Source organism: Meles meles, chromosome 7 (genome assembly GCF_922984935.1).
Source record: "Meles meles chromosome 7, mMelMel3.1 paternal haplotype, whole genome shotgun sequence".
Taxonomy (NCBI): Eukaryota; Metazoa; Chordata; class Mammalia; order Carnivora; family Mustelidae; genus Meles; species Meles meles.
In genome coordinates, this window is record NC_060072.1 from 12,423,824 (window position 1) to 12,494,947 (window position 71,124).

The window sequence follows — 71,124 nt, forward strand, 5'->3', positions numbered from 1 at the left end:
AAGAGGGGGAGCTGGACCCTGGATTCGCTGCTCCATGAGAAAAGAGAGAGGTCAAGAGTGCTCTCAGGACCCTAGCCTGAGTGACTCGCGGGAAGCTGTCACCATTGCTGAGAGGAGGAAGACTAAGAAAAAAGCAGGTTTGGGGTGGGTAGAAATAGAGCTTGGGGTACCTATTACGCGTTCAGGAGGTGGTGCGGAGAGGATGCAGGGAAAAAGTCTGATGAGATCGCCATTCGGGGATTATGGTGGATGGTAGACGTGGCCACACACTTCGTGGCTCTTCCGGTCAAGAAGAGTCCGTTTTCCACCCCTTGAATCTGGGCTAGCCCTGTGACTTGCTTTCACTGATAAAATGCAGGAGAAGGGACCTGTGAATTCTGAGCCCAAACCTCAAGAGACTTGGATCGTGTGACCGCTATACTTGGAAGCCCAGTGACAGACACATAGTTGGGTCACCTTGTCGCCCAGGAGACAGCGTGCCAGACCCCAAGACTTGTCTGTGAGCAAGACCATCTCAGATCAGCCAGTGGTCATCCGCCGGCCAGCTGACCCCAGCCATGTAGGCAAGTCCAGGCTGACATGAGCCCAGTCAGCCCAGACATGAAGAAGAACTGGTCTAGCCAGAGCCGCGAGCCAAAGAAATTGTTATTTCAAGCAACCAATTTTGGAGTGATTTCTTACGGATTGGAAGCCAAAGTATGCAGAAATTCTCAACATAGAGGTGATGTTTTTATGTATCAGGACATCCTTACCCTTTTTCTACTCAAATGAGATCATAATGCCCTTCTCCAGCTTGCTTCTTCCACTTAATGACATGTCTAATGACAATTTCCCATGAGGTGCATTTCAGTCTCTCTCATTATTTTTAATAGCTGGATGAACATACCGGAATCAGCCCAGCCAGTATCTTGTGTCAGTGGTTTCTGGGTTTTGCGATCATAAAGCCTTGGTGAACATTCTTATATACAGCATTTATGCCCGTATGTATTTATCAGATAAGTTCTTGCAAATATGAATATGGGTCAAACAGCTTTGCATTTAGAATATTAATATTTGTCAAGTCATCTTCCAAAAGGATTTCCTAATTTGTACTTCCTTATGTGTGAGAGCGAGCGTATATACCAACCCCTTACCAACACTAAATGTTTGCCAATCTGAAAGGAAAAAAAAAATATTTCCTTACTGTTTTATTTGCATTTTTAAATTATAAATGAGGTTGAGCATATTTTTAATGTGTCTAGTATATATTTGTGTGTTTTCTTCCCTATGAATCTCTTATTTCCACTCTTTGCTCATTTTCCATGGTTTGTTAAATCTTCTTAAGAATTGGGATGTAAAAGGTCAATGGATTTTTTTAAAGATTTTATTTATTTTTAAAGATTTTATTTATTTATTTGACAGACAGAGATCACAAGGAGGCAGAGAGGCAGGCAGAGAGAGAGGAGGAAGCAGGCTCCCTGCTGAGCAGAGAGCCCCATACGGGACTTGATCCCAGGACCCCGAGATCATGACCTGAGCTGAAGGCAGAGGCCCAAGCCACTGAGTCACCCAGGTGCCCAAGGTCAATGGCTATTAAAGAAACGTTACCATCTTTTAAACAACGTCTAGATATAGACGTTCAAATTTGAGCTCTAGAGGAGTTTGCCAAGCAATGGAAAATGATTTTGTGCCTTCATAAAGTCTTTCACAAGTATGAGATACTTTAAGGACATTGTCTACCCTAATCCCACAGCTGACTTTGAGGCAAGTTCATTATCTCACCGATTCAATGGTTGAGGAAGGTGAGATGCCGAGATTCAGTGCCTTTCGGTGGGGAGAAATCACGAAATACTCTGACTTACTTCGCTTGAAATAGGCATGAAAAGGTTACAAGGTGTTCTGTCTAGCACAGTCTCCGGGATATCAGCACCTTCCCCTGTCTTTGAGCTCCCTTTCAACTCCTGAAATGGCAGGAAACTGATATTAATGCAAATGCTTCTTGTCCATCGACACGCAAATGAATTGTCTGGCGGAGGTGCATTGATCCTGTCCTGATGGCTTTGGGTGCCCTGTCTCGATTTGTCATTCCTTTCAGACTTCCTGCCTGCCTGTCTGTGTGTCTCTGTTCTTTCTGCTCTCCTTGGAGCCGCTGTGACGTCTTACTGGCTCCCTCGTCCGCGAGTTAAATAAAGCGTTGGAACTTGCTCATTTTATATTCGTATGGACGACTTTACCTTAAAAAAGTGATCCTTTAACTCTTCTCAAGTTTCTAGTCCACACAACCTGTCAGGAGCTGACTCAGGGATGTCTGACGGGGATTCTTTGTTAGGATTATTTTTAGCTGATGAAAGCAATGGACGCTTTCCCTGGGAAAAAGAAACAGACACATACCATTTTGCATGCTCTTTTGAGAGTTCCTTGGCCTCTGGGACACTGGTTTAAGAACTCTTAAGATGGGGATGCCTGCGTGGCTCAGTCAGTTGAGCATCCGGCTCTTGATTTCGGCTCAGGTCATGATCTCAGGATCGTGAGATTGAGCCCCGTGTTGAGCGTGGAGTCTGCTTAAGATTCTCTCTCTCCCTCTCGCCCTTCCCCCTCACCCCAATCCCATGCTCTCTCTCTCAAAAAACAAAACAAAACAAAATAAAACAAACAACAAAAAAGAAAAAAACCCGACACAAATCTCCTAGGATAGAGTCTGGGGTAGTTGCTCAAGATCAGTAGAAAGAGGTAGAAGGGAGAGTTGGGAAATTGGCTTTTTTTCCTCCTCTATACTTGTCATGTGCCAAACTGTACCAACTCATTAAATTGTCACAGAAGCTCTGAAAGACCAGAAACTGTTCTAAGAGGGGACATGTCCCTTGCCCAAGGTCACAGAGTGGGTGTGGGTTCTAAAGTGATTCCTTTGCACCACCGATAGAAGGTAAGGGAACACAATAGTTCTTATGGGGAGAACATAGATCCCTAGGGAGGAAGGCTTGCTCCCCCCAAATCAACTTTAAATCAGTACGGAACCTGAGATGTTCTGGTCCCCTGAACTTCTCATGGTTGGTGAAACCCTGTTTCTGGAGGATTCTAGGGGGAGGAGGGTATGTGAGTGGGAAAGGGGTGGGGGGATCATGATGGTTAATTTTATGTCAACTTGACCGGGGCCACGGGGTTCAGGGATGTTTGGCTCAGTGTCATTATGGAACGAGCCTGAGAGGTAGCTCTGGGTATGATTGACATTTGAACGGGAGACCATAAAGCTCTACCCAGGATCGCTCTACCCAGGGTGGGTGAACGTGAGGCCTGAATGGAATGCAAAGGTGGTGGAAGGGAGAACCAGCTCTCCGCCTGCCTCGGAGCTGAGACTTTGGTCTCCTCCTGACTTTGGACTCCGACTGGGGCTTATGCTGTCTGCTCTTTCCTGGGTCTTTGGCTTGGGGACTGCAGATCAAGGGTCTTTTCAGGCTCCATAACCATGAGGCCAACTCCTCCTTCTAAGGAAAGAAAGATAGACATGCAGCTCTGTCTCTTTGGACCCAGACTTACACGCGGAGCCCAGAGCCAAGCTGACCTGTGTCTTTCCATTCCATCTGGAAGGTGAGCTACCTGGTATATTGTCCGTGACCCCCATGTGGCCAGGGCCTTGGAAATGGCTGCAGAAGGTCTAGAAGGAGAGTCCCTTGCCTGGCCTAGGGTTTCCATGACCCCAGAGGGGGAGGGGGCCTGTCCACTTTTCCTACAGCTCCCGAGAGTGGGTCTGGGGGCATTCATAACTTGAGGGGGTCCCGCGGCAGAGGAGGTGGGGTGAACCCGGGAAAGGGATGGAGTGTAGCACCAGGGCAGAGAGGTCACAGTCAGCCTGAGGTGCACCCAGCAGATGCCCTCGGGGGACAGAGAGAGACGCCGGGAAACAGATGTCCCCTTCCTCCAGCCACTGCGGTGGTGCCTGCATGAACACCAGGCTCACCCTCTGTTAATCGGCTCTTGTGCTCCCCCAGCCCTTGGCCTTGTCCTTTCCTCTGAGCTTGCTGGAGACTAGGTGTCTGTCAGTGATGACCTTCACGGGCTCTGAGCGATTCGGCACTTCTCGGTTTATAAAGCATAGTCCTGTTTGCAGACTGTAGTCAGATTTTGGTATATTGCATGCTGGAGGGCAGAGCTGGTGAGGCGGCCTCCAGTTTACAGGTGAGAAGGCGGAGGTGGGAATCCAGCCTGCCCAGTTAGGAGGAGCCTAACTGCCCAGTTAGGAGGAGCCTAACAGCCCAGTTAGGAGGAGCCTAACTGCCCAGTTAGGAGGAAGCCCTGTCCTCCACAGCAGGGGACTTCTCGGCAGGGCTCAGGCCTCAGGGAAGGTCAGGGTCGCCTCCATGGGAGTAGGGGTGGCGTATCCCAGGGCTGGGACCCAAAGCAGTCCCTTTCCGGGTGGGATCTGGGGACAACAGTGGGCCCAGCCTCACACTGGGTGAAGCACTTTCTCTCCCTTTCAGAGCCTCCCAACTGCTCTTCAAGACAAGTAGGGTGGGGCTTACTACCTCTGTTTTACAGATGTGGAAACTGAGGCTCAGACTGGGCATGTGATTTGCCCGAGGTCTTGCTGCAAGGAATCGGCAGAATCCTTTGGCTCCTTACAACGGAGGGAGGCTGACCTTCTAGCTGGGCCCTTGTACTAGTCCTGGGAAATGAACTCTGGAAAGAGCTTACAGTCATATTCTTTATTCAGACCAGAAATGCAACATCCCTCCCCAGTCCAGCAGGATAACCAAAGACACTACATTCTGTTTTAAATTAAAAAAACTTTCCCTATATTTCTCTCCCACTTTGTGCGTTCACATCAAAGCCCTACAGAATTTGTTAGGTATGGGCCAACAGCAAGGTCATTGGGCCAATGACAAGGTCACCAAGCACATATTCTGCTGGCAGGGGAAGCTTAGCACAACCCCTTGGGCCAACTGGACTGAACTCCTGGGGGCCGAGCCTCTGTTGTTTGTGTCTGGATCCAGTTCTATTCATAGAGTACTCAGTAGGTGCTCAATACATGTGTCATGAATGAATGAAGAGACACCCTCTCCTTGGCCTCCTCTCTGCTTTTGTTCTTACTGTGGTTCACCTCACCAGAGGAAGAGGCAGAAGGGTCCTTGGGAGCCACCTGTCCAACTGCCAGTGTTCGAGATGAGGTCCAGAGGGGGTGAGTAACCAGCTGGAGGTCACATAGCAAGTTAGAGGGAAAAGGAATGCAAGATGATGTCCTCCTTGGTCCAGAACTCATCTGGGGTTCTCACACAGCCTCTGTCTCCTGAGCCAGGAGGACAACCTTGGGAGGAGCCTTGAGAGCTCCTGTAGTGCTCGCTTTACTGCTGAGTCCGAAGCAACCTTCCTCCGGGTGTGCTCAGGGAGGCTTCCCGGGCCATGGGCCATCTTTGGATGGTGAGGGTGATTCCTCCAGAGGCCTGGGCACCCTCGTGCCTCCTGTCTTGACCTGGAGAGGGAGCGCGGCTCCACTGGCGAGATGTGATTCATTCTCTATGAGGAGGTGGTACAGAGGCTGCTCCATCTGGGGTTCGCAGGTGGGAGGCAGCACAGAGCAGGGACGCGGGTCTGCTGGATGAGAGGGCCTAGGAGAGGCTGTGTCTCCCACAGGTGGCATGGCAGGAGGGCGATCTGGCCGGGGCACCAGGCAGAGACCCGCTGGCCCGGAGCTGGTGGATTGCACCTGGTGGGCAGAGCCAGCAGGGGCTGAGTGGAGGGCGGCAGCCTGGGACTCTGTCACAAGCAGAAGGTAAGGACAGAAGTGAGTCCTAGGCTTCACCTGGAGCTGTCCCGCGTTTCCCAAACTTTCCCCCAGGACTTGGGCAACTCAGGATGGGTAGGAGACCATGTTGGGGAGAAATGTGTGTCCCAGGGGCCAGGAAACCCGGTCCTAATCCTGGCATTTATATAGGACTTGTTTGAGGTGAGAAAGTCACTTTGCTTCTAGGTGCCCCGTTTCTGCATTAGCAAAACATGGAGAAGTAAAGACATCCTACCTCATCGCGTCACTGAGGGCATGCGCAAACCTCGGACCACAGGACCGTCTATGTTGTGCAGTGCTGGTTGCCCGCCGTTTTGTGTCTGACACACTGTCCCATACGCGTGGACTCCACGGACAGCCCACGTTCAGAGTGCATGTCCTAGGTGCCAAGGCTTTTCATGTCTCAGCAATTTCACCCTCATTGAATAACTACTCTCCTTGGAGGGGCAAAGTGACTCTTCCGGGCCACACTGCTCTTAAGTGCAGAGCTGAGACTCGAACCCGGGCAGTCTGACTCCAGAGCCTACCTGCTCAACCTCTGGGCACCGCCCCTTACTCCCTGCCTGCTTGGTCCTGAAACTCTGAAGTTCTGCCCAGTAATACAAGCCCATTCCCGCAGGAAGGAGAGGCACAGGGATTGTCACCCGAGAGATGAAAACGTGGGGACCGAGAGGGGGAGCAGCTTGTCCCATGTCCCACAGATGTCCAGAGCAGTCCTGGCTGTGCTCTTTTTGGAAGAGCCTCCCTTATACCCTCTACTGTACACAGAGCCCCTGGGGTTCCTCGCTTCTGGGTCTGGGTGGGACGTTCACAGACGGTGCCCCCCACCCCCACCCTCGGTGCCTCATCCACTCACAGCCATGGCCGGGTTCATGGCCGGGGCCAAGCAGGCCTCATTCAGCTGCTGCAGAGCCCCGGGGCTGCCAGTCTTCTGCTTCCGCCACTTGGCACGCTGGTTCTGGAACCAGATCTGGGGTGGGCGAGAGACAGGTTGGAGATCAGCCGCAGGGTTTTTCTCCACCCAGTACCTTCCCCACAAAAGCATGATTCTGATGCTTTCCCAGAGACTGGCACTTTACAGTTTAGAAAGCTCCACAGCATCAGGATTTCCTTGGCTCGGGAGGTTTGCCCTCTGAGAGGGGACCGGAGATCAGAACCTTCAGTGCCTGCAGGGCTGGGGGCTCGAGCCCAGTGGAGCAGCTGGATGCCATATAAAGAGGAGCGGTGGGGGTCCGTGGGGAACAGAGCCCGGAGGGCACAGTGTCTCAGCTTCAGCCAGCAGGAATCCTGTAGAAATGCAAGCCTGGCCTTGCAGGCTCTCCCAGTATCTAAGGCGGAAATCTCGATTTTTAGAGATTGAAAACGCTGTGCAGATCAAATAAAACTCCTCTGTGGGCTGCTTCCTGCTGGCAGGCCATGGGCTTGCAACCCCTGTGGGCCCCTTGGCATCTATAGGTTGAATACTGGCAGCTCCCTGTCTTCATGAGTGCCCTGGCTGTCCCTGACACGTGGGCATTTGTCCTTGGCCATTCTGCCGAAGCAGCTTCACAGCGCCTGCAGGCACTGTCCATGCAGCTCCCGACTGATTCTAAGTGGGAAGGGAGAGGGAGAAGTCTGAAACAGCCGTGGTCCATAGCCAGAAGCAAAGTGGGATGGGATAAAATCAAGAGTAAAATGTTGACCTGGGCCCTGGCTCAGATTTTCGAATTTGGAATGAGTCCGTCATATTTGATTGAAAAAGAAAAAAAAGAGTGATGTAGAGAAGTGTTTTATAGTCAGCCAATGTGCCACAATTGGATTCGGATTTGCTAGGGGGGTACTTGTAAAATTGGGACTGTGCAAAGAGGCAGGACATGCCCCTGGTAATTGACAAGGGGCAACTATATCTCTAACCACAGACACTCCAAGGGGAACAAAAGATTCTCGATGAGGTAGATCTCGGACCATGGATGGCCCTTTCCACTCTCTATGCTGCCTTCAAAGTGACACCTATAGGGTCTGGATCAGGGGTTGGCAAACTAAGGCCAGCAGGATAAATCTGGCCTTCGTACCAGTTTTTGTATGGCCCATGAGCTAAGCATGGCTTTCACGTTTTTAAATGGTTGGGAGAAAAGATAGAAAGAAGAATATTTGCGACACATGCAAATTATACAAAATTCAAATTGTAGAGCTCATCAATAATGTTTTAGACAGTGGCCGTATGGCTTCACAAAACCCAGCGTAATTACCATCTGGTTTTCTACAGAAAAAGGCCACTGGTCTTTGCTGACCACTGGTCTAGGTTGTCAAGAACTATTTTGTGAATGGGGCTGCATGGTGAACGATGCTCTGGAACCACAGCCAGGGGGAGAGGGAAGGCAGGAAGCAGATATCAATGGCCATCACTGATATCACCCTGCTCCATTTCCACCTTCCAAAGACAGAAACCATCTTGTAACTATGGTGACCTCATTTCCTGGAAATAATTTTTGGCAAATGTGACTGTATTCAAGGGATAAAGGCAATGGGAAATTTCAGATGCTGCATCCCTGGAGGGCTCTTGATCCACAGGGTCTCACCCATGGACCCCAAAGCATTGAGGTTGGGGGCTTAGAGTGGGACAGCTGTACCTGCACCCGAGCTTCTGGGAGGTTGATCCTGGCTGCCAGCTGGTTGCGGATGTGGACGTCTGGGTAGTGGGTGAAGTGGAAGATCTTCTCCAGCTCATGCAACTGCTCAGAGGTGAAGGTGGTTCGGACCCTTCGCTTGCTCTTTCTTTCCTCTGGATGGAAGAGGGCTCAAGTTGGGTTAGTGATCTTGCTGTTGGCAACCTGATGAGGCTTTTGTGTTACTTGATTTCACTCTTTCAACCCCTGATGCACTACAGAGTCTTGGCCACTGCTCCTCTGCTCGGAATTTTGCAATATTTTTCAATAGAAATCCTGTCCCTAGGTCCCACCATCTGATCCATCCCAAACAGTGGGGTCAAGATAACTTTCTAGAAATGCCCATGATTGTCCTTTTTAGGGCCCAGATGTCTTCAATGACTCGCCTTTGTCTATAACAGGGCATGGCAAACTGTAGCCTGAGGGTCAAATCTGGCCCACTGTTTGTTTTTATAAATAAAGTTTTATTGGAACACAGCCCTCCCATTGGTTTATGTATTGTCTATGGCTGCTTTCGCAAGCAGATTTGAGTAGTTGCAACAGAGCCCATATGGCCTGCAAAGCCTAAAATAATTACCATCTGGTCCTTTACAGGAAAAACTCGCCAGCCTTGGTCTACAAAGTAAAAACTGAACTACACAGCAGTCCGTCCCTTACAACCTGTTTCCAATCTAACTGTCCAGCCTTGTGTCCATGCGGGGCTGGCTATGTAATCTCTGGGACCTAATGTAAAGGAAAATGGGGTGCTCTTGTTCAAAAGGCAGGGAAAAAAGCTTTTCATTTTCTTCTGCAGTCTCTCTTGACCTGTCAGTGTGGTTTTGTGTTGTTGTTGTTTGCTTAGGTTTTTAAATTTGCCATGTAAGGTCATGCTCCCTTGGGCACAGGGTTACTAATAGGGTGAGCATGGAACCTCACAGGGGCCAGAGCCCACCTGTTGACTTGGCACCAGGGTACATGTACCTGAACTTGAGCCTCCTCCCATCCATACCCTGAAACCCCTCCCATCACTGGAATCACACAGGATGGAGGAAGTATCCGTCACTGGGTAGGGATGGGGAAACAAGTGGCCTAGAGCCCATGCTGGGAAAGAAGGGAGGTGGGAAGAGGGGCACTGAGCATTGAATCAAGGCTTCAGGGCCCTGGTGCTTGCATTCTGGTCCCACTGAACTTCACTTACAAAGTACAGATTCACACGTAAAATTATTAAGAATTTCAAGATGACCATAAGCATTAAAACTCCAAGTGTTAAGCCTCTGTGCAGTACTGTAGGCAACCACACTGGTCCTACCCGGGCCCGGGAAGCCAGGTCTGTGCATGTGTGTGTATGATGAGGAATCAGCTATTCTGCTGAGACACGATAAATTTTGAGATGCCCATTGGGTATTCAGAACAACTCTCAAATAGGCAGATGAACATATGTTTGGAGCTCAAAGTGGGTCTCAGGACTGTGGTTCAAATTTGGGAAGGGTCAGTGTGTATTTGGCTGAGATTACCCAGGCGGGAAGGGATGTAGAGAAGAGTGGGGGGTCTGGGAGTAAGCTCGGACCCATCCACTGAGTAGAGGCTCAGCAGCCCATAAGGGAGCAGAGAGAAATCAGTGAGGGACGCCACAATGGGCAGGTTCCAGAGACAGGAGGAAAAGGAGGGCACCAGGTGACGAAACTCAAGTAAGAGGCTCAGCTGTGTCAATGCTGGGGATAGATTAGTTATAACAGAGACAGAGAAGGGTCATAGCAGTCCCATGGAACAGGCAGTGAGGGCTCAGTGGGCAGTGAAAGGGGGCTGAGGGGAGGCAACCACTGCAGACAAGTCCACGAAGGTGTGCTGGGCACGTGGAGTAAGAATGGCAGTTGCTAGCTGGGGAGAGAGTGTATGGTCTCAGGACTAAAACAGAAAGGACATGACGACATCATGAAAAGCCCCAAGTAAATGTTCTCCAGCAAATCTCTATGTCAGTCTGTTTTCTGGGGAAGCTGGTCTGAGCCAGAGGAAACTCAGACCCAAACAGTGCCCAAGGAAACAGGGGGAAAGAGAGCTTTGTAAAGAAAGGAGTGTCCGTAGAATTAAAAACAAGTGAGGGTGAAGAGGAAGAAAAGTCAGAAAATATCAGTGTGTTCATCAAACACCTATTATGTGCCTGGTGTGGGGCTGGACCTTGACCTTGACCTTGGCCTGCATTCATGCATGCATGTTTCTTTAGCTTGTTTTTTCTAAGATGAATTTGAGGCATGTGGTCCTGAATTTGGCATTTAAGAGGACACTGAAGGTCAGAGGAAAACTGCTTGGGTAGAAATATGATGGCAGAAGCCAAGGAATGAGGACCTATGTTTGCAATACCCCAAACACACCCAGTGTGGCGTCTGACACTTCCTAGAGACTCTGACAAATATAGGTTGAATTAAAGTGGATTGAGGCATGAGTGGTTGGGGAGAAGTGACAGCAGTAAGTACGAGAAGAATTCATATATTGAGAAGGTGTTAGAAGGTGGTGGGGAGGCTGGGGAGAAGTTTCAGACAGTAGCCTGGAGCATGTCAGGAGACCGAGGGGAGAGAGAGGGCTCTGGAGGGGCGCTGGAAGGGACAACTGTGGGTTAGACTTGTCAGAGACACTCACTATACAGGTGAGGGTACCATGTGAGTTTCGGGGCAGGTGAACCGGAAGTCGGGTCTCCATCGGGGAGTGAGTGAGGTGAAGGGGTCAGGGCAGGAGGGATGAAGAAGGGCTTTGGGACAGCGGTTCTGGAGAAGGGCCAGGGAAGCATGAAGAGTAAGGAAGATCTCCCACATGCAGCCTTCCCTGTAGGGTCACAGGGTCACAGATGGTGGAGGAAGGATGGAATCAAGTGGTAGTGGGTTTGTTTTCCTGACCATGCGCTTCCGAGGACAGGGCTGCAACCGAGTTTTACTTCAAACAAAGTCTACATGATGTAATTCTAGGAACTGTGGGAAAGGTAGAACCCCCCCCAATCCCCTTCACTTTTAGGGACCAATGTCAGATGTCGCAGGCCAGATGGGATGACTAAAAGGGAGTGTGGGGATCTAAAATCCTCCTGAGGTCTCCTTCCCCCCACCCAGCTCACCTTCCTCCCCACCCCCACAAAAGACGTGGTAAAAGCACTACAGGCTATGAATTGAAGTAGACATTGGGTGAAGAGCGGATCTTAGTTGTGAATGTTTAACAACTGAAGAGTGTGTGTGTGTGTGTGTGCGCGCATGCATGTGTGGTGTGTGTATATGTGGATGTGGATATGTGGTGTGTGTGTGTCTTGTGTGTGTGTGTGGTGTGTGTGCACACTTGTTATCTATCCTAAGACTTGTTAGAAGGAAACCCACTGAACTGGACATCAGGAGACCTGAGCTCTATTCCTGAACTCTACAACTTGGGCCACATTTCATTTACGTTCTGGGCCTCAGTCTCCCCATCTATGGAATGGGTGAAGAGAGCAGGCCAAATGCACCCTGACATCCTATAATTCTCTTTCTCTTCAGGTGGAGGCTGGATGGTCTAAAACACCTTGCCTTGGACCTGCCCCGGGGAACTGTTTGTTTGGTGGAAGGCGAGGGCCAGAGAGGAAAAGCTACTCCCACAGCTGAAGCTACTCCTCAATCTCTGGGATTAACCAGGCCCATTGACCTCAGTGGTAGAAATGGCATCTCATAGTCTTTCTTTGGTCTCATCCCTCTCTATTACCCCTCAAGCTTATTGTTAATAATTTTCTCTGCCCTCAGAGGACTTTGACTCATTTTGATAACTCTTAGGAGCTTCTTGGAAGTCACAGACAGTGAGGTTTCAAACATTATCACCTGCTAGAACAAGCTCTTGGACTGTGACCCACCTGATCGGACCTGAGAAAGCTCTTTCCATATCTCTTTTGCCCTCCCAGGTCTACCTTCTTTTTTAAAATTTTTAAGAAGAGATATTTATTCTATGTTTAGAGCTAGCAGTGTGTTTAAGGTTAGAACTGAAGCCAGTAAGAATTGATGCAGAGAGAGATGGCAATGTCAACCCATTGCTGAGTCTTAAGGAATATGTCCTTTGTGCCCAGTATCTCATAGGCACTGGGGGCCTATCTGCAGGAGTACAAAAACAAACAAGCCATGCCGACAATATCATGCTCATTCAATCACAAGGCCAGCATTTTAGGTGATAGTAATACTGTGCAGTTCTATAGGACATTGCAAAAAAAAAAAATTTACAGGGTGGAAGATTCCAGGTTTCCTGGGCAAACTGTGGTGTCTGGGACAGTTTGGAGTTAGTATTCTTCTGGGAGTACAGAGCCATAGAATGGGGATCCTGGACAGGGAATGTAGGGTGCAGAACCAGAACATGGGAAAGCAAGCACCATGGAGAACAGAGGATTAGAAACAATGTAGATGATGACAAAAAGAAGCCACCTTCTCCATTCTCTCCAGAAGGAAACTTAGGTGAACAAGGGTTTATGACTAAAAATAGACTCCTTAATAGAATAACTTTTTCAATGCTTCCATTTGTGTAACTGAAGGAGAAACTTTTAAGAGATATGTGGCTTTTCCCTATTTCAGGCAGGACTGGAGGGCATAACTTGGAGAAGGAAAGGATCTACTTCTTTTCTGCATAATAAGTGACCTCTGACTTTGTGGAGAGTGGGCTGTCTGGCAAATTGTTGGTCAGTTAGAAAAATATGTTTTCTGCGGCGCCTGGGTGGCTCAGTGGGTTAAAGCCTCTGCTTTCATCTCGGGTCATGATCTTGGGGTCCTGGGATTGAGCTCCGCATTGGGCTCTCTGCTCAGCAGGGAGTTTGCTTCCCTTCCTCTCTCTCTGCCTGCCTCTCTGCATACCTGTGATATCTTTCTGTCAAATAAATAAATGAAATCTTTAAAAAAAAGAAAAATATGTTTTCATATTCTGAGCTACACATTCTCAGATGTTTGTCTCTGAGAGATAATGGTAATGATGATGATATGGTGATGATGATGATGGTGATAATGATGGTGATGATGGTGACGATGATGATGATGGTGGTGGTGATGATGATGATGGTAATGGTGATGATGGTGATGATGATGATTATGGTGATGGTGATGATGGTGTTGATGATAGTGATGATGACGGTGGTGGTGATAATGACGATGATGGTGGTGATGGTGATGATGATGGTAATGAATGTGTGTGTGTGTGTCCAATGGCTGTAGTGACTTCTCCAGGGAACAGCCACATCCCAAATCCACACCAGTGGAGAGATGGAGGCTGAGCCTCAAACCTACCACCTTGCAGGACTCAGGGTGCCAAAGCTTCTTCCTCAAGTCTGACTGTGGGTTCTTGGGGTGCCCATAGTCAACACTGATTGTCCCCCAGCCCTTTTTGTGATGTTAGTCTAGACTGAATGGCCTCAAATTGGAGGACTATAAAAAAGAGTGGTAGGGATGGAGGGGTCCTGGGGCTGAGATCACTCCCAGTGACTGGGGCTCCCTGAAATTTAACTCATGAGACTGGACCAGAAGAGCGGTTTGGGAGGAATCAGATAGACTTGGGCCTGGCTTCAGGAAAACAGGTTTGGATCAGAGGCAAGACTTTGTTAAAAGTTTAGCTCCGTAGGTTTGCAGTGTTTAGGATGGTAGCTACCATCTCCATGTGGTTATTTAAATAAAATAAAATAAATAAAAATTCAGTTTCTTGGGCACCAATTCTGATGGAATTGGAGAAATGGGAAGTTTAGGGTAAACAAGGAGAAGGGTGGACTTGCCAGGCCCACATCTCTGAGCAGTATCTGAGAGGCTAACTAAGGAGAGATGAAAGGCCACTCTTCAGTTTTCCCTCCAGATGCAGGTGGGAGCTGCTCCAGGAAAGGGGTGGGAGGCACCAGCCACGCAGGCATGGGTTACAGACCACAATGGATGATAAGGGAGAGGAGGCAGGTGAGAAAAGTCAGAACAGCATGGACAGATATGGAGCAGAGAAGAATATAGAACACAGAACTTGACCTGTGGAATTTTGGAACCAGAAGGAACCTCATTCAATGAGATGCTGGAAATAGGAGCTCAATGTGAGAGTGTCCTAGGCACTGGATGAAGTTCTTGATCATCAGGAAGGGCTGGGATATCCCAAAAGTTCCAGAGGGGAGGTTGATGGGGTCGTTGGGTCCCCTTTTCCCAGCTCTGGAAGGAGCACTGGATTGGGAGTGAGAAAATCTTTAAGCTCCTATCTAGGCCCAGCATCTCCTGACCATGCTCTCGGCATAGAAGCTGAGGAGCCAGTGACCACAGTGCAGCCCGCCCATGGCGGTGGGCCAAGGGCACCAGGGCAGGGCAGGGGATGGGCGGGGAGAGGGCGGAAGAAGGTGGCAAGGACTGCTGCCCCTTTTAAGTTGCTCCTCTCCCTGTTATTAATTGTGTGAGCTGTGAATCACACTTCAGTGGGTCTTCAAAGAGAACGAGTCAGCAGAACTTAATTAAACCTGAGCCGTTTAGCACATCGATCATAAGAAATACACAATTTACACAGGTGATTAGGCCACCTAATTATAAACCGATGTTTCTCTGCGCTCGGCTCCCTCCCCTGATTGCTCCTTCTCCTCGGTCTGCTAATTGGCCCTGGCTGCTCAGCTAAAGGCCCCAGGGGGCTTTGACACTGGAGGAAGGTTCTGGAAATGGACTTTGTTCAGTGGATGCAGCATGGAGGGGATCCAGGGCACACTTTGGAGACTTCCTGCAGGCTGGGGACACGGCCTGGACATGATGGGCAGGGTAGAAGGCAGGAGCCGTCTACAGGGTAGACCTGTTCTGGGCTTTTCTCACTAGCCTGGTCATGGACTTCCTACAGTTCCCTGGTGCTCACAGCATACAAGGAAAACTCCTTGGCTTGGCATTCAAGGCTCCTCAAGTCCTCCCTTTCCCGAATCATATTCTTTCCACCTGATCACTTCTAGATTCCACAAATTGGTCATGCCCTTTTATTCTCTAGGTGCCTGGTCTCAAGGCTCCCTCTGCATAGAATACTTGTCTTCTTTGTCTGGTGAATACTCATCACCAGATGATACTCATCACCAGACACTCATCTATTCAAGCTCAAATCAATCAAATGCTTCCTTCTCTGCAAGGTCTGCTGTGAATCTCTGTAGAAACACAACCGTTCTTCTTCTTCTTCTTCTTTTTTTTTTTTTTCAAATAAATTTAAGTAAAGAGCACTTTCGGCTTGCACCATCAGCCTCTGCATTTGTAAAAACAAAAATCTATCTTAGTTTTTCTCTTTGCATTTACATATCTTTCTATCAAAATGTTAATGGTGGGTAATGCTAGACGATGAGATGTAGAGTTACAGCTACATTTTTTACCTTCTTTTTGCTTAACTCTGTTTTCTATTTTTCCTATAATACACATGGATTATTTGCTTGAATAAAAAACAGCAAAGAGAAGACAGCCAGGGAGGGAAGACACGAAAATAAAAAAATCACTAAGGGCGACAACTGGCCTGAAGACCACTGGGAAGCCTCTTAGTGGAGGATTTGCTGACTGCCAGGGGAGGACCTGCGAGGGCTCTCTCAGCAGAGCAGGGTTGTTAATTTTCTCGTGCACAGACTTACTTTCATGCTTTTTATGTGTGGATTTCAGCCAATGTGCACACACACACACACACACACACACTCACTCCCCTGCACTTTCCATTTGTATATCTTTTCTTTTTTAAACAGCAGGTGTGCCCTTTGTTTAAAGGGAATTGTGTGGGGAGCCCCACACAACAGATAGTGGCAGAGCTCCTTGGTTGATGCATGTGGGGGCCCCCCCCCGGAGTGCAGCTTGTTCAGTTCCCCTTTGTCCACAGCTCTGGCCCTGCATCTCTGGAAGCCCACCACTCCTCCAAACATAGGTTTTAAAGATGCTGATGTGCGTAAATAAAGGCCAAAGTTTCTGGCTTGGCGCACTTTGACCTTCAGTCTCCTTATCTCCCTCCTCCCCTCTTCCATTGCTCCAGGATTTTTAGATGCCAGCCACGCTGGATTTCTCTGTTTCTCAACTCCTTTTTCTCCCTCGGGGTTGCTGCACGTGCTTCCCTCTGCCTGGCGTGTCCTCTCCCCTCCTCTGCCTGACTCCATCTCAGAGGTTACCTCCTCTCTGAAGCCTTCCTGGAAGGCCTCGAACAGTTCACTATTCCCTCGTCCTTGTTCTCGGAGCACTTGGTTAGGTTCATACGGTCTCTCTGTGTCATGATGTGACTCTCGTGACAGCGTGTGTAGGTCTGGTGAGACTCACATGTGGCAGGTGGTGGTGTGAGTACTGAGAACCGGGACAGGGCGGCAAGGGGCTAATTTCACGGGCTTTCAGAGTGTGCGTGTGTGTCCTCCCCTCCTGCACCGATTTCTTTCCAGTCTGTACTAGTGGCAATGCAGGGCGTAGCTGGACCTCACGGGCTGTGCAGCCAGAGCGTGTTCCATGCTGGGACACAGGAAGTGTCACAGAACTAGCCCCTAGGCAATGATCCATATTAATTACCCTTAATTATGGGAGATTATTATGGATTAATTATGGGAGATCCATATTAATTACCCTTCCCGCCAAGCGTGGGTGAGGAAGTTCACTGTTCTCTTCATGGCCAACCCAAGTGCAGGGCTGCAGGGTGCTCAGAGAGGTGTGCAAAGCCATGGGCCCTATCAACGGCAGGGAGAGAGGTTTCTAGCTGAAAATGGGTTAACAATTGCTACCTTCCGAGGAGCATCTGGGGAGGCAAAGCTCTTTGGGAACACACCATGGAGTGAGCTGCAACAAACAGAAACACTGAGAGAGTTCCAGGTCTGGAGACTGAAGATGACCTATGAAGGGTTATAACGGCCCTGAAGTGAGAAACCATCATCCCAGCATAGAACAGTGTGAGAGAAGATGAGGATCAGCAAGAAGAAGCCTCCAGACACAGCTCAAACACACCCCCTTCTCTCGGCCACCCACTCCGGCCTCGACTGACTGGTCTGGAGGTGGGCATCTCACTCAGGCCCGGCCAATGGGTCCTTCCTCTGGGACTTTTGGACGTGGGACTTTAGAGAGTTTGAGGGAAGTCGCTGGAGGCTGATAAAACTCTCAGAGTGATTGGGTGTCACTGGGAAGGAGAAAAGTTGAGCAGGTGCAGAGAAGCCGCTGGACGGACATGGTGGTGTTGATTCTGGCTCCCATCAGGGCTGAAGCCTGCTTATGATCCTGCCCGTCCCTTGGCTCAGCATGAGAAACTACTTCTTAATGCTCCTCAAAGAAACACACTTCCTTCTCTATTTCAGCGAACCCAAGATGGTTTTTGTCATTTGGAACCTGAGAGTTCTCATTCATATGGATCGTTGCACCTTTTCCCGCCTAAAACCCTACGGCGGCTCTTCATTCCTTTTGGGATACAGAGCAGAAACACCCTTGATGGTCTGGCATGGCTGGGCTCCTTTCAGCTGTCAGCCCTCACCTTGCTCCCTTGAACATCTTGTCCAACACCAAATCCTTGCCCTGGGGGCTCCCTCTGCATGGAATTGGGGGGAATCCGCCTTCCCCTCACTCAGTCTTCAGACTGCACTCAACCATGGGCTCCTCTGGAAGCCTTTGCCAGCACTAAACGTCTCAGGTCATAGGCCCTCAGAACCATGTCACCTTCTCCCTGGCACTTAGCACAGCTGTCACTCTGCTTTCACTTATGATAATCAGGTGGCTCTTTGTCGTCCCTACTAGACTAGAAGCTACGTGCGGGCAGAGGCTGGGCTTGCGTTTTGTTCTCTACATCGTCCCATTCCCAACTAAGCACCTCTGGTGGCTTTAAGATATGTTTGCAAATTCTTGGGTGACTGTCAACCCAGAGATTCTTTTCATCTTTAACATGGCCCTACTCAGTGACTCACAGAGCAAAGGGAATGCAACGGGAACGCTGCGAGCAAGTTTCTCAGGCTGGGTCATAAAAGGACACAAAAGGGCATAACAAGGACGTAAAGGATGCCCTTTTACGACCCCTCCAGTTGGGAGGACACTGTAGTGGGAGGGGGAGAGCCCTGCATAGGAAGGAACTGAGGTCTCCTGGTCAGCCGACTGAGCAGCCGCCAACTCACCAGCCGTGCAGTGCCCTCCTTGGAAGACGATCCTTTGTTCTGGCCCAGCCTTCAGGAGGCTGCAGGCCTATATGACATCTTTCCTGCAATCCCACGAGGGACCCTGAACCAGAGCTCCTCAGCGGAGTCACTTCCAAATTCCTGGTCCACAGACTCTGAGTGAGACAATTAATGTGTGTTGTTATTTTAAGCCACTGACTTGCGCAGCAGTAGATACGCCAGCCACTCGGTGGATTTTAGTCACTCTTTGTCGCTTGCCTGGTTGAGGACTACAATGGATAAATCAAATTTAAATGACAGCCAGGGCTCTGCGCGTCCTCCGTGGGCTCTGATTTCTCCTGGTTCTGATGTTCTGTGTCGTATCATTAGAGTAGTGTTGTCAGTACCCTGCTTGTAACCCTCAGAGCTTTCCGTGCTCCAGATCAACTTCCTACTGCCAGGATGTGTATTTCTGCACCCAGAAGCTCAGATAATTCTGAGGAGTATGGTTGCTCCATTTCCCAAAGGATTGAAGCTTCAGTTTCCCACCGTGGTCACCGGCTTAATCACACATGCCTTCTTTGTGTGATTTCACTACCTCCGTGCTGTGTCCTTACATGTCCCACATAAACCCCTTGTGCTCCAATTTTTCCTTCTGGTCTGTTTTTTTGTGGGAGCTCCTAGGAAGACAATGCTTTTTTTTTTTTTGCAAGCTGGGACCAAGCCTTGTTCTTCCTTGTACTGCTACAGGGCTTAACATTCAGCCAGGTTCTCAATTCTGGAATCAGCCTCCCGATGCCCTAGAGGAGTGTCTCCATGGTCTCCTTAGGGTGAGGCTCTGGTGGCAGGGACTGAGAGAGGCTGAGAGGTGACCAAAACCATACTTATCCTGGGGCACTCCAGGTTTTAGCTCTCCTCCTTCTGCACTCACTCCTGTCTGCTCTGATGGGAGCCCCTGGGTCTACTTCTCTGAGTATCAGAGCTGTTCATCACAAGGCAATGAGCAACCCATGGGTCTGGCCACAGCCTGAGCTTGGATTCCCAATTCCCAGGACCAGGAGCAGAGCAGTGCTGCTTCCTTGGGTTCCAGACCGAGGTGGTTGGGGAGGGAGGATGGGTAAGAGAGAGGAAAAAGAGGAAAACCAGGGGCTCATTCAGACTTCTGCCCTCCAGACCTACAAGAGTCAATTTCTGTTGTTTTAAGCCACTCTGTCTATGGTGGTGATTTGCCACAACAGGACCAGGAAAGGAAGGGGTGGGCGTGGGAGGGGAGCAGAAAGAAGCGGGAAAGGAGCTCGGAGAAGGGGAGGAGGAGCAGAAGCTTTTGAAGGGCAAAGGTGTGGAGACTTTTAAAGGGAGGGAAAGATCAGAAGTCAGGCAGCTCTGTGTGCCTGGAGGGTGAGCCCAAGGCAGTAGGACAGGTCTGTGAAGGACTTTGTCACACTAAGGGGTTCAATGTTGATAAATTGCACCCCGAGGCCAACTGGCCCTCTCCTGGCTTTATAAATAAATGTTGTACTGGAACACAAACACCCACTAAGTCACACATTGTTGACTTTTCGGTTGTGAAGGCAGAGTCCAGTGGCCCTTTGCAGAAAAACTTTGCTGACCACGGCAATAGGGTTCCCTCAAAACCCAAGGATGCCATCTATCCCTGGCCAGCTCTACCACACAAGCCCTGCCCCGAGGGGATGTCGCCAGGACTCTCAAGCTGCTGACCTCACTCCTGCTCCAGGGGAATGGTCACCGGGTTGGCTTTGTTCATCTCCTCAGTGTCCAGCCCCACGGGTGTAAGTACCCACCAGTCATCCGGGGAGTGACCGAATGGGTCCAGAATGGATGAGAACAGAGCTGAGCTCCCCACAGCCAGAAGCCCTGTCCTGGTTACTCATTGGGGTGGCTTTTTTTCTCATCTTTCCCTCCCTTTGCCCCAGGCATCACGATTTCCATGCAAAGCGTCCTCTGTGGCACAGATGACCTCTCTTCCCGCCCCCCCCCCCCCCCCCCCCCGGTCTAGCTTCCTTGTGATTGGGCCTCCCATGCCTTTGGAGGGTCCGGGGCTTGGGGGATGGAGGGGTGGCCTCTCTCAGGAGTGAGCGGACAGCTGGGCTCAGCATCCTTTCAAGTAGGGAGACCTTCTTGGATTTTTCCATTGGCTTGAGATGTGGGAGGGTCCAAACCTGAGATTATGAGGGTCACCTCCATGAGAAGCGAGAGAGGCCTGGCACTGACCCTGGCCTGGGTGACCGAGCTGGCCCCACACATGCACATAGCTCAGAACAATCTATTCGCCTCCCTGGGCCTCAGCTTCCCCCAAGAGTGGTCCTAAGACCACCTACATCAGAGTCATTTGGGAGAGTTTGCTAGGATGCAGATTCCTGGGAAGCCGGCCGTGTTGGGGGGGGGGGGCGGCGGGGAAGAGGGAGCAGATCCTGCAGAGGCCATTTGCCCTCTTGCCCACAGCTCCTGGCTACCCTGCTCCTGCCTGGCACGACAGACTCCACCCCTCTCTGCAGGGAGGAAGGCTCTGCCAGAAAAGGATCACGAGTGACACCACCGAGGCTTTCCAGCCACCAGTTTGCCTGGAATCAGTCATGGCATGTTTGAGCTGGGAGGGACCTTAAGAATATTCTAGTCCTGCTCTTTCATGCTCCAGATGGGGAAACAGGGGCCTGGGGAGGGGAGCAGCTTGCCCGAGGTCCTCCTGTGAATTAGCAGTACCAGATGGGGTCTCGGAGGCTGGATTTCTGGAGTCTGGCTCCCCATCCTCCACGCCCAGCTTCTCAACGTCTCTGGCTCATGGGCAATGTCTGCAAGTTGCTTTTGTGGTTTCTGACGTGGTGACCTCCCATCTGTATTATTATCTGCTTAGCGTTTTCCCAAGTAGGCTTTTTGTTTTACCTAAATAAGTAAATATATTCTATTAGCAATAATCGCGCCTCGGATAAACCTCATTGGCTACGATACTGCCACTGCGCAAAGCTATAAGTAAATATATTCTAAAAGAAAACCTCCCATCATGACCATAAATGGATAACTGGTGTCACATGTCAGAAATGGAAGGTTAGGGTAGGAATCATTACAGAACTCTTGACATAAATACGCTGTCTGCGTAGTCCTCAAACGCATTTTGGAAACCACCAGCAGGAGCTTCACTGGCCTTTTGGAAATGCTCGTGGTGGGAGATATACAGATTTCAGCCGCATTCAGGAATAGTCTGAGTGGACCGTCGCGGGCCATCGGAGTTCACTTCTAGTGCTAACACTCACGTGGTTTCTGCGGGTGACTGCTCTTCTTGGGTCCCTCATCTATAAGGTGGGGCTCATAACTGTGGCAGTTCCATGGGAAACAGCCAGGGGAGTGTGGCGAGAGCCACAGGGCACCTACCCATCCTGATGTGTGCTATTTCGACAAACCCTTACAAGATGGTCTGTTCTTCGTCCAATAGGATAGCGGACGTGGAGAATGCCAGCATCTTCAGGGGGAGGTTTAGAATGACTGCCTCCCTTTTTGCCATCAGCCATTTTCAGACTAGGGGAAGGGAAGCTTCCCTGGTAGGGGGATCGGACCTCTCCTCTCCCTCTTTCTTCTCTCTCCCTCTGTCTCTTCCCCTCCCCCACCTCTCTTTCTCTCTCACTAGGACAGAGAGGGGACTCACAGATTTCATGTAGCTGCGGCAGGAGAGATTCAGGTTAGACTCTAATGCTCATTCAGCTCACTGGAAGATACTAGTGAGCTTCCAGAAATGAAGCTGGAGAACTTTTCCCATGATAGTCTCAGCTCCAGGGGACAGGCAGACCTCCAGGGTTTCCCCCTTGCCTGCACTGAACACAAGCCTGTCTTGGGAGACTGAACTTGGGGGGAGGGAGCAGGGCTCGGTGATGGTAGGAGGAGGCATCCTGGGCTCCCCTGAGCTGCCTTTCCAGCCTTTCCTTGGATTCAAGGGGTTGAAAGGGGAGAGAACTGGGAACCCCACAAGTGAGATACTCCAGTCTCACCGACAACCAGGCTCCAGCAGACCCTCGTGACCACCCTAGCTACCTTCCTTTCCTCATTCAACCGATTCCCTGAGGGTTAAGCTGAGACCAGAGAGGAAGGGACCTTCCCAAGGGCAGGCGGCAGGCCAGGGCAGGCCAGAGAGTGACAAGGAGGAGGATTCCTGCCTTGCCACAGGTGCGTGTGTCCACCTTGTTGCCCTTCCTCAAACTGGTTTCAAGGACAGCTGTGAGGTCTGACTCATCATTGTTGTGTGGGGACAGGCCCCGGGCTGGGCCACTGGCCTGGGAGGGGGATCGGGGTGGGCAGATCCCAGGCCCAGGTTCAGCCATGGGAAGACGTACGGGCTGGACTCTGCTTCCGAAGAAGACTGGGTCGGACTGAGCAGGTAGGTGGTTGGGGGCAGCCAGAGCCAGGACCTGCTCTCTGGCTGTGTGACGTGGGACATCCTGCACCTCGTCTCTTTCGCAGCCAAGTCTCCTCATCTGTCAATGACGATAATCATGCTTCTCTACTGTCAAGAAAGAGGAGACTCCAGGACAGCCCCTACCACCACGGGGATGCCATGAGAATAAATGGACGCCAGCATTCTTAGCTGCGGCCTGCTGATGGGAGCAAGCCCACACTCCTGCCTCTGCCACTGATGGAACCTTGGGGTCTGCCTCTGAAAAACCCAAGTCCTGGCTAGACAGAAAGGGACTGGCCCAGCACCTGACCTCTCTTTGAATTTGGGGGGCTCTTTCTTCTATGGAAATGGAGCACCTTTTCCCTGCTGGCTCTTGGGGCCCTGGGAATGGAAAAGAAATGACCAGAAGACACTTACCCTGGGGCTGGGCCTGTGGGGGCCTCTCTGGTCCGGAACTCACGGCTGCTGCTGGCCCAGTGTCCTGTCCATCTGCCCTTTCCGACCTGACCACACCGCTCCTCTCAGTGGGCCTCTTTAAGATCTCCTCGATGGAGAAGGACAGTCCCAGCTTCCTGGGGGCCCCACAGCACCCTGAGCTTTTGCTCTCCATACCCTTCAGAGGGCAGGGCTTGCCTTGGGACACTCTGTGGGCGGCTGTGAGGAGGGGCAGAAGGGGACCTTGTGTGCGCCCAGGGCAAAACTTGTGGAGGGTAGCGTACTTCCTCCCTGGAACTTCTGGAATCAAAAGGGCAAGCGGAGGTGGAGCATGGGGAGCCTTGTGTCAGATTATCCAAGCATGATACTGTCTCCACATGGACTCCCATGGGCTACTCTAACCACCCCCCCCAAGGAAGCAGGTCACATCTGGAGAGCTGGAGTGGGCTGTATTCCAGACCCGTGGGCTCAGAGCTCTTGCTGACTTGATGTCACGGGAGCCGCTATGGCCACGCTGGGTTTGGTTGCACTGCCAAAGGTCTTCTCCGGGGTGGTCTCTTTCAAAATCCCTGGGCTAGGTCGGGGTCCCTGATGTCACTGCCGTCCAAGTTAAAGAGCTGGAAGGAAGAGGAACGTCCACCTTTGTCTTTTGTCTTGTCTTTTGTCTTGTGGCCCTGGCCTGATGGGTCTGGCCAGCTTCTGGAAGGCTGGAGTGCCACCTTGGGGCCCCAGGAGGCCAACTCCGATCGGGGCCACCTGCAGCCTTGAAAGGTGTTCCCAGAAACCCTCTTGGACTTCAAGTTCTGCTGCTTCTGGACTCCAGAATAGTCTTTCCAGAGTGCCTGGACTTCTGCCGTCTGGCAGGTGCAGCTTAGGTAAGGGTCTTTGGACCACCGCAGGCTGGCTGTCCGTGTCAGGGCTGGACTGAGTGCCGGTGTCTCTGGCCTTCCTTCCAGTTTCCCTGGCCTCCCTTCACAAGCCTTTCCAGAGGGTCCAGGCCCAGCGTGACTCTCCCTTTTTTTTTTTTTTTTGGTGTCCTTTTTGGTGTCCTGCTTCTTCCCAGCTGGTATGCCCCTTACAGGTCCCCCGAGAGAGCACCGAGGGGACCCTTTCAGTTTGTCCTGTAAACTGTTGGCTGGTTGCTGACAAGGCATCCACCTGTCCTTACGGGGAATTCTGCTCCCAATTACTGTGTAATCAGGGAGGAGGAGCTGATAAGAGAAGAAACTCTCCACCCTCCTTAAGGCCAGGGATGCAGGTGTTGGGGGTAGGGGCAGGGGACAGAGTGGAGCTGAAGGGTGGGCAGGGGGTCCTGGGGAGAGATGCCATGCTGGGGAACTGGCTAGGTGGGAGCAGGACGAGGGATGGGAACAGGCTGGCCAGGAAGGGTCCCCGGGCCCAATAAAACGTGTTTGCTCAGCTAGGAGAGTTTATGGGTCACGTGGAGGTTGGAGGCTGGGCCAGGGTGTACTCTGTTGGGTGTCAGCTGTGGGCGGTCCCTGTCAGACATGCTTCCCTGGGCTTGCAAATAGCAGAGCAGGAGACACTTCTGAGTTCTTACAGTGTATGTGGAGAAACCGAGGCCCAGATCAAGGAGTTGGAGCGGATGTCATGGCACGGTCTGATGTGAGTAGTCCGCCAGGGAGCTCCAGGATGCCGTGCTGGGCACAAGACTCAGTTGGCATGAGAGTGACAGATGCCCCAGGAGAGATGGTGAACTTGTGTTGGGACCCTGGAAGCGAGACTTTCCCATAGAGGGTGAGGGGGCGGGGAAGGCTGACCCCCCACTCCCTGTGGAGGATGAATGCAGAGAGCAAGGGACTTACCCGGAGTTGGGGAGCAAGTCAAGATCACAGGTCCTGCTTTAGAAGTGGTGGCCCGTGGGAGTGTCAGGTTATTCGATGGAGTTCGCGGGCCTGGGCTCTGAGGCAGTAACCAGCCAACTCTACAATCTTTGGAGCATCCTTGCGCATCCACACCAAAGCCTGATGTAGTTGGACATCTGGGTCCTTCTGAACGGGGATGCTACCGCCCTCCAAGGTTTCCCCGGAAGAGGAAGGAATTTTAATGAGTCAGAAGTGGGAAGTGTGACTTAATGTAACTTCTGCTCATATACTGTGGCCAGAATGAGTCGCATGACCCTGCCTCCAGGCAAGGGGGCTGGGAAATGGAGTTTTCCTGCGCCCGGAGGAAAATGAACCCCTTTGGTGAATGCACAGTGAAATGCCTGCTGTGTACCTTGCTGATCAGGAGGCTAGAGTCCCACCGTGGTCAGGCCACTGTTGGTTGACTAAAGGAGTCATTGATTGCCAGGACCAGTTTCCCTCCACTGGGGGCAGAGAAAGGTGTGAGGGTGCTTGAGGAGGCTGGTCAAGAGTGAGGACAAGGACTTTAGGGGCTGAAGCAGCAGAGGCAGTAAGGACAGGAGGAGCCGGGGCTGTGCACCCATTGCCACATCTAATCCGCCCGACAGCCCTAAAAAGTGGCTGTCATCCACGCCGGTTTGCCGCTGAGATGTACCTGGAGACATGGAGTGGTGGGTATAAGGCTACCCAGCTAACCAGCAAGGAAGCAGTGTTGAAACCCAGTTGGTCCTGCTCTCAAACTCTGCTCCCTTTGCCATAATCCCCAGAAACCATCTGGTCCAGCCCTGTCATTGTACAGATGGCCCGAGTCCCAGAGAGAGAAGTTGCCGGAGACACTACACCTGTCATTTTCAGCACCTCCTTTGATTTCCTTATATTTTGCCTCTCTTGGGGTGAGCCTCCCGGAAGATTAAGGAAACACCCCTTGTCGAGTGGACCCGGACACTTGCCCTCCTTCCAGCCCATCGCCCTAGGCTGGCCACAGCCCTGGCATTCACATTGGGTTCCTTCCACACACGGGTCTCGAGCAGCCATTGTGTGCCAACCACGAGGGAGGTGTGCATGAATGAGACACAGACCCGGCCCTGGGGCGACTCACTGTCTGGGGTGGGGGAGGGGAGATGGGCTGCGGGCAGGCAGGCCAGTGAGACAAAGTGGAAAGTGCTTAGGAGTCAGGAGGGGCTCTGGTGGGACTGCAGAGGAGACGGAACTCGGGTGGCCTCCTGGGTCAAAGGCAGCCATGATGTGGAAGAAGGAGAGAGACAGGGGAGTCATGGCACGGGAGCTCCGTCATTTATTCTACTGAAAACACACCAGCAAATAAAGACACCTGCATAGTGCGCTCTTCCTACTTTCATGGATGCGAGCGGGATCTCACTTTCTGGAGAGGTGTTTAGGAAGAACGTGCTGGAAAAGTAGGTTGGAGCCGTCCATTCACTCATGCATCCGTCAGATATTTTTGAAGCACATGCTCCAAGGGGCCCGGTGGTGACTACAGTGGCTGGAAGAGCTGTCGTGATCCAAATAGACACACTCCCTCTTCTCCTGGAGCTCACCTTGAGCCTAGAGAGGACGAATAAATGCCCAATCTAATTTCCATGCATGGTGATGCTATAAACACAGGATGATGAGCCAGGGAGAGTGGCCAGGTGGGCGAGGGTGTTTTAGTTTCTTCAGAAGTGAACTGCATCCCCCTGGGCCAATACAGAACCAGGGGTGTTTCTGTGAGCCGTGGTTCATGAACTGAGCTGTGGGGTTAAGGCAAACATCAGGGACCAAGGGGAGAGAAGGTACAGACTGTGTGTGTTGATGTCTGGGAGGGAGCGTGTAACAGGATGTGTTCAGCTGTAAGTGACCAAAACCTAACATGAGCGGTGTCAACACTAGGCGTCTGTTTGTTCGCTCGGTGATGTGTGCAGGTGGGAGGACCCAGGGCTGGTTAGTTCAGGTGTGATAACAATGTCAAGGGACGGCTTTGCTTGCCAGCTTTCTCTTCTGCCGTCCCCAGTGCGTTGGTTTTGTCTCTCTACCTGTCCCCATGGCTGGTAGATGGTTCCAGCAGTTCCAGGCTTCTGGCCTCAGACACACACAAATGTGCTTGCCATCCCCTACTCTTCTTCTCATGGAGAAAAGCCTTTCCCAGAAGTCTCCTAGCAGATTCCCTTTATTTCCCCTCAGCCAGGACTGTGTCCCCACCCTTCAACCACTCCCTTCCAGAAAGAAGGAAGTGGCCATGACAGATAAATTATTCAGGGTTCACTCCCTGCGATGGAGCTGCCTTTCCTGGTCATTCTACTGCTTGGTTCCTGGACAAAACTTGGGTCTGTGAGCCGAATACTCACAGGACTAATGACTGCTGTCACAGAGAGGCCAGCTGTGTCTGCTTCGGGGAGTGAGTGGCCGGTCAAGTGGGTTTTACTTTGGGAGGTTGTGCAAGAGGGGGCGTGCACCCAGGTGTGCAAGGACAGCATTTCCTGAGCAGCCGGCGCATTGGCTAGGCCCCTCCTGGGGTGCAGGGAAAAAAGGAAGAGAGGAAGCTAGGAAGGAAGGACCACCCCCCCCCCCTTTTGGGCAGCTTGGACATTTTCACAGTGAGACCCTTCCCAAAGCCATTACCACTTTCCGCCGTCTGCCGCTCCCAGCCTCCATGGAGCAGGGAGTCATTTCTGTTGTGCAGTTGAAGGGATTCAAGTATGATGAGGGAAGAGACTCAACACAAGTTCTCTCTGTTAGTTGCTAGCAAGCGGCAGAGTCATGGCTTGGAGGTAATCTTGCTGTCACCCGACTGCAACCTCTTCCTAGCACTCTGCATAGCTTCCTAGAGTTATTTAAACAGTCTGAGTTTTTAGAAGGAATTCCCAAAGAAGCATCTCCACCGACACCTCAGTGGGTTGGCAGTTGAGAGATTTGAGGTCTGAGGGACTCCCTGCTCTATTACTTCCCTCCAGAGCGATTTTTCTGGGTCTTTCCCTCTGTGGTGCTGGCTTCCTGAGCAGAAGAGGGCCTGTTCAGGGACAATAACATGAAGGTGGTCTGCCACGGGGATGGTCTGGTGGTGAGAAGATCAGGGGTTCTTAGTGGATCCCTCCCACCTTCATCCTTGCACTATTTGCCCTTGAGACTTGCTTCTGCCATGACCTCCTGTGGGGGATGGAGATGCCTAGATCTGCCATTCTGAGCTCACATTTGATTCCTTTTCATTCTGGATTCTGTTGAGGGCACTCAGAGCCCTTTCATAGTCCATCAAGTCCTTAGGCTTCCTTACTTGGGGATGAGAACTTGTCTTTCTGAGCAGGCTGGTGGATCCAAGAGGCACCCTGCACTGGGAAGGCAACACTTAGAACACAGGACAAATCACAGAGCCCTTTCTCTTGGGGATTTGGTAACCAGTGAGGTTGGACCTGGGATCAAGTCGAGTTACATCTCCCCGGTCGGGCATGGGCAGTCTGCTTGGACCTTGGGTTGTGTGCGATGGTTAAAACCCTTCATTTGCATCACATATTTAAAGCCAGTCATCATAATCTCTGAAGACCAGAATACCAGGACTGACATAGGGCTTGTAGGGTCTTGCTTGAACCACTCTGGAGTCGATGAATGGTTTCACATATAAGTAAATTTAAAAGCACATCTTCTTATGGATAGCTGTATCCAGTGAGAGGACAACTCCTCACCAATGGATTTGGAGTCTACTATTTCTGGGTGTTAGGGTGTGGCATGGATCTGGGGAATTTTCCCTATGATCCTTCATTCAGCAAACTTTCATTAGGTGCCTACTGTGTGTTGATATGAGGTAGGTAGGAGAAATATATGAAGGCCAACTCCTGCCTGGTAGAGTTATACATCAGAGAGAAGAGATGATTAGAATGCGACAAATAGATAAAATAATTACTGTCAATTTTATTATGGTTAGCCTTCCTTATTTAGTACTATGTTTAGGAAGGTGATTTTCAGGCAGGGACAAAGTGATAATATTCCTCCCACCTTAACTGTGTTTATTGCCATGCCTGAGGCATTTAGGACTCATGGTTGTACTTCAAAGATTGCGGCTATTGCCAAGAGGGCAGTGGGACTTACACATTGGTGAAAATTGCTTGTTTGAGAATCTCTTGAAATGTCAAGCGCTGCCTTGGATTTACCTTCTTATCCATTATTGATGGTTGCTGGCAAGTTAAAATTGGTTTTATTGCTTCATTTTGACTTGGGTAAATGTAGATTTTGTCACTGTGGTTCCTGGTTTGATAAAGACTATCAGAAAGCAACAACAACAACAACAACAAAAACCCAAATGATCTTAGAAATAATACAAGTCTCAAACCGTGGCCAGGAAAGCAAGCTGATGTGTGAAGAGGGGACTTGGGGGAAACCACAATAGCTACTATAACGTTTAAATCTTGCTGTCTAGTGGTGGGACATCCCATAGGGGATAGATCTCAAGGATATGATGCAGGTGAGTCTGGCAGATCCGTAGCCATACCCTTGAAGCTCCCTTGGGAAAGCACGTTTCTGAGATGTACACACTGGCTCTGGGTAAGACCCACATGGCATGTTTTCTCTCTAGGGTTGGAAGAAATTTGCTGTTTCTGCAGGTAGGTTCTAGAAGGGGCCATTGGCTTACATGTGCCTCATGTTGAATGGAAAAATATATTTAAACTCCCAACTCCCACTGGCATGGTGATATGAGAAGAGGATGGGAAGACTCTGGGAAGACCCACGGAGAGGCAGCTGAGGGCATCTCCCACATCCCAAGCCTTGGGCAGTGCTTCTCAACCTTGGCTGTAACTTAGAATCCTGAGAGGGGATCTGTCACAGAATTCTCCCTGGTGGGGCCCTACCCACACCAATTAGGTCTGAATCCCTTAGTGAGGGAGTGCAGGGACAACTTCGTGCCCAGTGAAGTCTTATGGGAGGTCAGATTCTGCAATATGGCTCCCTTAGCAGGAATCTGGAGTGTGAGGTTTCTGAGGATCAGTTCTGAACTGAATCCCAAAATCAGAGCTTCTTTTTTTTTTTTTTTTAATATTTATTTATTTGACAGAGAGAGATCACAAGCAGGCAGAGAGGCAGGCAGAGAGAGAGGAGGAAGCAGGCTCCCTGCCGAGCAGAGAGCCCGATGTGGGACTCGATCCCAGGACCCTGAGATCATGACCCGAGCCGAAGGCAGCGGCTTAACCCACTGAGCCACCCAGGCGCCCCCCAAAATCAGAGCTTCTCAAACCTCCGTGTGTATCCAGTTCCCTGGGGAGCTGATTGAAGTGCAGATCCTGATTCAGTGCACCTGGGTTGGGCCTGAGACTTACCATTTCTAACAGCTCCCAGGAACTTGGATGCACACTAGGGGTGGCTGGGACTTGGGTGATAGGTGGCAATAAGGACCATGATATTGGAGAAGCATTTCCTCAGAACAGTGGCCTCAACACTTCTAACACTGTTAGAAGACACCACTGCCAGGGATCCAGCCCTAGAGACTCCAATTCAATTGTTGTGGGGATGAGGCTGGGGCATCAGGAATGTTAACAACTTCTCCAGGTGATCTGAATATGCAACCAGGGTTAGGGACCTCTGCTCTACAGGTTTACCATTTTGTTTTTTGTTTTTCAGTTTCTTAGTTTAAGATTGGTGCTATTCAATAGAAATATAATGCATGTATTAGTTATCTACTGTGGTAATATAAATTATGTGAGACCTAGTATTGGTTAAGTCACATGACTTCTAAGTATCAGGAATCCAGGAACAATGTAGCAGGGTAATTCTGACTCAAGGTCTCTCAGGGGGCTGCAGTTAAGATGGGGGTTGAGGGGTGCCTGCGTGGCTCAGTGGGTTAAGGCCTCGGCCTTCGGCTCAGGTCATGATCCCAGGGTCCTAGGATCAAGGCCCGCATCGGGCTCTCTGCTCCACGGGGAGCCTGCTTCCTCCTCTCTCTCTGTCTGCCTCTCTGTCTAGTTGTGATTTCTCTCTGTCAAGTCAATAATAAAAAAAAAAGATGGGGGTTGGGCTGCAGTCCATATGAAGGTTGGACTGCAGTCGGAGGACCTGTTTCCAAGGTGGTTCACCTACATGGGTGTTGGCTGGAGGCTTTAGTTCCTCACTACATAGGCCTTTCTATAGGACTGATCACAGCACAGAACCTAAATTCCCCTGGAATAAGTGGCAAGAGTGAAGGAGGGAGGAAGGGAGGGAGAGAGAGAAAGAGAGAGAGAGAAAGAGAGAGAGAGAGAGAGAGAGAATCAAGGAAGGTATCAAGGAAGAGAACAAAGCAGAAATTGCAGGGTCTTTTAGAATGACATGTCATTACTCCTGACCTATTCTGTTGGTCACACAGACCAACCCTCCTACACTGTGGGAGGAGACTACCCAAGGGGGTGAACATCAGGAGAAGGGGATATTGGGGGGCCATCCTGGAGATGTCTACCACAATGTGCATACAAGTTAATTAAAATTCTCTAGTAGTCACATTTAATGGCATTAATTTTCATAGTATATTTTGCTTACCCAATTATTTTTAAAGACTTTATTTATTTATTTGACAGACAGAGATCACAAGTAGGCAGAGAGGCAGGCAGAGAGAGAGGAAGGGAAGCAGGCTCCCTGCTGAGTAGAGAGCCCGATGCGGGGCTTGATCCCAGGACCCTGGGATCATGACCTGAGCCGAAGGCCGAGGCCTTAACCCACTGAGCCACCCAGGTGCCCCATCATATAAAATTATTTATGAGATATTTTGCATTCTTTTTTTTGGGTGTGTGCTGAGTTTGAAATCTGATGTGTAGTTTACACTCATAGCTCATCTTAGCTCAAGATTCACCACATTTCAAGTATTCAATAGCTAAGTTGCCGCTCTCCTTGATTCTACCTATATGGTCTTGTCTGGAAAGATCCAAAGGGTGGATTATCTTACTTTGTAAAGGCCCATCCTCTGTTCCCCCTCAAATGATTGACCGATTGGTTTACTTGATATTCCAACTAAGCCATCTGTCAATTTCCTCTCTTATAAATTACAAGTCTGGGTTTCTTGGGCTGATATTTTGTAGGAGGAAGCCCTTGGGTTTTCAGCACATTTATTCCACACTCTTGACCTTTTTATGTTACTTGTGCAAAAATTTGTCAGGAACAATATAAAAAATTGCAACAGCAATGATTGATTTTGGCCTTTGACTGGGTGGAGGGATGCTAATTATGTGGAGAGAAACCCATTATGGGCTAGATTACAGGCACTTGGTACTAACCTCCATCCCACCACAGGGCCTTCTACAGAATCTGCACCTTAGTGTGGAGTGAAGGCCAGCCCAGGGAGAAGCCGTGTCCTGAGGAGCCAGACCATAATTTCCAGCACAACTCCAGAGCCATGTGCTTTGGCTCCTTGTCTTTAGGATAAGATGATCTTACCCTTTAACAGGTAGTTTAAGGCTTGGAAGAATTTTTTTTTTTCCATTTTATTTATTTTTTCAGCGTAACAGTATTCATTCTTTTTGCACAACACCCAGTGCTCCATGCAAAACGTGCCCTCCCCATCACCCACCACCTGTTCCCCCAACCTCCCACCCCTGACCCTTCAAAACCCTCAGGTTGTTTTTCAGAGTCCATAGTCTCTTATGGTTCGCCTCCCCTCCCCAATGTCCATAGCCCGCTCCCCCTCTCCCAATCCCACCTCCCCCCAGCAACCCCCAGTTTGTTTTGTGAGATTAAGAGTCATTTATGGTTTGTCTCCCTCCCAATCCCATCTTGTTTCATTTATTCTTCTCCTATCCCCCTACCCCCCCATGTTGCTTCTCCATGTCCTCATATCAGGGAGATCATATGATAGTTGTCTTTCTCCGATTGACTTATTTCACTAAGCATGATACGCTCTAGTTCCATCCACGTCGTCGCAAATGGCAAGATTTCATTTCTTTTGATGGCTGCATAGTATTCCATTGTGTATATATACCACATCTTCTTTATCCATTCATCTGTTGATGGACATCTAGGTTCTTTCCATAGTCTGGCTATTGTAGACATTGCTGCTATAAACATTCGGGTACACGTGCCCCTTCGGATCACTATGTTTGTATCTTTAGGGTAAATACCCAGTAGTGCAATTGCTGGGTCATAGGGTAGTTCTATTTTCAACATTTTGAGGAACCTCCATGCTGTTTTCCAGAGTGGTTGCACCAGCTTGCATTCCCACCAACAGTGGAGGAGGGTTCCCCTTTCTCCACATCCTCGCCAGCATCTGTCATTTCCTGACTTGTTCATTTTAAAGGCTTGGAAGAATTTTTGGATGAGCTGGATGAATCGCCCTTTGCGGTGAGGAGCAGAAAGTTAAAAGTCTTTTATATGCAGATGACATGGTTTTATCGTCACGAATCAGGAATGGCTTCATTACTGGCAGAAAAAAATGGCTCAGAATGAACTGCTCCAATCCCCCAATTGTCATTTTGGGCAGATGTCCTCCAACATTGAGTTGGCTTTTATTCAACAACCTGTGAATTGCATTCACTCGTTTAGTCATGTAGGGCTACAGTTTCCTACTGAGCCATTTGGGGGACTCACCAGGAAGTGATATTTTGCTTAACATTAGGTGTCTGGGGTGCAGAATTAGGGTTTTCCAAGGCCTTCCTGGGAGATTTGTAAACTGTCCTTTGAAAAAAATTTTAAACTAAAATAACTATGGATAGCGTGATGAACTAGGGCATTATTTCCACAGGTGTTTCCTCAGGTGTTCCCTCAGGTGTTCCTACAGGTGTTTCCTGAGGTGTTCCCACAGGTGTTTCCTGAGGTGTTCCCAACAGGTGTTTCCTGAGGTGTTCCCACAGGTGTTTCCTCAGGTGTTCCCACAGGTGTTCCCTCAGGTGTTCCCACAGGTGTTTCCTCAGGTGTTCCCACAGATGTACCCTCAGGGGTGTTCCTTCAGGTGTTGCCACAGGTGTACCCTCAGGTGTTCCTTCAGATTCTCTTTATGCAGAGGTTGGTTCACTTGATTATTAACTCTCATAGACCTTCCTTCAGCTGGTAACAAATGTCTCTGTCACACATTGGTTCCTGATTTCAAACTCTCTGCTGTCCACATCACATACCTAAAGAGATAGAGAGCAATAATTTTACCAGAACTTCCCTGAGGAAGGGGCTCTTGCTGAGGCTTACCTGGTATTTCCTTATGAGAACCCACAGTAGAATTCTTTTCTGACTGCCAAGCCAGGAAAAGTCCACTTCTCTTGAGCAGCTGGGTAGTTCTCTAACTTCTAGAATCACAGTCATCCTGACCACCTATACATGGCTGTGTTTCTGTTTTCTCTGTGGCTCCTAAGAAGGCATTTAAGAAACTCATTTGGCTTCTTGGACATTAGAGTGGCTTGCCTCCCTTCACTCCGGCTTCTCCATCCATTCCTTCCTCTAAAGTATGTGCTGGGTCTTCTGTATTTGGACGAGTCCCTTAGAATCTTTTCCAAGCTGAGGTTGGGATGTAAATACACACTAGTGTGGGGAACAAGACAATCCATTTGTCATCCTCAAACGACTGGTGAGTATAACGAAGGACTGTGGCCTGGGCCTTCTGACGGCATCGCTGTTTTCCTAGGTGACCGCGAACGAGGCACAAGAGTTTAATAAGAAGAGGTTAGCTGTCATGGAGGCAACGCATTCCTGCTCCAACACATAGAAATCCTGGACAAAATGTAACCATAGGTTTTCTGACACACTGGTGAACTTCAAACTCAAGGTGTTGAAGCCTGAGGGACCTCAGCAGAGGCAGCACCAAAGTCAGCAGAAGGTGTGAAACTTCAGTGAAGAACCAAACTACGTGAGGAAGTACATTGTGAGGGATGGCAGCAGCCCAACCCAGGGAGGACGGTTACCTCCAGTCACACTCGCCTGGGGGCTCACCGAGGGAAGGGACTGGCGACTATTCTGGCAGCGGGAACGGCCTGCGCAAAGGCCAGGGGGCAGGAGGGAGCCTGGGTGGTAGGGGGAACCACAGAGAGGTTCGGCATAGCTGCAGTCTGTGTGCGCATGCGTGCGTGTGTGTGTGAGGTGTGCATGTGTAAGTGTAGGCTTGGGTGTGGGAGGGGGAGACACAAACGCTTCAGCCCAGCAAGCGACCTTTCCATCATCTGCCTCTGTCTCTCTGCCTCAAACCTGCCCGGATGACTTCCTGTTCTTGAGCAGGCAGCACGCTTTTGGATGCCTTTCTCTGCTCTCCTTGGGTAGGTCACGTCCCCTCCTTTGTACGCTGTTACTCCTCTGTGTCCCTCCGCTCTCCAAACCGTGAGAACAAAACGGTTTAAAAACCCTCATGCAGACAAAACCACTTATGCCACGTGGGCAAAACAAAATCTAGTCTACTTCATGAACATGAGCAAAATTAACTTTGGTTATTACTTGTAAATGTCTCTGATAATCATAAAAGAGATGTAAGGCATCTTCCTAAAATGGTAGGAGATAATCATTTTTAAACACACCCGCCTTCTGGAAACCGTGTTGTGAAAACCAGTTGCTGTACAGGCTGAACGACTTCCTCGCTTCTGCTTTGTAAGCTGTCCTGTAACATCATGCCTTTGAGCTTCATACCAGCTTTGGGTCTGACGTATCCCTGCTCACAAACAGCTTGTTTCTTGCTCAATAAAATATTCGTACCAAGTACAGCTCTCCCAGTTTTTCTTTTGGCACCATTATCATATCTTAGTTTCCTTGTGAATCCCTTGCACTGTGAGACCCTTGTAGGGCAGGGACTAGAACTTCCTCATGTTTCATACCATACACCTAACACAGTGGTTTGCACAGAGCAGGTGCTCAGGGAGGGTCTGCTGAATGGAAATGCATGTGTTAGTGCATTAACATTATGTTATTATGTTTGGCTGTATGTCACGGAATGAAGAAATGCATGTCTTAATACAAATGTATTTTTTCTGTGATGTGAATAGAGCCTCTGGGTTTTCAGGCCAGCACCATGTTTGGCAGACTCCCTGTCATCAGGGTCTATGAACTTAGTATCATCTTCCATTATCAGGGTTACCTCGCAGTCCAAGCCGGTTGCTGGGGCTCCAGGCATCAGGTTCAAACTCCAGGCAGAAAGGAAAAAGGAGCAGTTTTTAATCTGAGTCAGCCCCCTTTGGAGCTTTTCTGGAAGAAACCTAACGTGGTGACTTTCTCTTTTATCTCATTAAATCTTCCCTCTTGGCTGCAAGCAGGGCTAGGAAATGCAGTATTTAAAAACCTGGGAATATCGCCACCACAATAAAATCAGGATCCTATTGGTAATAAGAAGGGAAGCGTGAATATGGGGCACATAGCCTGTAGCTTGTACTACAGCTCGTGGTTGGGAGCTACGATGAGCCAGTCCCCTAAAAACCTGGAGAAGGGAAGTGAGATGGACTTTTGGTGACAGATTTAATTATGAACACATAATCACTGAAGCAAATATGTGCAAAGAGACAAGGGGAGACACAAAGCCTGTAACCCATCAAGAACATATCTCTATGAAAGTGGCTGGTCAGCCCCCAGGGCAGAGGAAGCCCATACAAGTGTACATGCAGGCGGTGCCACCAATTCCTGACCCATGGAATTAGGGAGTGTGGCCAGGGGGAGAATTTTAGGAAGGAATTGGTTATTTTGGTACCACTGGGAAGACCATACCATTGAGATAGGAGTATAACCAGTGGCTTACCAAGCCCACATCCTCATCCTGGGGTACAAGTTGCTGTAAAATTGAACAACTTGCACCCATGGCTCATGAAAGTGAGCATGCTGGGAATCAAATAAATGCAGGCATGGCAGGCGATAAATGCATTGAAAGGGGGGAAAAAAAAAACCAGAGACAAGAAAGGAGGGAGAGTGCATGAGAATCAGGAAAACCCACCAGAAAGAGTGAGAGAACAGACACTGAGCTGCCAGAGTCTTCATTCCAGCTCTGTCGTGGACATGCTTGTGTGCGGCTGCATCACTGGGGATCAGTCTCCTTCTCCGTGGAATGGGGCCATTGGACCTGGCGGCCAGAGGAGCGCAGTGAGGAAGAGCACAGACCTTTGAATGGGTGCTGCCTACCTCTGGATCCCAGCCTGTTAACTAAGCAGGCGATTTAGTTCTTCTGAGTCTCGGGGCGCCTGGGGGGCTCAGTCGGGTAAGCATCTGCCTTCAACTCAGGTCATGATCCCAGGGTTCTGGGATCGAGTCCCGCATCGCGCTCCCTGCTCAGTGGAGAGCCTGCTTCTCCTTCTTCCGGTATAGCTCCCCCTGCTTATGTTCTCTCTCTCTCAAATAAATGAGTAAAATCTTAAAAAATAAAGAAATTAAAAACAATTCTTCTGAGCCTCGCCTGTCTTGTCTATAAAACGGGGACAAGGGTGGCCACTGCATGTGTGTGTTTTGGGGTGGCTTAATGAGGCAAGGCAATACAGTGCCTGCACGGAGTAGGTCCACAACTGTTAGCCATTTCTTCCCCCTCCCACCCCGGCTGGACCAGGAAATGCTGTCCTTTCTTGATAATCTGCTTCCAGCTGTCACTGCCGCCAACTCCACACTCCCTTTTGCAGCCGGTCTCCCTGGTGACAGTTGCTATGATTGTCTAAAAAGTTCACCCGCTACCACCGATCGCGCGGCAGGCCCCATGCGCTGCTGTCTGGAGTCCTTTTAACCCACGATTTATTAGGTTTGTCATCCCCGATGACTTCTCAAATGAGCCCATAAATTAGAAATATTAATAACACATCCCTGGGGTCTGAAAGTGATAGCTTGTGTTATGGGGTCCATTCATGGACCAATTATGATCAATTGACATTTCCATCTGCGCCCCCATCCATCAGGGCACAAACAGCTCTAGGACTATTGCTCTGCGGGTTGGAGGGAGATATCAGCCGAGGGCTGGAGGGTAGCTACAGCTAGGTGAGTCCTTGTCTTTTCTGCATCCTCAGACTCCATCTATGGTTGGGTGTATCACTTAAATACACTTCACACCCTCTTGTCCCCCTTCTGCATTCCAGAGCTTTCTCTGGGTGGGTGATGCTGAGTCATTCATTCCTGCATTCCTTCTCCGTTCACTTATTCCTTCCTTCCCTCCCTCCTTTGTTAATGTTTATCAAGACCCTCTTATCTCTTTGGGTAAGTGTACAATTGTGATAAGTAGTGATGATGAAGGTGATAATGATTTTGAAAATCCCTTATCTGTTTTTAAATATTAACACATGCGAGATTTTTTCAGAAGGAAACCAGGACACAAAAGCAATCAAATAACTTGTCCAAGATCGGAGAGGTTCAGTGACTTGCCCAAAGCCACACAGCAAAGGAGGGGAGGTAGGAAACTTTGCGCAAGTAACTTCAACACTGTGCTCCAAGCAGTCTCTTCTGTAAAATGGGTTAACCGGTAGATCTTGGGTCAAAGGGCTGCTGCCAGGACTGAACATAAAGGGGCAGTGTCTGGCCTGCGGAAAGTCCTCGGTCATAGTAGCTGCTGCAACCAGCACTGTACCTAAACTGCTCAGTTACTTGAAGTCCCCCGAAAGCCTCAAAAGAAAAGGACATCCAGAGAGCATCCTGTTCCAGGCTGCTGGCAAAGAAACGGAAGGGTGAGATGTGAACTCAGCCTCACCCCATTACAGAGTCTACCTCGCCTCCAGCTGTCATCCTAAAAACCAAAGCTGAAAGTGATTATCAGCAGATGGGGAGAGAAGAAACTGCACGATCTCACTTACACATGCATCCTGAGGACACACAGAATGCAGAAGCAGACAGTAGAGTGGTAGTTCCCGGGGCGGGGAGGCAGATGATGTGGGGCGATGTTGGTCAAAGGGTACCGGGCTGCAATTATATAGGACGGATGAGTCGAGGGGTCTGATGTACGTCACAAGGACCACAGTTAATAACACCATCACGAATACCAGAAATATGCTAGCCAAGTGGATTTCAGGTGCTCTCGACACACACACACACACACACACACACACACACACACACAATGTGAGGACACACGTTCATTTTCTAGACGCTAATAATCATTTCACTATGTATATGCATACCAAATCATCATGTTGTATACCTTCAATATATACAATTTTTATTTGAAAAAAAAAGAAGATGAAATTACCTCTGTGGTTTCAAGTAGAAGATTAGATTCTCTCCCCCCATCCCCCACCCCCCCAGAAATCAGGGAGGGCTTCCTGGAGGAGGTGGCACTTGAACAGTCTCTGAGAGGATGGGGAGGAGGAGGTGTCGTAGAGATGGGGACAGTAACCCAGAGGGTGGGGCTTGGCTGAAGAAGGTTTGCCCGGAGCTGGGTATTGGGTGGAGGGAGGTGGAATGTGTCTGCTAAGGACCCTGGGCTCTGGGCTGGCTATACCCCCGTGTCATGTCCTCACCTCTCTAGCATCATTGGGGATGAAATTACTCTCCCTCCCTGGTTGTTGCGAGGGCCAGCCAAGACCTGTTGTGTGACTGTTGTAGGAGCGCTGGTGACTTACATTTGTGGACCTCATTGTAGTTGGAATGAAGCCCTGACTTTGAGCTGTTCTTCTCCTGATTGTCTGATTAAGGGAAAACAGAAGAGAGGAAGGGAGTGGATGTCTGGGCTCAGCAGGCACACGTGAGGTGGTTTGAGAGGAGCCCTGAGGGTGTGTGGCCTCCCAGGGCTGCTCTGGGAGGTTTTCTGTGTCAAGGGCAGTGTGATCCATTACTCATTCTGAAAGGGTCCATGGTGCTCTCTGGAACTTTCTGGAAATGGCGGTATTCACACAGACAGAGAGTTTTTGAGCAGAAAAGGCCTGGAGGGACCATCTAGCTCAGATGGGAAAGTTTAACCTATGAAGGAAGCAAGTTTTCCAAGGTCCCAGGGTCAGTCAGGGGAAAAGCCAAGACCGCCAACACCTGAGTCTCATGACTCCCAATCTCATAGCATAGAAAATGCTAGAGCTGGGGACCCTTAGAGGTTATCTCTCACATATGACAGCAGGTCAGAGAGGAGAAATGAGCTGTTACCCAGTGGCTTAGGACACACAGACTATCCAGTCAGGCAATGCCATGTTCATGTCTTAATTCTGCATTTACCAGCTATGTGAACCTTGTCTAGTGACATCTCTGGGCTCAGTGTCCCTCCTCTCTTAAGTGGGACCGACCATGCCTATGTCACGGACTTGTTGCAAGTGTTAAACGAGACCATACAAACAATACACAGAAAATCCTGTGTTTCAAGGCTGCACTTGGTGGGTGGCCCTATTGTGGTAGACACTGACCCCCATCATGGCATTGCTTGCTTGCCCAGTTGGAGGGCAGCATTTCAGTTTGGGGAACTGATCTAGGATCCAGAGTTGAGTCCAAGTTGGCCAAAACCCCCAGACCTAGGAATTATGCAACTCCTTCCCTTCACGTCCCACATCTAATCCATCAGCAAATCCTATCGGTTAGACCTTTCAGATATGTCTGGAAACCCATCACTTTGCACCGCCCCCTCGGCTGCCCCCTGGGCGGAGCCAATGGTTCCCCCACCATGGACAGTTCTGCATCAGGTTCCCTGCTTCTCTCGTTTCCTCTCCAGTCTGTGTACTCCAGACAGACACCATGGCTGGTGTCCCTACTCCAGCCCCTGTCCTGCACCCCCTCCCAGAGGAGAACTAGTAGCCCGAGAGTCCCTGTGAAGTCTGACTCCCGTGGTCCCCTTTCTGCAGCTGCACAAACCTCCTGGCAGTTCCTTTGGACACACAAGACACACACAAGAATTGTTCTTTCTGCCTGGAATGCTTTTCCCCACACGGTCTCAAGACTTGCACTTTCATTCCTTCTAGTCTGCTTAAACGCCAAGTTTTCAGCCAGGCCCTCCCTGCTTACCTCTTCTATGGCATCCTCGATCCTCCTTTCCTTTTTCTAGAGCTCTTAGCGCCTTCCTCCATGCTATGTCATTTACTTATGTGGTATACCTGTGGCCTAGAGCTTATCCTTTATCCCCCTCACCAATTAGATTGTAAGCCTACACAGGTTGAGTTTTTTTGTCTATTTGTTCATGAATGTAAGCCTCTAGACCAGTATCTGGCACAATATTTACCCACCAAAAGAAAGAAGGAGGGGCACCTGTGTGGCTCAGTCGGGGAAGCCGTCGGGTCTTGATTTCAGCTCAGATCGTGAGCTCAGGGTCCTGGGACGGAGCTCTGTGCTCAGCATGGAGTCTACTTGAGATTCTCTTTCTCCCTCTTCCTCTGCCCCTCCCGCTTCATTTCCCCTGGCCTGGGCCCCGTCTCCAGCCACACGGGCATTTACATCACACAAGGGGCATATTTCCAACGCCCATCTGGACCTCAGCCCCACTTCTGCTCAATGCTAGCCCATGTGTCACTCTCTTGGATGGGACCAACCTGTCCCTGGAACACGAAGCTAACTGTAATGAGAGCAACTAAACGCTATCTCGTGTTTAACACTAATTTACTATAATTAAAATAGTGCACTAATTTTAAGAATGAACAAAGAATGAATCACACTTTCTCTTTCTGGTGGGATTTTCCCTGACAAGATGGTATAATAGTCTGTTAGAACCTTCACTTCTTATTAGATTTTCGTGGCACAAGTATAAAGAGGGTCATTTTTGTAAAAATGCTTGAAGGCCTCCTAAGTTTTCCTAAGGGCCTCTCTCTGTGCTTTGATATTAAAATTATTCTCTTTTGAGGTACTCATTCATTATCCTCATTGAGTTCCTCTTTGTTCATTATTATCAGGCCTCACCCTTCTACACAGTACTAATAACTAGCATTTTTGAGTGCTTACCATGTGCCGTTTGTATTAATGGGTTTATTTTTGCAGCAACTCTACACAGTAGGACACATTATTATAGGGGTGCTATAAGGAAACTGAGGCACGGGGAGGTAAAGGAAGCCACTCAGCGTTGGGCAACTAGTAAATGGTGAAGGAGTGACGTGAGTTCTGGGGCCTGCTTCCTCATTACTCATTTGTCAAAGACATCGTGTGTGATTTCAGCCATGTGCTAATCACACTCGTTGATCTCACGAAATCCTGCCTCATTTTCTGGTGTCTGTCTGGAGTATACAGACTGGAGAGGAAAGGAGAGAAGCAGGGAACCTGATGAGGAGCTGTCCATGGTGGGGGCACCGTTGGCTCCGCCCAGAGGGCAGCCGAGGGGGCGGTGCAAAGTGATGGGTTTCCAGATAGGATTTGCTGATGGATTAGATGTGGGACGTGAAGGGAAGGAGTTGGATAATTCCTAGGTCTGGGGGTTTTGGCCAGCTTGGGCTCAACTCTGGAGGAGAGTTGCATTTTCACGTCATGCACGTCGTGTGCACAGCATCATGGGAGGTGAGTGCCCCACAGTCCATGGGATCGATCACTGGCTGGCCCGAGGGTGTTCAGGGCCATGATGGACACTGATGTTAAGTGGGGCGGGACATCTGAGCCAGGATGTCTTTGTAAGTGGCCAGTTCATGGGTGATTCTTGTGCTTGCCCCTGGAAGGCACTGTGTCAGAACTGCCCTGGGGATAACTGAATTCACAGCTGTGTGCTTAGAGTGAAGAGCCCAGGCCATCCCCAGGGCTATCTCCTGGACTCCTTTTTTGACCTGATGGAAAACCAGTCATGACTGTTTGATGGGGATGGGGCCAGGGCTGGATGAGGCAGATGTCACGATGGGTCATCAGACTAACATTTGTTGGACACCAACTCTGTGCCAGATCTTTTGGGAGATTTCATGAGTCTTGACCACAAGCCAGGGAGAGAGGTATGACATGCCTATTTTACAGAGGAAGAAACTGTGGTACGGAGAGGTAAAGTAACCTGGCTTAGGTACTCATAATCAGATTTAAATTTGGGCGTATGGACCTCCCAAACTCAGACTTTTTCCACTGCACTGCCTTCTTGCTAGAACAGAAGCATTAGCCTAGGGAGACCCTGGGGACCCCCAGCAGAAGGGGGCTGGAAGGCAGCCAGGGTGACAGTGTAGCAGGAAGCGAGATTGCTCTGGATAAACATAGTGTGGCCAGCTTGCTAGCACCTGTTCCCAGGCTGCCTCTGCCATTCCTTGTGTCACTGGAAACAAACTTGCTTTCTAGGAACAAACAGGGAGTCTGGCCCCTCCCATGATCTGATGGATGATCTGATGATCTGATGATCGCGGCCACTTACAGAAGCCAGAGAACATGTCACTCCCTGTTTTCGGGGCTGCAACAAAGTATCTCTTCCAGCAGCCCCAGGAATGTCAGGTTGTCCAGCTGGAGAGGTGCCAGAGCAAGGCAGAGGGACACAGGGAGGTTTCCACAGGGCCCCACGGTACAGAAAGGGAGTATGTCTCTTGATTCATGTACCAATTACGCACAATGTAGTACATTCCAGGGCTAATAGGGAATAAACCAGAGGAGCATCTGTCCATGCCCAGGCCCACGCAGGCCTCTGAATTGCTCAGCCCTGGCTGACCACCTCCTGGCCTGGCCCCTGGAGGCTGACCAAGTGGACATTTTTGGCACATCCAGGAATCACTGGAAATGGGGCCACACACATGTCATAGGCACTCTGCATAGGCTGGGATATCTCCTCCCTGATTCTTAGTTTCCCTCCGTGGTTGGGAAGGTCAATAGCATCCTTTTGGTCCAGGTCCTTTGAGTAGCATCTTTGGCTGAAGAAGTGAAAGATAGGTCTCCTGCACCCTCCCTCCTCTGTAGCCAGGGCTGCGACCATCCATGCAGAGCTTGTGCCAGTCAGGAAAAGGTGCTCCTTGGGGCAGGTGCAGGAGGGCGCAGAGCCTGGTAAACAACAGAACTGGGTTTCCCTGGCCCTCTTGATGGAGCCCAAGCTCTCTAATCTCCAGCTGCCACAGGTCCCAGTGCGGACAGAGGGAGTCCACCTGCCAGGAAGGCAAGTGTTGGGCTCTAGAGGCTGGCACTGGGTTTGGGACTCCAACTGCCTCCCCCTTCCTCTTTCTTCAACTCCCTAGGATGACTTCCTCTTCCTCCTCCTCCTTCTCCTTCTTTTTCTTCTTCTCCTTCTCCTTCTTTTGAAGATTTATTTATTAGAGAGAGAAAGTGCATGAGCGGGGGTGGGGGCAGAGGGAGAGGGAGAGAGAGAATCCCAAGCTGACTCCACACTTGGTGCCAAGCCCGACATGGGGCTTGGTCCCGGGACCCTGAGATCATGATCTGAGCTGAAACCTAGACCTGGATGCTCAAATGACTCAGCCACCCAGGCATCCCCCTCCTGTTTCCTTCTCACCTCCTCCCATCTGTCCACCCCATCTTAAGATGACCCCACTGGGACTTTGGGAAGTGGTTTTAGGATTCTGACAGACTCTGGAGGAAACGGAAACGACTGCTGATGTACGGAAAAGTGCTTCATCTCATCAGGAACCCAGGAAGTGTCCAACTCAGCCACCCAGGTGCCCCTGAAGACTATTTAAAAAGTGTGATTACTGCTCAGAAGTGAGAAGCGATGTCAAAGAGCATGAAAAAAGTGAGCTTTAATCACCAAGGGACTTAGGAATCCAAAGGTCTGGGAGGGACCCATCCCTGGCTCTGCCTTCTGGTCATGGTAGGATCTAGTCCCCAAGGCTTTTTACCATCTTGGCGTTCCTTGGTCTGTAGACACATCACTTCTATCTCTGCCTCCATTGGCATGCGGCCTTTCCCCCAACTCATCTGTCTTGGGGTCTCCTCTCTTCTTAGAAGGTCACCAATCATATTGGATTAGGACCTGCCTTAACGACTTTGTCCTAACTTGATGACGTCTGCAAAGACCCGATTTCCAAACAAGGCCGTGTTCACAGGCCCTGGGGGTTAGGACTTCAACGTCATTTCTGGGGAGGACATGATTCAACCCACAACAATAAGGAAAGCACTTAGCTTGGTGCTGTTGCCTTGTAAGTATTCAATACATATCAGCCATGATCGTGGCTTCTGAGACTCAAAGGAGATAAAGTATGTCAAGTCCCTTTGCAAATGGCAAAACACCAGGCAGAGCTGTGGCTGGCTCTTGGTATTTTACTTATTTATAAAAATGGGACGTGCCTTCAGACGGAGGCAGAAGCTATGAGCATTCTCAGGGAAGAGGGGAATAGGGCGAATACGTAGCTCCACATGCAGGTGTTGGCTGCAGAAGGCAGGGTGCGGAGAGGAAATGTACCAGGCCTGCAGTTGCCTGTCCACATTGCTGGCTGGCTGTGGGACGAATGGCAGACATACCCGGACCAGGGTTCAGAGTGTGAGCAGCTCAGGCAGGATCAACAAAGGGCAATACTGAGAAGAAGATAACCACCTCTTGGACTGGAGTCCTCCTAGGAGTCCTCCCAGTCCTCCCAGCAACCCCGCCCCCCACTCCACTCCCACAGTCCCACCCAATAAAGTCTTGTTGTCTCTACTGGCAAAATATATCCCAATCCACACTTCTCCTGCCTCTATCATTCTCCTGTTCAAGCCACCATTTCTTCTTCCTGGACAACCATGAATGCCTCCTGACCAGTCTCCCTGCTTCTTCCTTTGCCCTCCATCACCCCAGAGTCATTTGTTAAACACAGCAGCCACACTGCTCCTTTTAAAAACATAAGGCAGATCATGCTTATGGCCTGCTTACAACTTTTAAAGTCCTTCACTGCCCTTGGATTATCTTGGCCTACATGCTCCTTTGGATCGGCTTCCCCACCAGCCTTTCCCTTGCTCCCCCGAGCGTACCTTCCTGTTTCTTTCAGTTTCTCCAACACACCAACACAAGCCTGGCCCTGCCCCAGGCCCCTTGCACTTGCCACCTGTTTCCTCTGCGTGGAAAGTCTTGGCTTGGTTTCCTCCCGCTCATTGCTCATTCCTGTCTCTGCTCAAATGTGTCTTCTGACTCCCCCATTTAGAGGAACTCCCTGCCCAGTCCCTCTCTGCATGCTTTCATTTTATTCCTCATACTAACCTTGATCTGAAATTATCTTGCATTTTTTTGTATTTCCTTGTGTGCCTGTTTCTGCTGCTGGAGCAACAGGAGCAAAGAGATCAGGAGTTATCACTACTTGGTTTACTTTTGTATCTTTAGTGTCAAGAACAGGGTACGGATGTGACAGGAGCTCAGTCAAATTTGCTGCTCAAATGAGAAATGGGTCTGACTGTGTGTGGGAGAAGGAAACAGAGCATTCGGCATGAGCCCTTCCCACCATTTCCTTGGTCTCCTGTTTTCGTAAGTATACCTCTGGCTTCTTTCTTTCTTTCTCTCTCTCTCTTTTAAAATATTTATTTATTTTATTGTAGAGTGAGAGAGTTAGCACATGAGACCGGGGCAGAGGGAGAGTGAGAATCTCAAGCAGATTCCCCACTAAGTGCGGGATGTGGTGGCGGGGGGGGGGGGACCTCGATCTCAAGACCCCAAGATCATGACCTAAGCCAAAAGCAGGAGTTGGATGCCCAACTGACTGTGCCACCAAGGCACCCCACCTCTGCCTTGATTCTGAAACCCAACCCCTAATTCCTCAGCTTGTTTTTTCACTCCTCTCATTCATTGAAAAATTGAGCCACATTGTGCCACATGCTACAACAGGTGCTGAAGAGGCAGATTACAAAAGCTTGATTGGGAGAAGCACCGAGGAGACACGTCCTGAGACCTGGAGTGGGAGAATAGCAGGGAGGGCTTCCGGGAGGAGATGACGCCTTAGCTTGTGGCAAGGATGTGCACAAGCTGGATGGGCAGGAATGGAGGGGAATGGCGTGTGGGAGGGTGTGGCTGCCAGGCCAAGCCTAGGGGAGCAGCGGAGGCTGAAAAATATTCAAAGTTGCCGCTTACTTAACATCAAGTGTGCTAAGTACCTAGCAAGAATGATCTCATGTGTCCAGGTGCCACCCTTCAAGGCAGGAGCTTTACCATCCCCATGTGGGAGAGAAGGGAATTGACAGAGAAGTTCATAGTTTGTCTAAGAGAACACCGCTAGAGGATCAACTCCAGTCTGGGCTGTCCCAGTCTCCAGCTTACCTCTTCTGTCAGTCAGCCCTGCAGGAAAGGGTCCAAAGGCACATCCCCAGTCCTTGCTCTACCTCCAGTTGTCCCGTATGGGACACTGCCCTACTTTATGATTCCCCCCGCCCCATTCAGGGATTATGAAAGTCTTCCTGGGGGGTTATGCCCTAGCTGCCAGACTTCTTTGAGGCACAACCTTCCAAGTCTTGTCTTTCCCCATATTCTGGGTTATTCTGCCCCAGACCCTGGGCCCAGCAGACCCTCCTTGAAATTCTGCTGGGATACTTTTGGATGCAAGGGAAGCTCCCTCAACTTTAAACAAGGAATTTCAGCATCTCCAGTAACAGGGGTCGCGTCTGTGTCCATTCCACCTCCAGCGGTCACCTCTTGTGTCTGGGGAAGCTGTCCCTCTCCATCCTCATTAGACAGGGAAGCTCCTGAGGCTGCACACCGAGGTCTTAAAGCCGAAGGAACTGGCTCTGAGCTCAAGGACGGAGCCGCTGGACCGATGAAGGAGGGGGCCGTGGTCCCACATATAGTGGCCACAACAAGAAGCAAGGACCCCCTGATTATCATGGTGGAGCCCAGGGGGAGGAGGAGCCCCACAGGGGGCTGGAGGACAGACTCCAGAGCCAGCATCCTCTTTGGGAGCCTCAGCTCTCCCACTTGGAAGCTGTGGACGCTCAGGCATGTCACATGCCTCCCAGTGCCTCAGTTTCCTTTTGTGCAATAGGGGGTTAATTATGGAGCCCATCTCCCACCGTGGTTGTGAGGGTCCAGGGAGTGGCTGTGTGTAAGCCCCTTGGCAGAGGAGGCTTCACGGGGGAACCAGCCACTCCAACCCCCCCGCTCCCCACTGCACAGTCTTACAGTTTCATCCTTTACTGCTCTTGGCATCCCTGATCTGTCTCAATTTCACCCATCTCCGGACTCCCCAAACCAGTGGCACACCCAAGGGAGTTACAGGTAGCTTTTGGCCTGGCTCAGGCAAGAAACACTAAAGGGAATTTAAAAATAAGAAGAAAACCAATAAAAGTCATCCTGCTTCTTATTATCACCACATAGTCGAAATGATGTGAGATAAAATATTCCTCTCTTCAGAGCGGGATCGTCCCACCTCCTCATGCCCCAAGGACCTCACTGCCCAGGCCCCTTGGCTGCGCCCTCTAGAAGTCAGCGGCACAGTCAGCAAGATTCCCCGGAAACAGCCTCCTCCCTGTGCATTCCCAGCAACCCCTGTGTTAGGGCCAATTTAATGTTAAAACCTGTTTAACCATTAGGGCCTGCTTAGCCAGAGCAACTCCGTATTGCCTAGGAAGCCGTATTGTTGTTCACATCCACGGACTTCATTCCGGGAATAAACGCCCCAGTAGTTCCTGGTATGGTTCTGGGTATCGATTCCGGGAGTAAACGCCTTAACAATAGAAGCCACATACCTTGGGTCTGCGGTTATGCCCTATAAAACCAGCCTGTGAGATTGGGAAGGGGTCGCTCTCTTCAGAGGCGGCCCTGGCGGGTCAGTCTATCTTCTAATGCTTGGTATAGAATAAGGCTTTGCATAACTTTCACTTTGTCTCAGTCTCGTTCCTTTGATAACGGACCCCAACACCCTGCTCTGGATCTTTCCCCTACCCCAGTGCCCCCAGGTTCCTGGCAGCTTTCCAAGTCAGCTTTCCCCCTCTCCCACACTCCGTGTACCGCAGGGACTCTGTGCCCATCCTTGTTGTCTAGGCTAAGCCACAGATTCGATGTTTAAATCCTCCTGACACCCCTTCCTCCTTTCAGCCATTTCTAGGTCCCGAGTATATACCCCAGGGGCTGAAGCTTTTATTTTAGCCCCTGGCTGTCTGCCATGTCTCCAACATGGACTTCTGGGGGCCTAATCTGGGAGGACTTGGTCTGCAGAGAGGGTCCCCCCAAATCACCCAGCCTCTTGGTTCCTTAGACTTCGCTCTTCCAGTGAACTTGTCCTCACCCCTACCTCAGCTGGTCACCCCACAATTACACCTGCACCCTGTTTTCACCAATACCTGGCAACTGTCCTTCCCCAATTCCCTGCTTTAACCAACACCTCCTGTTGTCCCTGTCACTCCCTGCGGTTGCCTGTGTCCATGATTCTCGTAACCACACCCAGACCTCTCTTCCGTCCCCACTGCTATCCTATTCCTGCCTCTCGCCTCTCGTCCCTAACTCCCTCCTTAGATCCTGCCACCCAAAGTGAGGTCCCTCTCCGGCGTCCATCCTCATTCTGCTTGCCTTCCTTGTGCTGAGTGGTACATGCTCAAGAGATCCCTGCTCTTCCAAAGATACAGATGTAGTGAAAAGAAGGGCCATCTGTACCCCAATGTTTATTGCAGCAATGGCCACGGTCGCCAAACTGTGGAAAGAGCCAAGATGCCCTTCAACGGACGAATGGATAAGGAAGATGTGGTCCATATACACGATGGAGTATTATGCCTCCATCAGAAAGGATGAATACCCAACTTTTGTAGCAACATGGATGGGACTGGAAGAGATTATGCTGAGCGAAATAAGTCAAGCAGAGAGAGTCAAGTATCATATGGTTTCACTTATTTGTGGAGCATAAGAAATAACACGGAGGACATGGGGAGATGGAGAGGAGGAGGGAGTTGAGGGAAACTGGAAGGGGAGATGAACCATGAGAGACTATGGACTCTGAAAAACAACCAGAGGGTTTTGAAGGGGCGGGGGTGGGGTGGGAGGTTGAGGAACCAGGTGGTGGGTAATAGGGAGGGCACGTACTGCATGGAGCACTGGGTGTGGTGCAAAAACAATGAATACTGTTACGCTGAAAATAAAAAAACAAAAACATATGTATTAAAAAAAAAAAAAGAAATCCCTGCTCTTGGGGAAATCCAGCTTTCTCTCCGCTCCACACCTGTGCCCAGGTACTCCTTTCCCTCCATGCCACTAACCCAAGGCAGCCTGCAGGGTGTGTCCAAGGCAACTGAGCTTTCCAGACCATGTCTGCCATTAGACAGGTCAAGATTCATTTGTGGGTCAAGAAACCAATTTAGCGGGTCCAACCAGCGTTAAAGAAAGGAGAGGAGAGAGAACAGAAAAGGCCAGAGCCTGTTGAATGTAACATGGTTAAAGGGCATCTTGTGGGATGTGTGTATTCTAGGTCTTGATGCAAAATGTATTTTTTACTGCAGAGAGTGGTTAAAAGAAGGCTGGAGTACAAAATGGGGCTCATTCCCTCACACTTTCCTGTTCCATACTTGCTTCTCTCCCTTCAACCTCAGAAAAGCTCCTTTTGTCCCCCATCTCAGGGGCGCCCTTGTTTCGCATTTCACGGAGACAGTCATTGTGAGGGCAAGAGCTTCCACGTGGCTCCGCCCACTCCAGGCAGGCCTCCTTCCTCCCACCGGCAAGGACTGTCCTCTTTCCCCCAAAGGTCAATGCCTCCCACCCCTTCACTACTCAAGGACACTGAGCCACAGACACACCTTCTTCCTCTCCTGCCTCGTCAATTTCATGTTCTCTACAGACTCATTCATTGGCCTGCAAACAGGTGATCATTATAATAAAAACATACCAGCCTTCCTTCCACAGCGGCTTCTGGACATTGCTCCACATTTCTGCTCCTCTTTATAGCAAAACTCCCCCAACGGTGTCCCTACCTGCCAACTCTGGTTCCTTGCTCTCTTTCTGCCCAGACCCACCCGGTCAGGCTTCTGTCCCAACTCCAGTCCCTAGGAGTTGCTCTCATCTAAGCCCACCAGAAGCCTGCACCTTACCCACCTCCCACCCCGTCCTCCTCCCTCCCCACCCCCCGTTGGTCCTCAGTCCTCACTTCCTTAACCCCCTTCTCTTCTCCTTGAAATACTTTTTATCTCCTGGCTTCTGGGACTCCACAGTCCCCTGGTGTCCATCGTCACCTGCTTCGTGGATGGGGGACCTGCATGTCTGCAGAGCCACTGATGCTCAGAGGGTCCCGAGCTTCATTCACCCGCTGCTGCCAACTTGATAGTCCTAATAATTTCGAGCAAGGATCCTACGTTTTCATGCTCCCCAGGACTTGTGAATGGTGGTGGCCAGCTTATCCACTGGTGGCTCCTTTAGTCTTGGGCTGGTCCCTTCTCTTCTTTCTGACATCTTTATGTTGGAGGTCCCAGGGCTTGGCCTCCGGAGGAGCCTCTGCTCCACTCTGCTGATACCCGCTCCCAGGGTGACCCTGTCCAGGCTCAGGGTCACTGTCTCCAGTCTGGTCCTTTCCTTTGGAATGCAGAGCTGTCCATGCAGAGCCTGCCTCCTCGGGTCTTCACATGGCTCTCTCATGGACATTTCAAACTGAGCGAGTCCCACCTGGGATTCCTGACTGAAGGCATCTCCATCTTCGAAGATGGTGACTCTGCCCCTCCAGTCCCTCTGACCAAACCCTTGGGTTTGGGGTCATCCTGTTATCCCTCCTCCTGGTCATCAGCGATCATGTCGGCTCTACTTTCATAACTGATTCAAATTCTGACCACTTTTCACTGTTTCTGCCACAACCACCCTTGGCTTCTTAACTCAGAACTGGTCTCCCTGCTTCTGCTCTTGCCCAGTCCCTCCAGTCTACACCAGAGAGAAGCCAGAGCCACCCTTTAAAAATACATGTCAGGGCGCCTGGGTGGCTCAGTGGGTTAGGCCTCTGCCTTCAGCTCAGGTCATGATCTCAGGGTCTTGGGATCGAGTCCCGCGTCGGGCTCTCTGCTCAGTTGGGAGCCTGCTTCCTCTCTCTCTCTGCCCGTCTCTCTGCCTACTTGTGACCTCTCTCTGTCAAATAAATAAATAAAATCTTAAAAAAAAATACATGTCAGATCATGGCGCTCCTTTGCTCAAACCCCACCCCCCCAAGTTGTTTTCTAGCAAATTTGCAATAAAATCCAGAATTCTTTTCATGCTTCATCTGACTCCAGACCACCTCTCTGACCTCATTTTCCACCTCCCTCCCCCGAATTCCTGTCCCTCCCCCTAGAAGTTTCTTCCCCATGCTTCTGTGGCTTATTCCCTCTCTCTATGAGGTCTCTGCTCAATTATCACCTCCTCCAGGAGGCCTTCCTTGATACAACCTTACTCTTTTGCTCCCCCTACTACCTCTTCTTCCTCCTCCTTCTCCTCCCATTCCACAATTTTACTTCAGAGCACTCACCATCCACTGATATAAACCGTATATTTTTGTCTATTGTCTTCTGAACCCATTAGACTGCAGCTCCTTGAGGACAGAACTTGGATCTGTTTTGTTTCCTAGTGTATCCCAGCCAGTCAACAATGGTTACAGTTTTGAAAAAGTTTATGGTTCAGGACCCCAGGGTGGCTCAGTTGGCTAAGCTTCTGCCTTGGGCTCAGGTCACCATCCCAGGGTCCTGGGATCCAGACCAGGTGGCATCTGGCTCCCTGCTGAGTGGGCAGTCTGCTTCTCCCTCTGCCCCTCTCTCTGCTCCTGCTCCCTTTCTCTCAAATAAATGAATAATATCTTTTCCTTAGAAAAAGTTTATGATTCACTCTCTGCTATTCTCCCTCAACATTCCAACATTTCTGAAACTGGGATGTTTCTTAAAATTGCCCCCAACCAGGCAGTAGTCAATGTCAGCATTGAACATCGATGTCACAGCCTGTGCATGGGAATGAAAACTTTCAGATCAAGTGTCAGCAGCTGGGAAGAAAGTTTCCAGACCACAGTGAAGGCTTCTTTCAGGAAATGCTGTATTACACCGAGACACTGAGGACAAGAGTGTGTGCAAACCCAGGACAAAAGTGATTCCGAGTCAGAAAGTGACTTGGAAGAGTGGGTCTGTGGATATGAAGATGTTTAGGAGGACCTCAACTAACTTATTTTGGGCACAGGTTCCTTTTTTTCTTTCTTTTTTTTTTTAATTTATTTTTTCAGCGTAACAGTATTCATTGTTTTTGCACAACACCCAGTGCTCCATGCAGTACGTGCCCTCCCTATTACCCACCACCTGGTTCCCCCAACCTCCCACCCCTGACCCTTCAAAACCCTCAGGTTGATTTTCAGAGTCCATAGTCTCTCATGGTTCGCCTCCACATGTTTCTTTTAATGTAGTCACAATTGTGATACAAAAATCTACATCTACATAGTCTAAAATAATGTTAAATAAATATAACATTTTAAAAAAATCCAGGTGCTATAAAGGTATTGTGACGCAGTTTGGTTTGATAGAATTTTCTCTTGTTGGTGGCACATAAAAATTGTGCATCTTACAAATGATGATGTGTTAAAACTCTTTATGTAAATAGTCAGATAGTCCATATCCCAGGTTTCCGGGGCTATACCGTCTCTGTTGTAACTACTTAGCTACTGCTGGTCCTGCCAGCAGCCACAGACAGTCCTTAAAATGAGCGTGGCTGCGTTCCAAGAGCACTTTATTTATGGAATTGAGATTTCATATAATTTTCACGTGTCATGAAATATTATTCTTTTGATTTTTTCCAACCATATGAAAACACAATACGCACAGGCACACACTCGCAGCTCACGGACTGTAGGAAAACAGGCTTGCAGGCTGCAGCGTGCTGATTCCGTATGGAATTCAGCGAAAGGGGCTGAACCTGGTGTACATATGGGGAAGCGAGGAGCACCCCGGAAATGTCTTGCTCAGGAGAAAAGACTCGCCGATCTGGGAGCTCTCAGGCATTGTCTTCCTCAATTCCGCCTGGCAGATGGAGAAGCCAGAGCCAGGCGCTACACAGGCTGGCACGGCGGGGGCAGGGTGCCTGGTGTTACACCTCGCCTGTTTCAGACACAATACTGGGTGTAAAAGTGCTGAGCACAGCGCAAGCACTTAAATTCTTGCTGTGTTACCCCCCCCCCCCCCCCCCCCCCCCCCCCCCCCCCGGCTTGCCCCTCTAGCCCAGCTCCCATCCTTTTCCAAGGGGAGCAGCTCTGCCACCCCGCCCCTCCCGTCCCGCCTGGAACTGGGGGCTGGGGGCTGGGGACTGGGGGTTGGGGCGGGCGAAGAGACCAGAGTGCAGGAGGGCAGGAGGGCAGAAGAGCAGGAACGCAGGTGGGCAGCGGGGGAAGAGGGGCTCTGAGATCTTCGCTTCCAGCTCCCGGCCCCGCCCCCGCCCAAGGTCTGTGCCGTTCTCTAGGCCAGCACCGAGGGCTGCCTTCCTCCCCTCACCTCTTTCTCGCTCGTTCCGCGCTCTCTCTCCACTTAGTGGTTCATTTACTGCTCAATCTGTGATTAATTAAAACAATTTAAATAACTGTGCGGATGCTAAATTCATTTACAGCCACCTCCGCCGCGCATGGCTGCGTGAGCACCGGGGAGTCCGGCCCGGACTGGCTCCGGCCGCCAGGGGGCGCTGTGGCCTCAGGTTTGATGAGGATGGACAGTCTTGGTTTAAGGACGATGCCCGCGCGAGGAAAGGGTTAAAACGGGCACACTTCCCCTTCACCCACTTTGCCTTCTTCCACGTGGGCTTCTACTGTGCCCCTCACAGTCCCGAGAGATCTTTTGGGCTACCCAGGATAGGAAACGTCAGGGAGGGAGCTCCTTTTTCCTGCCGTAGATCGGCCCTCGAATATTACCCCGACCCCTTGGGCTTAGGTACCAGGAAGGTCTTGCTAGCTGGAGAGGGGACAGAAGCTCAGACTGTCAGCCAGAGACCTGGAGGGTATAGGGCAGAGATCCAGGCCTCCGTTCCTCCGCCAAGAGACATATACTGAGTTGAATAGCGTTCTCCCCACTTCCCCCAAATTCATGTTCCCTCGAAACCTCTGAGTAGGGTCTTGTCTGGGAATAGGGTTGTTGCATATGCAGTTAGTTAAAGATTTCAGGTTGTAATTATCCTGAATTTCGGGTAGGTCCTAAATCCCAGGACTCCTTCTAAGAGGGGAGGATACTGAGACGCACAAGGATATAGGGAAGAGGGACATGCGGTGAGCTAGGCAGAGACAGGAGAGATGCAGCCACCAGCCAAGGAGCCCAGGCATCACCAGAAACCTGAGAAGGCAAGAATGGATTCTCCCAGCACCTGCGGAGGGAGCCTTCCTGCCGTTTGAAGCCAACCGGACTTGTGGTCCTTTGTTAGGGCAGCCACAGAAAATGAATGCAAGGTGTTGAGACAGAAACCGGTGTGCCGGAGCCTACTCTGTGTCAGGCACCTTGCTGGATGTGTTCACGGACGTTTTCTCCCTCGAGCCTCGCCGTGGTCCGACAAGGCAGGTTAATACCAGCATCCCTGTTCTGCAGGGTCACGCAGCTGGGAAATGGCAGAACCGAGTCTGTACTGGCCAGCCTCCAGTTTACCTGCCTCAGTGCTCCACGGACCTGGAGCTTCCTGGGCTCTTGCCCTGAGAGCAGTGAGACCGAAGACAGAGAAGTCCCCTGGGTGGGCAAGGGATGGGTGCTCAGGGTACTGTGGGGAGGAGTATGCCCTGAGGGATCAGGGACAGCATGAGGATGCCCTGTCTCCGGGCTTGCTCTGGTCCAGCGCATGGAACTTCTGAACAAGCCGCCCACTTGCAGGTTCGCATGGGATGAGACCAGTATGAAGCAAAGGCAGTGATTTCACCCCTCAGTGACTCAGTTCTAACTGGGGACAGGGGGGCGGGTTTGTCCCCCAGGAAACTTTTGGCAATGTCTGGAGACATTTTTAGTTGTCCCTGCTGGGGGAGGGAGTGCTCCTGGTGTCTGGTGAATGGAGGCTAGGGGTGGCGCTAAACATCTTGACATGCACAGTTCAGCTCCCCCGCAGCAGAGAAGGATCTGGTCCCAGATGCCAATAGTGCTGAGGATGCTGGTACCTATTCCTCTTTTATTCTCCAACATTCCAGGTGTACCCCTTGGCTGGTTTGTCCTGCAGATACCTGTTTGGTCAACTCATTCCACATCTTTCCTGTTTTTGCTCAAACACCTCCTCCTCGTTGAGACATATTCTGACCACCTTATTTAAAATCGCAACCCTGCAACCCTCCTCCCTCTTATCCTGCTTTAAAAAAACTCAAATCCATGGCATTTACTACTTTCTCGTATCCTCTGTATGTATGTTGCTTATCTCCTGTGTTTCTTATTTGTGGTCTGTCTCCAACAAAGAATTTATTTTTTTGGTTTATCTTATTGACTGGTGTGTTCCTAGCATCTAAATAATCCTTGGCACATAATAGATGCTCAATAAATATTTATTGAATCCAATGATGCCTATAAGTAGATTTCTGAAGCACTGGAGCGCATGCAAGGTCCTGAAGAGCCCGACAGCAAAGAAATTTGTATTGCTTTGTCTTACACGGGTTTCTCCTTCTCACTTGACCATGCACCTGCTCTTTTTCTCACTTCATCCCCCATCAAATATGCCCATCCTGCAGAACTCACTCTGACAGGAGCTGCTCTGTTCCAGACCCCTTCCTGGGGATGTCGGAGGGCAAGGATTCTGAAAAGAAGGGTTGGGGAGCCCCGAACAAGGTTGTGGGCAGAGCTGCCACTGGCTCTGGAGGCTGGGCACCTGCCAGCTGGGAGGGGAGACTCAGCTGGACAGCACTTCCTTTGTACCTATGCAAATATTACATCTTATGAGGCCTGGAAAGAGCAAGACAGCATATGCCCAGGGGCATTCTTTGGAGGAGCTGGAAAAATAAGCTCTAGACTCATAGAAAACAGGCAGTAGTTCTGTGAAAAATCAGGCTGTGTGTTTAGAAGATGCTGATCAGCCTGGGTGTCTCTTTGGAGGGCGTGCATGCTGGGAAGTGGCATCTGAGGAACCAGGACCAGTTGGATTTTGAGGGAAGCTGGCATTCCAGCCTTCATCGAGGGCATGGGGAGGAGAAGGGGAGGGGCCCGAGTGCATGCTGAGGTCAGTGGGGAGTACTGAAAATGAAGAGAAGGGCAATCTTCATGGGTGAGTGGACTTGACCCCTGACTCATAAAGGCCAGATCTGGGACCAATGAGCGGACCTTACAAGGAAAGGTGGGCCCCAGCTCAAGGTAAGCTAGAAAAGCTTCTTTTTTTTTTTTAATATTTTATTTATTTGACAGACAGAGATCACAAGTAGGCAGAGAGGCAGGCAGAGAGAGAGGAGGAAGCAGGCTCCCTGCAGAGCAGAGAGCCCGATGCGGGGCTTGATCCCAGGACCCTGAGATCATGACCTGAGCGGAAGGCAGAGGCTTTAACCCACTGAGCCACCCAGGCGCCCTGCTAGAGAAGCTTCTAAGCACTGGCACACTTCCTGAAGGACTGAACTAGCTAATGAAGCGGCACACTGCTGTCCCCTGACCTGCTGGACATGGCCCCCAGTGAGCATCTGACTCTGTCCCTGCAGCTTTGTGCTCACGATGTCCCTGATCCCTGCAGTGCAGTGTGAGAAGAGGGGCCAGGCCTGAGTTCAGATCCCAACTGTCACTGACTTGCTGTGTGACCTTGGTCAAGTTGGTCAACTTCTCTGTGTCTCATTGTCATTACTAAAACGGAGTAATAGTATTCCCACCTCACAGGGTGTTGTGAGGATTAAATGAGTGAGTACACAGTGGGAGTCTGGGTTGCCACGCACACAGAAAGCACTACATAAATGCCACGGCTGTTACTCAGTTATCCAAATCCTCTCCTTCTAGCCCTCAGTCCCTTGGCCCTGTCACTGGCCTTGCTCTGGCCTTTGGTTTAAGTTTCTAGGGCTTGTCCACTGCCTGCAGATATTTTTCGTTTCCCAGGCCTGGGTCTTCAACCCTCATTTTGGCTTTGATTTAGTTTCTCCCCCTAGACCTCTAGTGGGCACGCCTGGTTGTCAGTATCATGTCATGTTTGTATATAATAAGTAAGAGCGTGGAGTCTGGGGTCAGAGAGACCTGGGCTCAGATCCTAGCTCTGCCACTTAGCAGCCTGTGATTTGGGGTCAATATCTGGGTCTCAGTTTCCTTATTTGTTTATTTATTTATTTATTTTTTGAGAGATAGAGAGAGAAAACAAACAAGTGGAGAGGAGAGTCAGAGAGAGAAGGAGAAGCCAACTTTCTGCTGAGCAGAGAGCCCGATGTGGGGTTTGATCCCAGGACCCTGAGATCACAACCTGAGCCAAAGGCAGATGCTTAACCAACTGAGCCACCCAGGCCCCCCTCAGTTTCTTCATTTAGATAGTAGGTATGAATAATACTTAGCTCACAAAATTGTTATGGAAATTATGTGGGAAATTCATAAGAAGTACTAATGGTCGTGCCTGGCACATAGAAAGGGTACGGGAAGGGTTACTTATTGTTACTGCTATGATCATCATAGCTGTTCCCAGGGTGCTATTTGCAGTGAGCTGCGAAAGGAAGATCCTGAGTTCAAATTCTGACAGCCATTTATTAGCTGTGTGACCTGGGACAAGTCATTGCTCCTCTCTGGGCTTCAGAAAAATCCTTTCTTCCTAGAAGAAGCACTTTTGTGGCTGCTTTTCTGTCTTCTAAGATCTGATGTCCTGGCCTACCGGCTTCTTCCTGACCAGGTCTCCAGAGAGACCCAACCTGGCCTGGGCATCTGAGCTCTGAGCCCCTGGTTCTTGAGTGTACACACTACTGATCTGCACCCTGGCATCTTCCACGCCGAAGTCCAGAGTCCTATTCCCACTTCCCTGAGGGATACTGTGGGGTGGACAGGAGTACTCCTTTATTGGGAGGGCACCTGGAGTAGGGGGTCTCTATGCTGCCTCTGGCTCAGGTCACTCGAGGCTTCGGCCAGCTCTGCCAACATCTTTCTAGCTCCTATGGCTGGGTCTATGGATGTGTCAGATACGACCAAGACTATCTGAGCTGGGTACACATGGCCAGTTTCGGCACAAATGGTCTTGGATTTAAGTCAAGCTGCCACCCAACCTTGGGTTCCACCCCACTTCCCATTCAACAAATACTAAGCAAGCACCTAATCAAGTGGGGGCACTGTTTTAGGCACTAGTGATAGAGAAACTAATAAAACAAAGTTCCTAGTCTCTGGCAGACTGTTTACTGTTCACCAAATTTCACTTCCCTTTCTAGAGAAGGATTATACTTTCCTCATGGAAAGTATATCTCATGGAATTCAGGAGTGGCCAATGGAATCTGAATGGAATTATGTGTACCAGTGAGTTTATGCTTTGCCCCTTTCTCTTTTCCCTCTGGCAACTTACCTGTAATATTCTGGATAGTGGCTCTCCTTCAGCCTAGGTCTTAGAGTGAGGGTGGTGTTGTAGGAGTAGAGCCCACAGCTGACCCTCGGTTGAGCAGGGCGTAAGGAACTTGTGCTTCTGAGGCACTGAGCTTTGGGGATTGTTTGTTAATGTGGCAGAAGCTAGCTTATACTGACTGACACACCATCCTTATGGAGATTCTGTACCAGTGGAGAAGAGAAACAATAAAGGATAAACAAATAACCATGTAACAAAAATATCAGGCACTATGTGGAAATATTGAGGAAGGCAGAGGGATACAAAGTGATGGGGGTGCTGCTACTCTAGGGGGGTGGACTGAGGAGGTGACATCTGGCCTGAAGGAAGCTGGGAGTGAGCCAAGTCAATACTAGAGGGAAGACCTTTCCAGGGGAGAGGCCAGTAGATGTGAAGAGCCTGAGGTCAGTCTGTGGCCCATGTATTCAAGAAACAGCAGGGATCATTGTGCTTGGAGCACAGCAGGAGCGGAGAGGGAAACTTCTGGAGAGAAGGTGGAGGCAGGTCACATCCTACATCCTACACTAAGGATGTGGGGTTTGATGTTAAGTGTGCCGGGAAGCTGTTGGAAGGTAGACAGCAGGGAAGTGATGTGATGTCACTTATTTTGAAAAACAGGCTCTCCTCTCTGTGGAGAGCAGACCACAGGGGTGAGGAACAAAGCAGGGAGAGCCATCAGAAGGCTACTGCAGCTCCTTGTAGGTGAGGGCTCAGGGTGGTTTCCTCTGGGGCGCTAGAGAATCAAAAGGGAGTGAGGAGACTCAGTGCCCCTGTTGAAGGGGTGGGTAATCAGGGCAATGTTGGCTTTGGTTGGAATTTCCATCCAATATTCTCCAGGGTGGACATGCATTTCCATTCATCTTTGGGTGTTATTTTTTGTGGTTCTCAGACTCACCAGGGAATGTGTGAAAATACAGAAGGTCCACACCATCCCTGATCCCTACTCTGTTGGTTTTGAAGGCATTTCAAACATCTTTTTTTTTTTTTCCATTTTATTTATTTTTTCAGCGTAACAGTATTCATTCTTTTTGCACAACACCCAGTGCTCCATGCAAAACATGCTCTCCCCATTACCCACCACCTGTTCCCCCAACCTCCCACCCCTGACCCTTCAAAACCCTCAGGTTGTTTTTCAGAGTCCATAGTCTCTTATGGTTCGCCTCCCCTCCCCAATGTCCATAGCCCGCTCCCCCTCTCCCAATCCCACCTCCCCCCAGCAACCCTCAGTTTGTTTTGTGAGATTAAGAGTCATTTATGGTTTGTCTCCCTCCCAATCCCATCTTGTTTCATTTATTCTTCTCCTATCCCCCTACCCCCCCATGTTGCTTCTCCATGTCCTCATATCAGGGAGATCATATGATAGTTGTCTTTCTCCGATTGACTTATTTTACTAAGCATGATACGCTCTAGTTCCATCCACGTCATCGCAAATGGCAAGATTTCATTTCTTTTGATGGCTGCATAGTATTCCATTGTGTATATATACCACCTCTTCTTTATCCATTCATCTGTTGATGGACATCTAGGTTCTTTCCATAGTCTGGCTATTGTAGACATTGCTGCTATAAACATTCGGGTACACGTGCCCCTTCGGATCACTATGTTTGTATCTTTAGGGTAAATACCCAGTAGTGCAATTGCTGGGTCAACATTTTGAGGAACCTCCATGCTGTTTTCCAGAGTGGTTGCACCAGCTTGCATTCCCACCAACAGTGGAGGAGGGTTCCCCTTTCTCCACATCCTCTCCAGCATCTGTCATTTCCTGACTTGTTAATTTTAGCCATTCTGACTGGTGTGAGGTGATATCTCATTGTGGTTTTGATTTGTATTTCCCTGATGCCGAGTGACGTGGAGCACTTTTTCATGTGTCTGTTGGCCATCTGGATGTCTTCTTTGCAGAAATGTCTGTTCATGTCCTCTGCCCATTTCTTGATTGGATTGTTTGTTCTTTGGGTGTTGAGTTTGCTAAGTTCCTTATAGATTTTGGATACTAGCCCTTTATCTGATATGTCGTTTGCAAATATCTTCTCCCATTCTGTCAGTTGTCTTTTGGTTTTGTTAACTGTTTCATTTGCTGTGCAAAAGCTTTTGATCTTGATGAAATCCCAATAGTTCATTTTTGCCCTTGCTTCCCTTGCCTTTGCCGTTGTTCCTAGGAAGATGTTGCTACAGCTGAGGTCGAAGAGGTTGCTGCCTGCATTCTCCTCAAGGATTTTGATGGATTCCTTTCTCACATTGAGGTCCTTCATCCATTTGGAGTCTATTTTCGTGTGTGGTATAAGGAAGTGGTCCAATTTCATTTTTCTGCATGTGGCTGTCCAATTTTCCCAGCACCATTTATTGAAGAGGCTGTCTTTTTTCCATTGGACATTCTTTCCTGCTTTGTCGAAGATTAGTTGACCATAGAGTTGAGGGTCGATTTCTGGGCTCTCTATTCTGTTCCACTGGTCTATGTGTCTGTTTTTGTGCCAGTACCATGCTGTCTTGATGATGACAGCTTTGTAATAGAGCTTGAAGTCCGGAATTGTGATGCCACCAACTTTGGCTTTGTTCTTCAATATTCCTTTGGCTATTCGAGGTCTTTTCTGGTTCCATATAAATTTTAGGATTATTTGTTCCATTTCTTTGAAAAAAATGGATGGTATTTTGATAGGGATTGCATTAAATGTGTAGATTGCTTTAGGTAGCATAGACATTTTCACAATATTTATTCTTCCAATCCAGGAGCATGGAACATTTTTCCATTTTTTTGTGTCTTCCTCAATTTCTTTCATGAGTTTTTTATAATTTTCTGTGTATAGATTCTTAGTCTCTTTGGTTAGGTTTATTCCTAGGTATCTTATAGTTTTGGGTGCAATTGTAAATGGGATTGACTCCTTAATTTCTCTTTCTTCAGTCTTGTTGTTGGTGTACAGAAATGCAACTGATTTCTGTGCATTGATTTTATATCCTGACACTTTACTGAATTCCTGTACAAGTTCTAGCAGTTTTGGAGTGGAGTCTTTTGGGTTTTCCACATATAGTATCATATCATCTGCGAAGAGTGATAGTTTGACTTCTTCTTTACCAATTTGGATGCCTTTAATTTCTTTTTGTTGTCTGATTGCTGAGGCTAGGACTTCTAGTACTATGTTGAATAGCAGTGGTGATAATGGACATCCCTGCCGTGTTCCTGACCTTAACGGAAAAGCTTTCAGTTTTTCTCCATTGAGAATGATATTTGCGGTGGGTTTTTCATAGATGGCTTTGATAATATTGAGGTATGTGCCCTCTATCCCTACACTTTGAAGAGTTTTGATCAGGAAGGGATGCTGTACTTTGTCAAATGCTTTTTCAGCATCTATTGAGAGTATCATATGGTTCTTGTTCTTTCTTTTATTAATGTGTTCTATCACATTGATTGATTTGCGGATGTTGAACCAACCCTGCAGCCCTGGAATAAATCCCACTTGATCGTGGTGAATAATCCTTTTAATGTACTGTTGAATCCTATTGGCTAGTATTTTGGCGAGAATTTTTGCGTCTGTGTTCATCAAGGATATTGGTCTGTAGTTCTCTTTTTTGGTGGGATCCTTGTCTGGTTTTGGGATCAAGGTGATGCTGGCCTCATAAAATGAGTTTGGAAGTTTTCCTTCCATTTCTATTTTTTGGAACAGTTTCAGGAGAATAGGAATGAGTTCTTCTTTAAATGTTTGGTAGAATTCCCCTGGGAAGCCGTCTGGCCCTGGGCTTTTGTTTGTTTGGAGATTTTTGATGACTGTTTCAATCTCCTTACTGGTTATGGGCCTGTTCAGGTTTTCTATTTCTTCCTGGTTCAGTTGTGGTAGTTTATATGTCTCTAGGAATGCATCCATTTCTTCCAGATTGTCCAATTTGTTGGCGTAGAGTTGCTCATAGTATGTTCTTATAACTGTCTGTATTTCTTTGGTGTTAGTTGTGATCTCTCCTCTTTCATTCATGATTTTATTTATTTGGGTCCTTTCTCTTTTCTTTTTGATGAGTCTGGCCAGGGGTTTATCAATCTTATTGATTCTTTCAAAGAACCATCTCCTAGTTTCATTGATTTTTTCTATTGTTTTTTTGGTTTCTATTTCATTGATTTCTGCTCTGATCTTTATGATTTCTCTTCTCCTGCTGGGTTTAGGGTTTCTTTCTTGTTCTTTCTCCAGATCCTTTACGTGTAGGGTTAGGTTGTGTACTTGAGACCTTTCTTGTTTCTTGAGAAAGGCTTGTACCGCTATATATTTTCCCCTCAGGACTGCCTTTGCTGTGTCCCACAGATTTTGAACTGTTGTGTTTTCATTATCATTTGTTTCCATGAATTTTTTCAATTCTTCTTTAATTTCCTGGTTAACCCATTCATTCTTTAGAAGGATGCTGTTTAGTCTCCATGTATTTGGGTTCTTTCCAGCTTTCCTCTTGTGATGGGTTCTAGCTTCAGAGCTTTGTGGTCTGAAAATATGCAGGGAATAATCCTAATCTTTTGATACCGGTTGAGACCTGATTTGTGACCCAGGATGTGATCTATTCTGGAGAAGGTTCCATGTGCACTAGAGAAGAATGTGTATTCTGTTGCTTTGGGATGAAATGTTCTGAATAGATCTGTGATGTCCATCTGGTCCAGTGTGTCATTTAAGGCCTTTATTTCCTTGTTGATCTTTTGCTTGGATGATCTGTCCATTTCTGTGAGGGGAGTGTTAAAGTTCCCTACTATTATTGTATTATTATTGATGTGTTTCTTTGATTTTATTATTAATTGGTTGATATAGTTGGCTGCTCCCACGTTAGGGGCATAGATATTTAAAATTGTTAGATCTTCTTGTTGGACAGACCCTTTGAGTAGGATATAGTGTCCTTCCTCATCTCTTATTATAGTCTTTGGCTTAAAATCTAATTGATCTGATATAAGGATTGCCACCCCAGCTTTCTTCTGATGCCCATTAGCATGGTAAATTGTTTTCCACCCCCTCATTTTAAATCTGGAGGTGTCTTCGCGTCTAAAATGAGTTTCTTGTAGGTAACATACTGATGGGTTTTGTTTTTTTATCCATTCTGATACCCTGTGTTTTTTGATTGGGGCATTTAGCCCATTAACATTCAGGGTAACTATTGAGAGATATGAATTTAGTGCCATTATTAGCCTGTAAGGTGACTGTTACTGTATATTGTCTCTGTACCTTTCTGATCTACTACTTTTAGGCTCTCTCTTTGCTTAGAGGACCCCTTTCAATATTTCCTGTAGAGCTGGTTTGGTGTTTGCAAATTCTTTCAGTTTTTGTTTGTCCTGGAAGCTTTTTATCTCTCCTTCTATTTTCAATGATAGCCTAGCTGGATAGAGTATTCTTGGCTGCATGTTTTTCTCGTTTAGTGCTCTGAATATATCATGCCAGCTCTTTCTGGCCTGCCAGGTCTCTGTGGATAAGTCTGCCACCAATCTAATATTTTTACCATTGTATGTTACAGACTTCTTTTCTCGGGCTGCTTTCAGGATTTTCTCTTTGTCACTAAGACTTGTAAATTTTACTATTAGGTGACGGGGTGTGGACCTATTCTTGTTGACTTTGAGGGGGGTTCTCTGCATCTCCTGGATTTTAATGCTTGTTCCCTTTGCCATATTAGGGAAATTCTCTCCAATGATTCTCTCCAATAGACCTTCTGCTCCCCTCTCTGTTTCTTCTTCTTCTGGAATCCCAATTATTCTAATGTTGTTTCGTCTTATGGTGTCACTTATCTCTCAAATTCTCCCCTCATGGTCCAGTAGCTGTTTGTCCCTCTTTTGCTTGGCTTCCTTATTCTCTGTCATTTGGTCTTCTATATCACTAATTCTTTCTTCTGCCTCATTTATCCTAGCAGTGAGAGCCTCCATTTTTGATTGCACCTCATTAATAGCTTTTTTGATTTCAACTTGGTTAGATTTTAGTTCTTTAATTTCTCCAGAAAGGGCTTTAATATCTCCAGAGAGGGTTTCTCTAATATCTTCCATGCCTTTTTCGAGCCCGGCTAGAATGTTCAGAATCGTCATTCTGAACTCTTGATCTGACATATTACCAATGTCTGTGTTGATTAGGTCCCTAGCCTTTGGTATTGTCTCTTGTTCTTTTGTTTGTGGTGATTTTTTCCGCCTTGTCATTTTGTCCAGATAAGAGGACATGAAGGAGCAAATAAACTACTAAAAGGGTGGCAAAGACCCCGGAAAAATGTGCTGTAACCAAATCAGAAGAGACCCCAAATTGTGGGGGGGAGAAAGAGGATAAAAACAGGTTCTGAAAAAAAAAGAAAAAAAAAGAAAAAAATTTAAAAAATAAAACAAATAAAAAAATATAAAAAAGAAAGAAAAAATATATATATTTAGATGAACTACATTTCAAACATCTTCAATAAGAACCCCAGGAGGTCCTGTTACAGCCGACCTGGAGACCATACAATGAGAAACATAGTCCTATAGCATATGCAGAAATCACAAAATGCAGGGACCCTCTGATCTCTTGGGGTTGGACCCAAGCAGTCTCTTCTGTGTCAAGAAGTTGAATGATTGTTCCATCGCAGGGAAAGTCTTCATAACTCACATTGACCACATAATAGAGTGAGAATTTCCCCAAAGAATAAGAACCCTAAAGGAGGTCATCAGGTCATTCCTACCTGATTAACCCCTCATCATTTATGGGATGCAGCTTGGTTCTGGGAATGGAGGTAGGGGAAGGGGCTGGAACTGCATGAAGTCTGTGAAATGTCTGCAATGAAAGGAGACTTTTAAAAAGTTTTACTTTATTTTTTAAGACAGAGAATCTGCACATGTGCGAGCTTGGGGGAGGGGCAGAAAGAGAGGGAGAGAGAATCTTAAGCAGGTTTCACACTCAGCACAGAGTCCAATGCTGGGCTTGATTTCATAACCATGAGACCATGACGTGAGCCCAAATCAAGAGTCGGGTGCTTACTGGCTGAGCCACCCAGGAGTCCCTAACAAGTTTTATTTTAAATGACATATAAATCTTTGGTCCATCTTGGTTTCCTGAGAAACATCCATAGCCTTGCTCCCATCCTGCCACTAGTCATTAACATAAGAGAAAATCTCCCAAGATGCTGTGAGCCAGGACATCTCTCTCATTCCCATTTATTCCAGGATCCCTCAAAGGCCACTGCTCCCCAGAGGGCCATCCTGGTACTGGACCATGTAGTCATTCTCAATGAAAGCCTAATCTCCACCCCCAACTACTAGAACTCATATAGCAATTCAGTAACGTGGCAGGATACAAAGCCAATGTACAGAAATTAGTGGCTTTCTTATACACTAACAATGAAAATACAGAAAGGGAAATTAGAGAATTGATTCCATTTACTATAGCACCAAGAACCATAAGATACCTGGGAATAAACCTAACCAAAGAGGTAAAGGACCTGTACTCGAGGAACTACAGAACACTCATGAAAGAAATTGAAGAAGACACAAAAAGATGGAAGACTGTTCCATGCTCTTGGATTGGAAGAATAAACATTGTTAAAATGTCTATACTGCCTAGAGCAATCTATACTTTTAATGCCATTCCGATAAAAATTCCACCGATATTTTCCAAAGAGCTGGAGCAAATAATCCTAAAATTTGTATGGAATCAGAAGAGACCCCGAATTGCTAAGGAAATGTTGAAAAACAAAAACAAAACTGGCAGCATCACGTTACCCCGATTTCAAGCTTTACTACAAAGCTGTGATCACCAAGACAGCGTGGTACTGGCATAAAAACAGACACATAGACCAGTGGAACAGAGTGGAGAGCCCAGATATGGACCCTCAACCCTATGGTGAAATAATCTTCGACAAAACAGGAAAAAATATTCAATGGAAAAAAGACAGTCTCTTCAATCAATGGTGCTGGGAAAACTGGACAGCGATATGTAGAAGAATGAAACTCGACCATTCTCTTACACCGTACACAAAGATAAACTCGAAATGGATAAAAGAACTCAACGTGAGACAGGAATCTATCAGAATCCTAGAGGAGAACATGGGCAGTAACCTCTTCGATATCAGCCACAGCCTATTTGAGTCCAAAATAGAATTCAAATTCCAAATTGAAAACTCCCTAACTCTTTGGGCAGGAACAAAACTTGAACTGTAGGAAGGAAGGAATCCAAGGGGAGTTAGCACCAGATAGTTTATCAGACAAATACCTTCTGGGCTCTTAGCTCTTGAGGATTTGAGACAGAGTGTGACTGTGCTCATGCCAATCTCAGCTGACTGCAGGTTAGTCGAAGAGATCCCCACTTCTTGCAGCCCTCTGAAGTTATTCCCTTCCATTTGCCTGGCATTCATCTCACTCTTGCTTTTTGAAGCCATGAAGGTCAGGACTGTGGTGTGGTGAGCAGGGACAGGGGTGGGAGGGTGGAGGAAGTGGGCAGCTGGTGAGGGGTAAGGTGGTGGCTTATGCCTGTAAGAGGTAGCTGATACTGTGATGTCATGGTAATAGGGAACATGGGCTGAGCTGGTGCTCCCAGAAGAGTTGTTGGTCTTTTCCCCATCTGACCTTTCCCTCCGCAGTGTCCTACATCCAGGCCCACTGGGCGCCCTTCCATTTCTGCTGCCACATCACACTGCCTTGCTTTCCAGGTGAAGCCACACTGGAGGCAGAGAGCAATTATGCAAACTCAGTGGCCCCCTGTGCCAGCCACGGTGCCCTCCCGGCCTTTAGCCAGCAGCTGGAGGGACCTCTGTTTCTGAGCTGCCATTGCGAGCACCAACAGCTGGTCGAGGCAGCCAATTGGAACATGATTTCAGGGTTCTGCTCTTGCCTATTTCTGGGCTCCACTGTGTTACAACCACACATAGACTCCCCACTGCTCTCTGCTCCCATGCACGGGTACCAGATTTGGCTCATCCCCAGTTTCTATAACTGGAATTTTCTATTTGAACTCTGTGCTTCTGTTCTCTGTTAGTCAGCAGGAGTCTGGGCACTTGGGGAGGGGAGCACGTGGGGATGAGAGAAGCGGTGGAGGACTGCTCGGTTCTATTCAACTCATTCATTGAGAATTTAGCCTGTGTGGGTCCTGAGGTAGCCGCTGCAATGAATACGACATCACCAGAACAACCACATCCTTGACAAGTCCTTGTCTGCAAGAAACTGGAACTAGTTGGGGAGGAAAGCTAGAAGAGACAGAATTCCAGTACAGAGTGAAAACGGTCATAATAGGGAGAAATATAGATGTGTTGGGAGCATAGGAGAAACCCTGAATTGGGGTGGAAGAGGGGAGGAAGACAACCCAGAAGAGACGCTTTAGCAGATTTTCTGTGAAGTCTTGGAGTGAGTTGGGTGGAAAGGTTTGGAGATAAGACTATTCTAAGCAGAGCAAAGAGCCAGTGGAGAGTCCCTGAAGCCCTGGTGGGCTGGGCCTGTCAAGGAACTATGGGCAGTTTTGTGTGGCCAGAACACTGAAGGCATGGAGAGATGTGTGCAAGGCAAAGCCCTGAGGCCACTCTTAGAAGTTTGGGCTTTATCCTGTATATAGGGGTCAGCAAATCTTCTTTGTAAAGGACCAGATAGTAAGTATTTTTGGCTGTATGAGTCATATCGTGTCTGTCTCAGTTACTCATTGTTGCTATTGTTGTATGAGAGCAGTCATTGACAATATATTAGAAAAGTGGGTATGGCTGTGTTCCAATAAAACTTTATTTACAAAAACAGGTGATGGGGCCAGATTTGGCCCATGGCGTATAGTTTGTCAGTCCTGATGTAGACAACTGGGAGGGGGGTGTGACTTGAGTGTTTTAAGTCAGAGACTAACAGTCTGGTACTTAGTATTGATTGATGGATTAATTTGATCATCTATTTGGCAAGCACGTATTATGCTCCTAACATGTGCCAGGGATTGGAGGAAGCCCTGGGGATCAGAGATAAGAAAGGCATAGGTTCCTACTTTCAGAAACCTCCAATTCATTGGTGGGGGGTGTGGACAGACTCATGTAGGAGCAACTAGAATTTTGCTTCTATGAGGGCAGGGTTCATGTCTGTTTTGGTCAATACAAGATCTTCAGAACATAACATGTAGTATGTGCTCAATAAATATTTGTTGGCCAAATGAATGAATGATGGATTCTGGCAAGCATTGTGATTGAGGTACCGGTGCAGGGTTTGACCGGAGATTAGAGTAGTGAGAAATTAACTGTCACTGGGAATGCGCGTGTGAGAGGGGGAGAGAGAGAAAGGGAGGGAGGGAGAGGGAGGGAGGGAGAGATGGGTTGGAATCTGACTTGGACTCTGAAGGACAGATGGGATTTTCATGTTTGAAATTGGCAGGCCTAGAGGAGGAGTGGGTGGTGGGGAAGGGACTAGCCAATTTCACTTTTCCACCCCATCTCCCCCATTTCTTTTGGTTTCTTCTATTAGAATTATCACCACCCAGGCAGGGGGGCACCCAAACACTGGGACAATAGAAACCCTTAGGAAGCATCTACGATGTATTAAAAAAGTGCCTCCATCCCCCTGCACACTATTAATTGGGAGCCTCCCCCATGTCATTCTGAATCATTTTGGCCAGTAGCTTTTGTTGTCCCTCCATTGGGGAGGCCAGATCACAACCTGGTGGGTGACCTAAGTAAGTCCATCAAATGAAATCATTTCCTGCAGCCACCTCCAGCACAAGCACACTGCTCTATAATAATGATGCCATAAATGCAAAAGCAAATATTATTAAATTTTAGAATTGAGATTTATGGTGCTGATTTCAGGGGCATGGAGACCCTGTACCGCCTTGCTTTTAAGTTTTCCAAACACCAACCAGGATGCTGAATATCGGGAGCCTGGAGCAGGGGCAGAGAGGAGCCCAGGAACCCCCCAGCTCTGACACGGCTCTAACCCCAAAGCTAGGTAAGTGGTAGAGTCCAAGGGGCTTGGGCCTTGGAATTAAATAAATTCAGGTGCAGGGACTTGGCCTCTGGGAGCTTTGGGTTCCGTATGTACAAAGAGGATTAATTCATTCAGTGAACAGATATTTATTGAGAAACTACGTGCCAAGCACTGTGTGATGCACACCTCAGAGGCTTATTGAGGGGATGAGAAAAATGTGTAAAGGGTCAGTTGTAGGTACAGGGTTATTTACATGACTCTAATGAGAGCTAGGTGTAACACTTGACCATGGGCCTAGATTTCTTATATGGTCACTATTCATTCACTAAACTTCTAAAAAATAGCCTTTTAATTATAGAATAATTTTACACTTACAGAAAAGTTGTAAAGGTAGTACAGAGAGCTCCTGTGCACCCCTCACTCAATTCCTCCCATCATTCACCCCCGACATTGCCATGGGATATTTGTCAAATGTACATTACCGACCTTAGTACGTTACTATTAGCCGAAAATCCAGACCATTGGGAGTTCACCCATTTTCCATCAATGTCCTCTTTCTATCCCTGGAGACAACCCAGGTTACCACATTGTTTTTCAGTTTCCTGTATCCCCAGTCCCACCTGGCCTACGGCAGCTTCTTAGAATATACTTCTACTGAGTCCTTATTATAGCCTGATGTGTTCTCAGAGCTCCTGCTTCCGCTATCCTAAAGCCTCTTTGTGTCTTGTTTCCTCAGTTTCCCATGCAGCCGTGGCTCCGGTGTGACCTGGGCTGGCTTGTCTGTAACTTCAGCTCACTGTTCATAACATCTTGGCATAGGGACCAGTGACAGCACGGAACACACAGATCTGTCATCAAATTTTAAGTCTTCCACTGGCTAGTTGCATACTTTAGGGAAAATTACTCATATTGGCTTGGATTCGGAAAACGGAAAACTCAAAGGGCTCAAGCAATAAGGGAAATGTGGTGCAGTCCACCTCAATGGTCCCGAGGTGGGAGGGGCCAAGGCTGGCTCGTTCCGTGGCTTGGTGAGCTCATCGGAGACTCAGGTCCTGTCTGTTTTGTCACTCTCCTGGTTTAGCTTGTCTCAGCTGCACCATGGTCACAAGAGGACCCACTGCTCACTTAGATTTCCTTCTTCTGTACCTGAGAATCTGGTGGTCCATT

The 71,124-nt window shown here is 48.9% G+C and overlaps 1 protein-coding gene and 1 pseudogene across 1 annotated transcript; both read right to left on the minus strand.

The window, feature by feature from the left end:
- Positions 1 to 4,664: 4,664 nt before the first annotated feature.
- On the minus strand, positions 4,665 to 24,424 carry ISX (intestine specific homeobox). The gene is made up of 4 exons (XM_046012413.1): positions 23,241 to 24,424; positions 8,365 to 8,516; positions 6,612 to 6,725; positions 4,665 to 5,727 (listed from the first exon to the last, which is right to left on the minus strand). The coding sequence occupies exons 1-4, from the start codon at positions 23,431 to 23,433 to the stop codon at positions 5,488 to 5,490; spliced, it is 699 nt and encodes a 232-aa protein (XP_045868369.1). The 5' UTR covers positions 23,434 to 24,424; the 3' UTR covers positions 4,665 to 5,487.
- Positions 21,323 to 21,405, minus strand: LOC123947724 (annotated as a pseudogene).
- Positions 24,425 to 71,124: the final 46,700 nt, after the last annotated feature.

What these genes read in the sequence shown, in the direction of transcription:
- ISX (XM_046012413.1), bottom strand. Translation starts at nt 23,433, where the DNA reads ATGGAGAGCAAAAGCTCAGGGTGCTGTGGGGCCCCCAGGAAGCTGGGA. An exon ending in TCCCAGAAGCTCGGGTGCAG is followed by an intron (nt 6,726 to 8,364) that starts GTACAGCTGTCC and finishes CGCCCACCCCAG; the next exon opens with ATCTGGTTCCAGAACCAGCG. An exon ending in CCATGAACCCGGCCATGGCT is followed by an intron (nt 5,728 to 6,611) that starts GTGAGTGGATGA and finishes TGCTTGTGACAG; the next exon opens with AGTCCCAGGCTGCCGCCCTC.